The sequence below is a fragment of the Quercus lobata genome, chromosome 2 (assembly GCF_001633185.2).
Source record: "Quercus lobata isolate SW786 chromosome 2, ValleyOak3.0 Primary Assembly, whole genome shotgun sequence".
Lineage (NCBI taxonomy): Eukaryota > Viridiplantae > Streptophyta > Magnoliopsida > Fagales > Fagaceae > Quercus > Quercus lobata.
Genome location: NC_044905.1, coordinates 81,117,858 through 81,189,946, shown reverse-complemented (window position 1 = coordinate 81,189,946; position 72,089 = coordinate 81,117,858). Strand labels below are relative to the sequence as shown.

Sequence of the window (72,089 nt, the reverse complement as noted above, 5' to 3'; positions counted from 1 at the left end):
TATGGATCGATACACTCGAGCATGGTGATCAATATTTCTAAAAAAATTGAAGGTAGTATTTTATATAAAGATTGTATGTAACATCACTCACACATGGGTGAATTTCACACTTTTTTTTTTTTGATGAACAATTTCATGCTTATAAGATTCACTCTCATGTGAGAGAGAAATATTGCAGGAAACATGTAGCATGTTTGTTGTGAAAGGCCGCTCCATGGAGCGGGGCAAGAGATTATTAATTGCTTTATGTTTAGAGATAGGTCCCTATTAATTTATATAGAGTGGGTACGAAAAATTAATGTTGTGTGATAGAGATAGGTAAAGCACATACCATATCTAGGTTTCTACGCCTTCAATTTTTTTTATAATGTTGCTCTTTTGGCAAGGTTCTTAGTACCTACATGGCTAAATGGCTAACATACCTTTCGAAAAAAATTATTTTTCTAATTGGCCGTTGCTATAATCACAAGTTGTTTGTAATCATTATTATGATTTAGTAATGAAGATGATTGAATTAATCATTTATTATTGACACTATTGCTTAATTGGTAGAAATTCATTTGAATCATTGTAAAGACAATTTTCACTTAACGTATACTTTAAATGATTGCTCATTATTATTAGATCAAAATACTAATTAGTTAATTAGAAATAAGTGATTTCAACTTTGAAGATTTTCATTAAAAATACAAAAAAAATACCAATTAATTAAACTGCAAAGCTCTTAACACAAAACTTTAAAAACATTAAACATAAAAAAGTTGTTTGAAAATAATGGTTAGGTGAAAAGATCCAAAAGGAAAGATGTAATATGACATAAAAAAAAAAAAAAGGGGACTTTTTTTCAACAACAATAACTTTTAGATAATTTTAACAAAATGTCAATATTGTACTCGTCACTTAAGAAAAAAGGTTTTTGTTGGCAGTGACCAAAAGACACAAATTAAAAGTGCATTTAATATTTTATTAAATAATTTTTATACATTTTTTTTTTCTAAAAATAAGCTTTTTAAAATAATAATAATAGTAGTAGTAGTAGTTAGGTAATTCCGACCATACTTTTTTCTAAGAAGGAGATTGAATTATGCGATTGAACTACAAGTTTCTTCACTACATCCTACCCTTAAGTATGCATCAATTTTGAACTTTCCCTTTTATTAAGGTCTATGTGGAATTTAAGCTCCTTGTATGAAGCTTGGATATACAGGACGGTCACCTAAATACAACTTGTATAACACATTACAAAGAATATTACCATTTGGTCAGCATTGGATCAGCTTTATCTTATCTACAAGAATAGTACATACAAACGACAAAAACACTACAGCTAATATGGCCATCACATAAGTCTGAACTTTGATTGGGATTTGTGAGAGAGATTAAGCAAAAAGGCAAAATTCTGTTTTGTATAGTGTATTTTTATGACTTGAAAACATGTTCATATGAGATTTTGGTACCACAAATGTAAGCTAGAAAGAAAAAATATAAAACATCTGCAGGATATGAAGCAAAAACTCTACCTGGTACTCCTTAGTTGAATCAAACCCAAGAACAATATCAGTCAGCTTTCCTGAAAAGACACACAAATACTATACAAATTAGAAATGGAGAATAATATGTAGCATGAGAAACAAAATTTTGAGAAAGAAGAAGCAAAAGTAAAAAGCTACTCAGAAAAACCAACATTATAACTTAGAGGAAAAACATACCATGTTTGTCAGGAAGAATAAGGGAGACAATAGCTGCACCCCAGTTGGTGAATTTCATAGAGATATCACCCTTCTTCAGTTCATAGAACCCAACTTCTTGCTTTTTTGAAGAGCCATTGACAGACCCAAATGCTGCAAGGATGATTAAGCAGCATAGCACAATGATCTTGGCCATGTTTTCAGACAGTGGTCTCTTCTTTTTACTCTGAATGAATAGCTTAACGGTTGATAGGTTTATAGATGCACAAATTAAGATAGGATATAGTTTGTGCTAGAAAGAGATGAAAGGTATGAATTTGATTGTTTAAGCTGTTAAGGATTGAAACAATAATTTAAAGACTAATGTTAGTCAGAGAAAGGCAACAGTTTGCTCATCTTGGAATTGCTAGACCCAATAATTTGACTTGGTAAAGGCATAATGTGAGAAGATGCTTGAAAGTCATGTGCTGTTAGTTTAGCCTGTTGTGGGCCACTAGATCCATTTTTTTTCCTCGAAGGGTCCCGTGAAAATCAAGTTTCTAGATTTTGGTCAAGATGCCAATTAAAAGAGAACTCAAAGAGGATTACTTCATTGATCTTAGCCTTGTGGTCCGGGCCTTTGTTTCACATGCAGTCACTGCCACTAGACAGCCCAAGTGAGGATTAAGTAACATCATCTAAAATTCTTAAAATAACTCTACTTGCATGTGTAAAACAATTTTAAAATATTTAATGGAGTAAATTGGATTTTTCTGTGTTTTAATTATTTAAATATATATGGACTGGTAAAATTTTAGTATTCATTAAATAATTGACAGAAATGTAGGACTGCTCTAAAAATTCTAGAGTTTCCTAATCCCATAAAACTGGTTGCCAACCTATTTGTGAGGTAGACTAAAATTAATTTTATAAAATTTTAAATTAATTAAAAACTACACCATTGCATGATTTGCTATTGTATAACTCCAATTTGTGTTACAATTTGATGAAGAAACCATTACTTGAACGTGCAATGGCTTACAAAAAATTTGTAAGCCATTACCTTTGATTAGCAATGTTTAATATAATCAAAATGCCTTTTATTTATCAAACATTTTTTTTTTAATGCAAGATAAAATTTCTACTATAGCCTAATCTAAGTGTATATGTGTGTGAAGCTCTCTCCTGGAGACTTGAACCCCGGCCCTTGCCTTCCACACCCCACAAGCATTTATACTTGTGGAGTGACCACTGTACAAAGGGTGTGCGGTGGAATGAAGACAATGGAATGAAACTTTGATCAAACTTTGATAGTATTGACTAATGGAATGAAGACAAAAATTCACCCAATTGATGAATTTCAAAGCTATCTGGGCGATACTATCCACCATGACCTCTTCCAAAGATTTTTTTTTTCTTTGGCTTATTCATACTCAAACTGTGAATAGATGCTAAATTCAATATAATTTTTCCTAATTGGATGTCGGATTTATCAATTTTGTGCATTAAAGTTTAAAATAACTAAAATACTTTTTATTTATCAAAATTTATCATGTTGAGTCGTTGACTAATGGCATGAAGACAAAAATTCACCCAATTGATGAATTTCAAATCTATCTAAGCGATACTATCCATCATGACCTCTTCCAATGGATTTTTTTTCTTTGGCTTATTAATGTTTACTCGGATGTTGATTGGTCTAATGCTCATCAACATTTGAGTTTGAGTTTAATATGAACTTGTTAGAGATAGAATTTCACTCCTTGTTAAAAATAATGAGTTTGAGTTTAAGTCAGACTTATAGAGAGATAAAGTTTCACTCCTTACTAAGTTTGAACTAAACAAAAATAATTTATTTAAATAAAATGATAATTTTATTTAAATATTGTATTGACGTGGAAAATTGTGAGAACTTCAAAAGTTTCGGTTTTATAGGGACGCAAGCCCAAATATATATTGGGTCTTGGGTCTTATCCGAAGGGGCACAATGGTCCGAAAATAGATCAATTGCAAGAGAGACGTAATACTTTGAACTTCATGAGCAAACTATGACGATAATGGCTGGGAGAGGTTGTCCGAGGAGGAATATCCCCTCGGCTAAATGCAACGAAGATCAAGATGTGCCTCCTGTCATCCAGGGCGACGTTCCAGGAGGTTCTATTGATAAAGACATGGACTACGAACGTACTGGAAGAATGGGTGCTAGGAAATATCTAAGGATAAGCTGCTGCCACCGCATTGAATGCTCTGCAGCTAATTTTCTGGTCACATTTATATGGAGAAGAGCCCTGAACAGTGCTGCCTTAGCTACCCCAACTCACAAAGGGTCAGAGGAGGTGTCCGATGGGACAAGCACTCAAGTAGTGGCCTGGATGATCAACAAATAAAGGGCCAAGATCATTAAAAGGGAGATATATAATATAAGAGACCCCTGAGGAATGGAGGATTGAAAAATCAAGAGAGAAACAGTGTAGCAATTAGGAACTAAATTTGTAATCGAACTTAGTAGGAATATATAAGAGCTGATCTCCTCGGACTGTGCCGAGGATGATTTTCTTTGGGTTAAATCAATCTATCTTTCTATTCTTATCATTTGAACCCACTTTATTTGTTGTCCAACTCATTATAGCCCAGTTTTCGGACTCACTCTCTACAAATTCATTGTTTTGGGCTTTTTGGGCCTAAGTCCATCCATCTTTTGGACTAGGGAGCCAAATCTGGTCCTTACAACTAGCATTATGCCCATGCGATGCACGACTTAATCAAAATTCATATGTAAATAATTTTTTTATTAATTTACTTAAAATAAATAATAAAAATAAATGAATTTTTTACTTTTAAGTACATAATGAATGCATGTTGTGTGAGACTAAGGTATCATAAAATGTATTTTTATATATATATATATATATATAATTGAATGGAAGATGGTAGAGATACCTAAATATATATATATATAAATATATATATATATATATATATATATTTATATATATATAAAATGATTTTCAATAACACATTGAACTTTAAGGCTCAATTGATGACATATATTTAAATGGAAAACCCTTGAATTTAATAGTTAAAAACTATCCAAAACAATGATTGAAATCATGTTTAAGTAAAAATCTCAATTCAAAAATTAAAAACAATCTAATTTACTAAATATTTAAAAAATTGAAGTAGAGAGAGACTCACATGAGAATTCAATTTTTGTCTTTGAAAGCATGGATGAAGACACTGAAACTTGAGTGAGTTTTACCCTACCAAGTTTAAGTTTAAACTTAAAGTTTAAGTCTTGAACGTTGCATGCTACATGTGTGTCTATGTGCATGAAAAATGATTTGAATTTAACATTTATTGCCGAAAAGAGGTGGTGTAGTCTTAGGTGGTATAGTCTTACCCTTGTCTAGCTAATTCTTATTATAATCCCTTTGTTTTGCGGGGAGAGGGAGAAACGCTTCTTTTGAAGAAAAAAAAAAATCAACGTATAATATGTAATAGCTAAGATATTAATCTTTGGAAGTGGTATCTCATACGGGTTAGTATTTCAATTGTGGGTTTTGGTAGTTAGAAGTTAGCGCAAAGTAGTTAATAATTAGAAAATTACTTTGAAATTTTTTTAAACCAATCCCTTAAAAAGTTTTAGTAGATTTTAAATTACATTAATAAATTAACTCTCTATTCAAAATTTTTTTTATCATGTTAATAAAAAGTTACTAATAAAACTATTATTAGTAAACGTTTATTAGGCTTATCTATTTAGCTTTGTTGCCAAATTTATATAACCTCTTTTATTTTTATTTTTTCCTTTTTTTTTTCGAAGCATATAACAGAGGATTAATTCATTGATCTTAGCCTTATGGTCCGTGTCTTTGTTTCACATGCAGTCACTGCCACTAGACAGCCAAAGTGAGGATTAAGTAACATCATCTAAAATTCTTAAAATAACTCTATTTGCATGTGTAAAACAATTTTAAAAAATTGAATGGAGTAAATTGGATTTTTCTGTGTTTTAATTATTTAAATATATATGGACTGGTAAAATTTTAGTATTCATTAAATAATTGATAGAAATGTAGGACTGCTCTAAAAATTCGAGAGTTTCCTAATCCCATAAAACTAGTTGCTAACCCGTGCTATGCATGGAAACTTACCTATTTGTGAGGTAGATTAAAATTAATTTTATAAAATTTTAAATTAATTAAAAAACTACACCATTGCATGATTTGCTATTGTATAACTCCAATTTGTGTTACAATTTGATGAAGAAGCCATTACTTGAACGTGCAATGACTTACAAAAAATTTGTAAGCCATTACCTTTGATTAGCAATGTTTAATATAATCAAAATGCCTTTTATTTATCAAACATTTTTTTTTTAATACAAGATAGAATTTCTACTCTAACCTAATCTAAGTGTATATGTATGTGAAGCTCTCTCCTGGAGACTTGAACCCCGGCCCTTGCCTCCCACACCCCACAAGCATTTATACTTGTGGAGTAACCACTGCACCAAGGGTGTGCGGTGGAATGAAGACAATGGAATGAAACTTTGATCAAACTTTGATAGTATTGACTAATGGAATGAAGACAAAAATTCACCCAATTGATGAATTTCAAAGCTATTTGGGCGATACTATCCACCATGACCTCATCCAAAGATTTTTTTTTCTTTGGCTTATTCATACTCAAACTGTGAATAAATGCTAAATTCAATATAATTTTTCCTAATTGGATGTCGGATTTATCAATTTTGTGCATCAAAGTTTAAAATAACTAAAATACTTTTTATTTATCAAAATTTATCATGTTGAGTCGTTGACTAATGGCATGAAGACAAAAATTCACCCAATTGATGAATTTCAAATCTAACTAAGCGATACTATCCATCATGACCTCTTCCAATGGATTTTTTTTTCTTTGGCTTATTAATGTTTACTCGGATGTTGATTGGTCTAATGCTCATCAACATTTGAGTTTGAGTTTAATATGAACTTGTTAGAGATAGAATTTCACTCCTTGTTAAAAATAATGAGTTTGAGTTTAAGTTAGACTTATAGAGAGATAAAGTTTCACTCCTTGTTAAGTTTGAACTAAACAAAAATAATTTATTTAAATAAAATGATAATTTTATTTAAATATTGTGTTGACGTGGAAAATTGTGAGAACTTCAAAGATTTCGGTTTTATATATACTAGTGTGGGGACGCAAGCCCAAATATATATTGGGTCTTGGGTCTTATCCGAAGGGGCACAATGATCCAAAAATAGATCAATTGCAAGAGAGACGTAATACTTCGAACTTCATGAGCAAACTATGACCGTAATGGCTGGGAGAGGTTGTCCGAGGAGGAATATCCCCTCGGCTAAACGCAATGAAGATCAAGATGTGCCTCCTGTCATCCAGGGCGACGTTCCAGGACGTTCTATTGATAAAGACATGCACTACGAATGCACTGGAAGAATAGGTGCTAGGAAATATCTAAGGAGAAGCTGTTGCCACCGTATTGAATGCTCTGCAGCTAATTTTCTGGTCACATTTATATGGAGAAGAGCCCTGAACAGTGCTGCCTTAACTACCCCAACTCACAGAGGGTCAGAGAAGGTGTCCGATGGGACTAGCACTCAAGTAGTGGCTTGGATGATCAACAAATAAAGGGCCAAGATCATTAAAAGTGAGATATATAATATAAGAGACCCCTGAGGAATGGAGGATTGAAAAATCAAGAGAGAAACAGTGTAGCAATTAGGAACTAAATTTGTAATTGAACTTAGTAGGAATATATAAGAGCTGATCTCCTCGGACTGTGCCGAGGATGATTTTCTTTGGGTTAAATCAATCTATCTTTCTATTCTTATCATTTGAACCCACTTTATTTGTTGTCCAACTCATTATAGCCCAGTTTTCGGACTCACTCTCTACAAATTCATTGTTTTGGGCTTTTTGGGCCTAAGTCCATCCATCTTTTGGACTAGGGAGCCAAATCTGGTCCTTACAACTAGCATTATGCCCATGCGATGCACGACTTAATCAAAATTCATATGTAAATAATTTTTTTTTTTAATTTACTTAAAATAAATAATAAAAATAAATGAATTTTTTACTTTTAAGTACATAATGAATGCATGTTGTGTGAGACTAAGGTATCATAAAATGTGTATATATATATATATATAATTGAATGGAAGATTGTAGAGATACCTAAATATATATATATATATATATATATATAAAATGATTTTCAATAACACATTGAACTTTAAGGCTCAATTAATCACATATATTTAAATGGAAAACCCTTGAATTTAATAGTTAAAAACTATCCAAAACAATGATTGAAATCATGTTTAAGTAAACATCTCAATTCAATAATTAAGAACAATCTAATTTACTAAATATTTAAAAATTTGAAGTAGAGAGAGACTCACATGAGAATTCAATTTTTGTCTTTGAAAGCATGGATGAAGACACTAAAACTTGAGTGAGTTTTACCCTACCAAGTTTAAGTTTAAACTTAAAGTTTAAGTCTTGTGCGTTGCATGCTACATGTGTGTCTATGTGCATGAAAAATGATTTGAATTTAACATTTATTGCAGAAAAGAGGTGGTGTAGTCTTAGGTGGTGTAGTCTTACCATTGTCTAGCTAATTCTTATTATAATCCCTTTGTTTTGCGGGGAGAGGGAGAAACGCTTCTTTTGAAGAAAAAAAAAATCAACGTATAATATGTAATAGCTAAGATATTAATCTTTGGAAGTGGTATCTCATACGGATTAGTATTTTAATTGTGGGTTTTGGTAGTTAGAAGTTAGCGCATAGTAGTTAATAATTAGAAAATTACATTGAAATTTTTTTAAACCAATCCCTTAAAAAGTTTTAGTAGATTTTAAATTACATTAATAAATTAACTCTCTATTCAAATTTTTTTTTATCATGTTAATAAAAAGTTACTAATAAAACTATTATTAGTAAACGTTTATTAGGCTTATCTATTTAGCTTTGTTGCCAAATTTATATAACCTCTTTTATTTTTATTTTTTCCTCTTTTTTTTCGAAGCATATAACACAACCAAAAACCTATAAACAACAATTTAAATCCAAAATAAAGAATATAATCAAACTTATTCATAATTTAAAATTAAAAAAATTAACACAAATTATAAATTAAGATATAAATGTAGAAAAAGAACAAAGAATAAACCTGTTTGTTTTTTTTATCACTTTGAGAAATGAAAGTGTGAGTATGTAACTAAAACCAGAACCAATTATTGTAGAGGAGAATGAATGAGTACAAAATTTTAATATTATGAATTGGGTTAAAACGTATGTGAGACGTTTTTATTAATTTTTTTGAAGTTAAAGAAAATAGCTTAAATAGAATGAAAAAATAATAATGAAGAAAGAATGCATACCTGTCATGGGATTTATGCGTTTACATATTGGAATAAACTTCACTTCAAAAAGGATATATATTTATATATATATATATATATATATATATATTTATATATATATATAGGTTGAGTTTCCTTTGATATAGAATTTAAATCCTATTGGAATTAAGATTTCTAATCAATTTGTTTGTTGCTATCTCATAAATCCCATAAAAAGTGGAATAAAAAAAATGTGATATGAGTAGAAAGAAAAAAGAAAACCTTTTTTTTTTTTTTGAAAAAAGGAAACTTTTTATTTTTATTTTTATAACCAAAAAAGAAAACAACAAACTTTTTTTTTTTTTAGAAGAACAAACGTTTGTTATATATAGATACTTTATTTTTAGAAGAAAGAGAAGGTGTTTACTTTAAACTCAAATCCTTATTACCTTATGTACAATTTTTTTTTTTTTAAACTTTATCCAAAAACATTTTTGGTAAATCAGTATGAACAAAAACTTCTATCTTTTGTTTTTCCAATAACGTTGCTGTTTTTTTTTTTTTTTCTTTCTTTCTTTCTTTCTTATGAATGTAATATAATTTATTTAATAAAAAAAATTAGATGAAGAATTTGGATTGTAATAAAATTGAGACTTATAACTTAGAAATTATAAGAGAAAAAGATAAGAAATATATATATATATATATATATCTTTTTTAAAAAAAAAAAAAAAATCTAAGTCCTTTGTGTTGCATGGTTTTAGGTATAAACTCATAAAAAATATAATTTTATTTAAAAAAAAATCTATATGAATTATTATTATTATTATTATTGAAAGCAAAAATCATGCTACAAGTATGTATATATTATATTTTTCAGTCAAAATGCCCCAATAAGATTAAGGACATAAGTTGGTGTAACATTAACTCAATGAACTTATATTAGTTTAAACATATAACTAATGTTGTTGAATGACTAAAGAACGATTAAATAATTATAATCTTATATAAATATAATCATTCCAAAAACATTGTTTATTTTATGGACTTACTTTCAAATTAGAACCATGTAGATTTGTCTTTCTAATTCTACCTACACCATGAAATTGTTTGTAACTCTAAGCAATGTCACTCCTAATAGAGAAATCATTGTTCATTCATAATCGATCTTCTTTTTAATCTTGCAAGTCTTGTTATTTTAACATTGTTCAACTATTTAACCCAAACAATATATGCCGCAAACAACTAACAATAAATATTATTTAAAGACGAATTAAGTGCATATAGACTATAAAAATAAATAAATAAATAAAAACTTACTTGTAGGTCGGTGGTGGCAAAATCACTAAACAACAACCTATGATTTAGGAGAGAGCTCAAATGAGTAGGAAAAAAAAAAGTGTTTGTGTGTACTGTGTATGATCTAAAACACTTAGACAATTCTCCCAGTAGTTTTGAGGTTTGATTTTTTTTTTTTTTTTTTTTAGCCTCTCAAGTTTTGGTATAAGATGGATTGGATTTAGCTCTACACGTAAGCTTTTGCTTGAGCTTGACCTGTAATGCCATAACATTGCAATTACTCACATCACCTCTACACGTAAGCTTTTGCTTGAGCTTGACCTGTAATGCCATAACATTGCAATTACTCACATCACATGAATGTCAATTACCACATGCTCTCTCTTTCTCTCTCTCTCTCTCTCTCTCTCTCTCTCTCTCTCTCTCTCTCTCTCTGTTTTTATTATTTTAAATAAAAAGATTTGACGAAGAATTTGGATTATAATCAAATAAAATTTTTTATCTATTTAGAAATTATAGAAGAAGAAGATAAGGACAAAAAATATATATTTATTTTTTACTCAATACAATATCTATCTTCTATCTCAAAAAAAGTAGTACGTATGGCAAATTGATAAGTACCCAAATTTTTTTTTTTTATCAATTAAGATTTTTTATCAACTTCTAAATTATAACAATTTGGATTATAATCAAATTAAGATTTTTATTAAATTAGAAATTATAGGAGAAGAAGATAAGAAAAAAAAATTATATCTATTTTTTTTAAAAGTCTAAAAAAATTTATGCAATATAGTGAAGCCACTTGGCGCAATCACGGCTTTTAAGCCCCACTTTTATTATATAGTATATGATATATATATATATAAATCCTTGGTTTAGAAACAAATAAAGTAATGAATCTTTTTATAACTATATTAAACTATAGGCGAGTTTGGTTAAATGTTTTGGGAGATTAACAAAGTTTTTTTAAAACCCAAAATTTTATTTTACGACCACAACTCTTAATAGCTTTTTTATTTTTTATTTTTACAAATACTCATTTTAAACTCAAAACACAATATTCTAACAGTTTATACAAACGCACCCTAGATGTTCTAGAGTTTTCTAATCCCACAAATGAAAATGCTTGGCTTAGAAACAATAATAATAATAATAATAATAATAATAATAATAATAATAATAATAATAATAATAATTAATGAACCTTACAGTAACTATAAGAGATCCATTATTTCCATATCTATTCATCCTTTGTATAAATCACCTATCCCTCATATTAGATCAATCCCTTCATACGAAACAACTCTGTTGGGGAGATAAGCACATTGGGAAGTTTCCTTGAACAATTAATATAATATATAGAAACACACTTTAATTTAAAATGTCTAAGCCCTATGGGTATGTGCTCTATTTTGTTATATTAGCTACTCATTCTTCTCATCATTATTCAATGTGGAACTTCACTTACACATATATACCTAACAATCTCCCTCTCACGTGTGAGTCTTTGCCTCTCTATAGGCTTTAAGATCTCTCTGTGGGCCATGAACAAGTCCTACTCGCTCCCTCTTGCCTAATAGATCTTTCCCTTCACTAGTATATCATCCATGGGCTTCCATGTGTCAGCCCTACACGTCTTTTATTCTCCATGGGAACCTCTCACCTCATCGTTTGTCTAACACCATTGACAATAATACTCCTTTGTTGGGCCTTTTTTAAGATTGTTTGTGTGGGTTTTATAGCTTTCTTGGTACAATATATCGTCCTCGTTCTAACTACGAAAGGGATCCACCCTGCTCCATTTGCATAAGGGTTTCAAGTACACACACCCCATTTCCGCTCCAATTGCGAAATGAATCTCGATAACCTTGTTACCTTATTGTTAGATATACATGTGTGAGTAAAGTTCTACATTGAATAATTATGAGAAGAATAAGTAGTTAATATAACATAATTGAGCACATACCCATAGAGCCTAGGCCTTTTGGGTTAAAGTGTTTCTATATGTTATATTAATTATTTAAGGAAACTTCCTAATTTGTTTATCTCTTCAACAAGTGGTATCAAAGCCCACGATGGTGTAGGGCAAAGATGGCAAGGTTATCGAGAAATTATTTTATTCTCTCATGTTACAACTCAAGACTGCGCATGCCACGCTCATCAACATATTTAATGACTTCTGCACCATTTCGGGACAAATATGCAGTAAAGAAAAACCTAAAATCTTCTTCTCTAGAAATGCACCAGCTCATACTCAACATACTATTGCTGACCAAGTCCAGATGCCAATAGTAACTGACTTAGGAAAATACTTGGGCATGCCCTTACTCACCAATAGTTTATTATCAGATGCAAACTACCCTTTTACCAAGAGGTATATCTGATCAAATAGATAGGGCTCTTCGCAACATTTTGTGGGGCGACACAGCCTCACAAAATCATATACACCTTATTTTGGGTCCAATTAGATATCTTATTCAAGGTACCCTCATTTTCTCCAAAAAAAAAAATTCAAGGTCCCCTCAAGCAACATGAAATTGACCTCACAGTAGCAGCTGTTATCACTGAAAACAATCACTGGGATCTCTGCTATATTAGTATGCAATTGCCTATGGAAATTACCACTTTTATTCAAGCCATTCCCTTATCTTATACAAAATCAAATTCAGTCCAGGATCAACAAATTAATATGGAGGCCCCATTCAGGAATCTGTTCAGTAAAATCAGCTTACCTTTTATCACAAAGATTGAGCACTAATGATGTTTTAGGACAATCTGAATCTTGGACATGGATTTGGAAACTCAATTTTCCTCCCAAAATCATACTCTTTATCTGGAAATGTGCTCCTAATAAAATTCCTACACGATCCATCATATTCGCCTTTTCTACCCTCACTCAACAATCATGTCCGCGCTGCAACGATTTGGAAAGTCCAATCCATATCTTGTGGGATTGCTTTTTTGCTACACAGATTTGGCTTACGTTTCCTCACATTGCTCTTAAAAACAATTTTTTTGATACTCCAATACATACCTAGTGTAAAATGAATTGTACTGCTACTGCTATTACCACTACTAATTATCTTCCTTGGAATACTGTGTTTGCTATTACTCTATGGTCCATTTGATTAGGTCAAAATTCTCTTAATTTTAATAATCAAAACATACCCTTACAAATGATACGACAAAAAGACATTGACCGTGCCACGGAATTCTTCTTCTTAAGTTTTATACCTTTACGTCCTCGTCAGCATCCCATTAACATTCATATATCATGGACACCTACCATACACTCTTTTGTTACTATCTATGAAGCACGGGTGCATTTCGGGACTCGGGTGCGGGTGCAGGTGGGGTGCGGGACTCGGCAATTTTTGAAAAAGTAGGATGCGGGTGCGGCGGGACTCGGCGATTAAAAAATTATTAAAAATATTTTTATTTATATTTTCTATATATTTTTACTATTAAAATATTCTTAAAAAACACATTAATATACTTGATTTACAAAACAAAGAAAGAATAAGGCAAGAAACGCATCTGAGGTCAGAATTTCGGCCTCTCTGGCGATTTTCACGGCCGATTTTGGCCTGTTTTGGCCGATTCCGGCCAGAATTTCGGCCTCTCCGGCGATTTTCACGGCTGATTTCAGCCGTATCGGCCGTATCGGTCGCCGGCCGATATTGATCGATATGGCCGATACGGCCGATACGGACCGAGTCGGCCTGATTTGGGTCGCGTCGGCCTGATTTGGGCCGCGTCGGCGCCCATTTCGGCCGCGTCGGCACCGATTTTGGCCGCGTCGGCCCGAGTCGGGATCCGCCACGTGGCGCGACGCGGCAAGACGCGGGACGGACGCGCGGTCTGCGGCGTCCCTCCCGTGTCGCCGCGTCGGACGCGGGTGCGCCGGCCTGGGAGCCGCGTCCGTGCATCCTTGGTTACTATCAACATAAATGATCACTCTTTCGTAATCACAGAGAATTGTATTACACATTGATCAATACAAATTCACGGTTGTAAAACTATTTTACTCATTTGATTTTATTTCAAAATCAAAATTTAGTCGTTTACAAACCTTATTACATTGGACTAATCAGATGGAGGTTTAATTGGTTGAAAACTTGAAGAGCATGTTATGCTCATAAGGCTTTCCAGGGCTCACAATAGTGGAAGGGAAATTGGGTTGGTTGACTGAATTAGGGAATGCTTGTGTCTCCAAACATAGTCCTGCGTGTGGTTTGTACCCAAATCCTCCTTTTCCCGTCATATTTAGAGAGTTCGCTGTAAAAAACTGCACACCAGGAGCACTTGCTGACAGCTCCAACACCCTTCCTGACTTTGGATCATGAACCACTGCTACCCTCTTCAACTTGTTGCCAACACCACCATCAAGCACATAGTTGATATCATAACCTTTAGCTAGCCCATTGATCTTGCTTTTAATCGGGCGTGGTTCAAGGAAATCATAAGGTGTTCCTTTCACTGGTTCAAATTTTCCGGTGGGAATAAATTCGCTATCAAGAGCTGTGATCTGGGATCCGAATATCTGGATCACATTAGACAGAATATCTCCACTGTCGTGGCCACCTAGGTTCCAGTATACATGTTGTGCCAGATTCACTGGAGTAGGCTTGTTTAGAGCTACGGCTTTCATTGTGATACTAAATAGGTTGTGTCGAATGAGTGCATATCTGACAGTGACAAGGAGATCACCAGGAAATCCTGCAGAACATTCAAGTCAAGTGCGGTTCTTAAAATTTCAACCAAAGAATTGCTCACCAGCTTATCATTTGAGATTGTCTATGCAACAAAGAAGTTCATCACTTTGTACATTCTTATTTACACAGAAGTGTCAAAGTCATATAAAACCAATAAAAAAAGTTTAAAAAAAAAAAATCATGTCAATTAAAGAAGTAACATAGTATATGATTTCGGATAAAATAGGATGACGAAAAAGAATACATTTAAACGACTACTCTAATGAGTCTGTTGAGGATTTGTAGTCAATCATATCAAAATAATTGATATAAGAATCTAGAGTTTAGTGCAAATAATTAATGATTGAACATACCTTGATCACCATCAATGCTGTGATAGGTGAAAACAATGTAAGGAGTATGACCTACATTACTATGCGCTGTCACGTTCCAAACAACATGAGCAAATCCTTGAGGACCACCTATGATCAAAAAAGTATTTTATTATGGGAATTGGAAAAAAAAATAAATTTATTTTCCAGGAAAAAATGCTACTAAAATAAGAATAATGTACCATGAATTGTGTTATTTGTTCCATCATTAACAATTAGTTTATAAACCGTTCCATTCAGAGTAAACTGAGCGCCTTTAATTCTGTTAGCAACTCGTCCAACAACAGCGCCAAAGTTTCGTTTATTCGTCTACAGATTAAAATTTGCACCAAGATATCAGTTTTGTGTGAGAGTTAAAAATACAAAAAAGAACAAATTAGCAAAAATAAGAACAATATATAGTGGCATGCGATAGAGTTAAGCATAAGACCCCTGCACTGTCAATTACTATTGAAAGAACAACAGGATGCTCTAATTGCAAGAGGAAGAGGCATTCATAAGTAATGCATATATCATTTATTAAGACTTTGCTAGCATGCTTCTTCTTTGTCCCAATAAATTATTTAAGAAAAATTTATACAAGCAAAACCTAATTTCATTTTTTTTTATTATAAATAAATAAAATTTAATTTCATGACTACTTTGGTTAGCGAATCAGTGAAGTGCATCAGATCTATCATAGAAAAGTTTAAGACCTAGCAAATATACGTGACCAAGGAAAGCTCTCACAATTAAAATAGTGAGCTCACATGAGAACCATGAATAGTTTGTAAAAATGTTGTAAAATAGTTTGTAATTATAATATTACTCTTAACATAACTAAAAATTTTCTGTGACCTTGTGTTAGAAATAAAAATATGTTGCTCTTGTGTTAGGATGAATTTATTTTTTGTTAATTTAATACAATCTTTTCTTTTCTTTTCTACACCTTCAACTTGTTTTATAACATTCTCAAAAAAACAAAAACAAAAAACAAAAACAAACTTGTTTTATACGTATCTCAAAAAAATAAAAAAAATAAAACTTGTTTTATAATGTTGTCCTTTTGGCAAGGTTCCCACATTCCTAATTGGCTGACACAGATATTGGAAAAAAAAAATTAATTTTCTAATTGGCCATTGTAAACCTGCCTGCCAAATCATAATCAATATCATTATGGGTTCTGTTAACAGGTGTCCTTAAGATAATTATTAAAAATCTAGTTTAAGAAAATTTTGATAATATTTTTATGAAAAATAAAAAAAAAACTATTAAAACATTAATTACTTTTTTTTTTTTCCAATAAAAATTTTCCTAAAACGGTTCATTAACAAATTCCCTTAAAACATTTATTAACATTTCCCTGTTATCGTATATTAATGAACAAGATTAAACTATTCATTTATTATGGACTTTATTGCTTTGTAGCAATTGATTTGAATCATTTTTCTTTTTCTCTTTCTTTAAATTTAATAGTTTGGATTTGGGACAGGAGTTTTAAGTCATAAATGCCTCCATTGAAAATACTAAAAATTACCAACTGCAACTAGTTTAATTACAAAATTTTTGACCCAAAAACTTATATATATATATATATATAATAAAATAACAAAGAAAAAGGAAAAAGGAAAAAGGAAAAAGAAGAAAGAGAAAAAGTTGTTCAAAGGCAAGAGTTATTTGAAAATATCCCGGAAGGTAAGGCGTAATTACAAATGACATAAAGACGAAAGGGACTTTTTTCAACACCAAAAAAAAAAAAAAGAAAAAAAAACCAAAATGTCAATACTGTCCTCTCATAATAAGAAAAGAGTTTTTGTTATAGAATGACCCAATGACAGAAGTTAAAAAAGTGGATTTAAAATTTTATGAAATATATTTTTCTAAAAATAACGTCAAATTGTGCATAAATATTAAAAAGACACACAAAACCATAATGAGCTTTTTTTTTTCTTTTTTTTTTTTTTTAAGGGAGTTAATGATATTGAGAATGAGCTTTTTAAAAAATAATAATAATTTTAAAATTTTGGTCATTTTAAAGATTTTTGGGCTATTTTAGTCTTTTAGAGGTTTTTGGTGTATTTTTGGCATATTTTAAAGTTTTGCAGATATTTTGGTCATTATTTTATTGTAATGTAATCATACGATCTAAGATTACATGATTTGAGATAACATTATATATTGATGTAACATTAAGCAAAACCTCTTAGAATACACAATTTTAAACTTTTCCTTTTATTAAGGTCTCTGGAATTTAAGCTCCTTGTTTGGAGCTTGGAATATACAGGACGGTCAAATTCCATGGGGTCAAATTGGATCAGCTTATCTACGAGAAAAGTACTTACAATTACAAACAACAAAATCTAGAGCTAATGTGGCAATCACATTTCTGTCTGAACTTTGATTGGGATTTGTTAGAGAGATTAGGCAAAAACTTGTTTTGCAGTGTATTTTTATAACTTGAAAACGTGTTCATGTGAGATTTTGGTACTGGAAAAGTAAGCTAGGAAGACAAAATATATAAAACATTGCAGGATATATATGAACCAAAATCTCTTACCTCGTATTCCTGAATTGAATCAAACCCAAGAGCAACATCAGCCAGCTTTCCTGAAAAGAAACACAAATACTATAATAAATTAGAGATGGAGAATAAAAATGTATAGCATGAGAAACAAAATTTTGAGGAAGAAGAACCAAAAGGAAAAGAGTAAAGCTAAACAGAAAAACCAGAATAATATAATATACATACCATTTCTGTCAGGAAGAATGACGGAGACAATAGCTGCACCCCAGTTGGTGAATTTCAAAGTGATATTACCCTTTCGCAGCTCATAGAACCCAATTTTTTGCGCATTGACAGATCCAAATGCAGCAAGAATGATTAAACAGCATAGCACAATGATCTTGGCCATGTTTTCAGACAGTGGTCTTTTCTTTTTTTTCTCTTTTTTTTTTTTAGGAGAAAATCTTTTAGTTTTTCTCCTAATGAATAGCTGAATGGTTTTTGTTTTTTTTGTTTTTGTTTTTAGGATCAAATAGCTGAAGGCTTGATAGGAATATATACATGTACAAAGTTAGGATAATGTTTGTGCTAGAAAGAGATGAAAGGTACGAACAGGATTGATTTCAGCTGTCAACGACTGAAATAATAATAATTCAAAGACTGGTTTAGTTTGACTCGGTAAAGGCATGATGTGTAATGAAGATACTTTATAGTCAAGCGTTGTTACTTTAGCCTTGTTGTGCTCCACAAGATCCATTAATTTCCTCAAGGGGTCCCAAAAAAGTCAAATTTCTAGATTTTCTTTTGGTCAAGAGGCCCAAATAATTATGCGCAAATTTCGTATATTTTTCGGAATTGCAAAATTTAAAAAAAAAAAATCAAATATAGATAATCATGTCATCAATCAAATATTTGAAATTCAAACTTTTATAATTTACCACTGTATATCCTTAACGTGATGGTTACTTCACAAATATAAGTGTTTGTGGGGTATGAGAGTAAAGACTGAGATTCAAGTTTATAGAGAGAAGTTTCACACACATATATACTTAGATTATACTAAAGTAGAATTTCTATCTTGTATAAAAAAATTAAAAAATAAAAACTTTTATAGTTTAAAATTAGGACAAAATTTAGCAACAAAATTGGTTGTAGGCTAAGGTTACAACATTATTCAATATCTTTTTATTGGAGGTGAATTTTGAGAATTCTAGCATTGAATTATATCTTCTTTTTATATTCTCCATACTTGCAAAATTTCTAAAAAATTAAAGATTAATAGTTATGCTATCAATAAATTGTTTAAATTGCTAGTTTTTGTAGTTTAAAATTATATATAAGATATAAGTTTATGGATTATATAGTATATAATATTTAAGTGACATAAAATTTAACATGTGTATTAAGAGTGTAAAGAATATATAATTCAACAGTTAGATTTTCAAAATAAGATTAATGTTTATTTTATTGAGTAAGGTTGTAGCCTTAGACGACAATCAATTTTGTAACTAAATTTTGTCCTTAAAATTATGCATCAAAGATGGGTTAATGGATTAAATAATAAATAAAATTTAATTGACACAAAATTTGACATTTATCTTAAGAACATATAAAATATGTAATTAAATAGTGAAATTTTCAAATTACTAATCCAATTAAAAACCACTTAATTTTTTTTATTAAATGTGGATTTTGACAAATTCATTGTTGGATTACATTATCTTCGTATATTCTCTATACTTGCAAAATTTTAAAACAATTAAAAATCAATAATTATGTGATCAATTTAAAGTTTAAATTTCAAATTGTTATTATTTAAAACTCTGCATCAAAGATGGAATTAAAGATTAAATAGTAAATAAAGTTCAAATAACACGAAATTTGGCATACACATTAAAAATATAAAGAATACATAATCAAAATTTCAAATTATTAATTCAATAAAAAGTTATTCAATAACGTGACATTTCTTAAAATTACACCATAAATTAACTTAGAACAACTCTAGCATCCTTTCATTTATAGCAACAATCTTTAAAAGCTAAGTACTTAAACCCAGGCAACCTGACAATAGTCAAGTCACAACCGAAAGAGCCGCTAATGGTTCACTCCATCTAGGAGTTTTTATTGGGCTAGGTCTTTGAACAAACATTCACAATGTGACCTTTGTCATTACAATGCGTCAAAATTGTCCTTTATCCACCCAAATTGAAAGACTGCCATGAATCATATTCAATATTATAATCCTTTCACGCCTGTTAAAGAACATAGGAAGCTCAAGATACTTGGATTTTAGTACTTATATTAATCTTCCCTCAAATTTTTTCTAAAATAAATAGATGATTTGGAGAAGTTGAATGTTTGACCTGACCAATTCTGGAAGGTGTGAAGAACTTTTTGATTGTATGTGGTTAGGACATTAATTGATGTTTTTTTTTGAGAAATTTAATTGATGTTAATTATTATGAAATTATATTTGTATGAAATTTAAATGTTATAATGATTATAGTGTATGTGCTTTTTAAATATGAAAAAAAAATGTTAATCTTATCAATTTTTTGGTCATTTTTATTAAACAAAATGAAATGGGCTGGGACTATGCCAACTCAATATAACATATTTATTAAAGAATCTGATGGGTCATGAAACGGCCTGACCAATTCTATTATGAATGTGTTAGTATTAACCTAACAAAGAACTATTTAAAGAGTGTGTTACATGGATCATTTCGAATCAACCCACTTAATAAACTAATTCTGATATGATTAAAGTGTTTTAATACAATTATTAAATTTGTCATGCTTGTATATATGTACCCATATAATGGAATACTCCCTATCTTAACAAGACATGAAGTCGGCAAAACCAAATCACAGTCTAACTTTCCAAAAACTCCCTCTTAATTTTACATTTTGTTTTATGGACATTGGCAAACCAAAGCACACAATCCAAAGGTCATAAATTACGTTACCTTATTAATTGGCTTAGATTGTGTGAATTTAAATTGATTAGTTTAGATTGTATGAATACGTATTTTGCATGTGTGATAGCCTATATTAAGTATTTGCTAGATGTGGATTCCAGTTAGCTCAACTGGTAAAGTCTCTGATGGTTGTATAAGAGATCTGAGATTCAATTTCCGCCTATATCAAAAACTGATTGATGTTTTGGTCTGATAATAAAGAGTTATCATTAGGAACGAACGTTATAGGTTGAAACTCTCTCTAAAAAAAAAAAAAAAGTATTTGCTAGATAAATTTGAGCTATCACTAACTGTGACATAACTATTCCTTTTTATGATATAATACATATCAGAAGTATGGCAAATGGTATCACTAGATACGTTTAATGAAGATAGAATATCACTAGATTGAATGTGTTTATTTTGGATGTTGTTAGAAAAAATAAACAAACAAACAAACATTGAACAGAAACAATGTTGCCCTGCTAAAATTTAAAAATAAATAAATAAATATATAAAATGTTGCCCAAAGGAATTGTCCTGCTAGATTACATCATCTCCAAAGAAGAGGCCCATTATGAAGATCAACTTACCAAGTTGGTAGTGGTACTTTTTCTTTTCTTTCTGATTGATTTTAGTCAGACATTTCTTCTCTCTTGATCAGAAAATTGGTTCATCACCGATTTTAATGGTCCAATGGCGCCTTCTTGTGTCTCTCAAAGGATACATCTAGAGTTCAATAAACACACACATAAAAATTGGAGGACAGGATCAAGAATAGTATGAAATAATAAAACAATAGCTTGACCAATTTGGGCCATGTACCAACCATTGAAGACATGGGAACATTCCACCTTCCATGGTTTATACGTTGTGAATCTCTTAGCCCAATAAAAAGTTCGCCATTAGATATGCCCATAAGTTTGGATAAGACCCCTACAGGCTACAGCCCAGGGACAGCGAGATGAGTTGAGTGAATTTAGTGATGTATTAGGAATTTTTAGTAAGGTTCCGGACACAAGTTTAGAATAGTTATTGGCAAACCCAATAAATTTACTTAATTAATAAAATATTTTTAATACTAATAAAAATGTTAAATTTTCACTCCTTCAATCAAATTTTGTTTGAATTGAATAATTACTATAGTTCAATCATGATTGAATGTAGAGGTCTAGCAACTCTTAATTAATATTTAATTGTGGTTAAATAGTACTTTTGAACTTAACATTAAACTAAGTAAATTTTTTTTTTTGAGTAGACAATAGACTTGACTAAAGTATAATAATAAATATAAAATAAACGGGTGGATAGACTTTTTTCATCCTATATATATATATATATATATATATATATATACACACACACTTTAAGTTTGAAATTTGATACTAGAGAAAACAAAGAAAATGTTTCTAATATTTAAAACGGATTTAACCATCTATGTCCCAAGTGTACATTGTTTTCAAAGATTTCTACAAAAGAATGTATGATCTTGAGACTTTTTCCAAGTCTAATTTTCTTTAGATACAGCTTGGTGCTTGGTCACCCTCTATGTCATGTAAGTCAAAGCATGGGACGCACCGTACATATTTTGAGAATAAAATCGTGTGTCACATATATAAGATAAAATCCTCAAATGGCTATCTAGTTATAGACTTATAGCTAGCTGTTTAATCGTCATACACTATATTGAACAATAAAAATATAAATGGAATTTTTTTTTTTTAAACTAATGCCTCTTGTTCAAATGGAATATTCTCTAGAGACATTATTAGTTGGAAGTGTAAAGATATTAGAATAATTTTAATATATAGCTTTATTTGACAACAACTTCACCAATAATTGATTTCTCAAAAAAAAAAAAAAAAAAAAAAAAAAAGCTAGGGAGTGAGAACACTGAACAGATACGTACGCTTCACACGTAGTCAAAGTTAAAATAGCTTAAAATTGCCCATTATAAATATGGAATCCCCGAGTCCATACACCAAGAACAAATTAGGCTCACTTAAATATGGCAACTCATAGATTCAATGGCATTCTCTTTCTCCTCTCTGTGTCCTTTGTCTCCTAACCTTCACATCTTCTGCAGATTCCAATGTAATATACATCTGTCTCCATCACATGTACAAACACACGCACACATGCATCAATGGATAGAATTTTTCTTTTTGGCAATGCATGCATCCATAAAAAACTATCACTAGTTTTGATGTCAAAATAATTAACCCCAAGTTTCAATTTTGGTTGGTTTTAGTGGCATGGGAAGAGACCAAAGGGAATACAAAATTGGTTGAATCATGGTGGAGATTTGCGCAATAGAAGATATGCAAACAAGGAGACCAAAATATATTAGCCCCACAACTGTTTCCAAACTAATGGCCTGTTTGGAAATTTAGAGAGGGAGGATAGCAGAGGGGAATGGTTCCCGTCCACCTTGTTTGGATGTTTTTAAAATTAGTAAGAGAGAATGGAATAATTAGCACTTCCCCTTATTTGGATGTTTTAAAAATTAGGATAGAGAGGAGAAGAAATGATTAAAATAGACAAATTTACTCCTATTTGAAAATGGACTTGTAAAATTGGTCTATTATTAATTTAGAAATGGTAAATTGAGAAATTTATCTAGTCAATATTTTATCTACTCTATTCTCCCTTCAAATCTCTCCAATTTGGGGGAATTAAAAATGAGGGGTTAGAGGTGCATGGTTGAAACCCCTCCAAACCCCTCCAAATTCCTCCTCCTCCTTTCTTAAAAAACTTCCAAACAAAGTAATTGAATTACTCTCCCTCCCTCTACTCTACTTTTCCTCATTTTTTAAACTTCCTAACAGGCCATAAGTCTAAAGTGGAAATTCAATGCAGGCAAAGATATATCTGCAACACAAGCAATTTTCAATGGTACCCTTTATTTTCCAAGCTGGAATGGCTATATCTATGCAATCAAAGAGTCTGATGGGTCTCTTGTTTGGGAGAAGAACTTGCAAGAGTTAACTGGCCTTAATGCAACTGGGTTTGTACCTAAGGTCAATTGGACAGTATCAAGATCAACACCAACTATAGCTGATGACCTCCTGATCATTGGAATCTATGGACCAGCTGTGGTTATTGCTGTTGAAAGATCAACTGGGAAGCTTGTTTAGTCAACCCAGCTTGACAGCCATGCCGCTGGACTTATCACCATGTCAGGAACTTATTACAAAGGGTTAGTAAATCATTTATAAAGCATATATATTACTAGAAATTAAATACTAAAATTACTATTGATTTTATTCCAACATGCCTATAAACTCAAGTAGAAATTAAAGAACATAGTTTCATTTCAATCACATAATAAATAAATACTTGAATTATCCTTTTGTATTATTGATATGACATATTTGTTTATATAATTTAGGTAATAAAATTTTGTATTTTTCCGTAATTGAATTAATATTATTTTACTAATTGTTCATGTTAAGAACCCACATCATATATCATCTCATCACTATATATTAAAATGATTTAGAAAGTTAGTTATTGCCTTTTTTACTTCCAAAAATGCCCATAATTTAATTAACTTATCATTATTCCTAAAATATCAAGAAGTGAGGTTAAAATTGTAAATCAACAAAAAATTAAAAATATTCCTATAAAAAAAAAAATACCCCACTTCCCTTGCTCCTATAGAATAAAAAAAATTCCTATTAAAAGGGGGTAATTCTAGCGTACCCCCTTTTTTTTGGGGTGTACGGTACCCACTAGTAGGCAACCTGCTATACCAGGTTACTAAAACATCACATTTGATGATTCCATCATCACATTGTGTAGTACTAATATCACATATAACTGTATTTTTGTCACATTCGGTAGTTCCCTTGTTTTTTCTCACATTTGATGATACCATCCTCACATTGTGCAGTACCAACATCACATGTGATTTTACTTTTGTCACATTCGGTGGTTCCCTTATTTTTTTCTCACATTTGATGGTACTATCCTCACATTGCGTAGTACCAACATCACATGTGATTGTACTTTTGTCACATTCAGTGGTTCATTTATATTTTCTCACATTTGATGGTACCATCCACACATTGTGTAGTACCAACATCACATGTGACTGTATTTTTGTCACATTTGGTGGTTTCCTTTTTTTTTTTTTCTCACATTTGATGGTACCATTCTCACATTGCGCTGTACTAACATCACATGTGACTGTATTTTTGTCACATTCGGTGGTTCTTTTATTTTTTCTCACATTTGATAGTACAATCCTCACATTGTGCAGTACCAACATCACATGTGACTGTATTTTTGTCACATTTAGTGGTTCCTTTATGTTTTTCTCACATTTGATGGTACTATCCTCACATTACGCAATACCAACATCATATGTGACTATACTTTAGTCACATTCGATGGTTCCCTTATTTTTTTTTCCACATTTTATGGTACCATCCTCACATTACGTAGTACGAAGATCATATGTGACTGTAATTACTTAAATAACTCTTTGAAGCATATCTATCTCTACACTTTCATGGGTGCTCACAACTTAATTATATTAGCTGATGCTACTGGAGAACGCTTTCTGTGCTTCAGTAACATCTTTTTAGTACCCCCAGATGGACCCAACAAGATGATATCTGGAATGCTATTACTCATTTTATAACTTCGATCGTCCTGGTTAATGTAGGTAGGAATATCATCTGGAGCCAATACAATTGCAGCACTCAGACTCGCTAATATTCCAGAGAACAAGGGCAAACTTATTGTGGTAATAAGAGAAACATATATTCTAATTCCATTTGGTTTGTATCATGTTATGATTAATACCCTTAAACTATTTTCATCAGAGCCAATTGATTTTGCATAAGATAGCTTCAGGATATGCAAACAAATTATAAAGATCAACTTTATTTGTCTATTATCTTATTCTTCTTTAATTCACAAGATTTATACATGAAATGTGATTAAGGTTATATTCTGAAAAAATAATTCTGTTTCCAAAATTCATTTCTCTACACATCACCAGTTTTGGTTGTGAAAAAGCTTCTAATTCAATCAACACAAGCAAATGGTGTTCTTTATTATTAGCATCTCTAGTGTTTATGTTCTTATGTAACCAATTTGATTCAAGTATTAATGCCCATAAATGGCTGTTGATTGTTTGAATTTCAAACTATTCATCCAAGTTTTGGGGAGCGATACTTGTCATTTGTCCTGTTTCAAGAGCTGAGGAAAGAAGCTGAAAACATGCAACCAGTTTCAGTTGACTAAAGCTTTTGATTGGCTTGCTCAACAAAAAACGAAAGCTCTCTTGTGGAACTACAATATTACATATATGCAGCAATGTATTTTCTTTTTAATGTTTGGTAGTGGGCTAGAACTTTGTTTTGTTGTAGCATAATAAACAACTGAGGTTGATATCAGATACTATGTACTAAAACTTAGGGTCTTACATGTGTACTTGAGTCATGTGGTTCAATATAAGTGTTGCATGTAACAATTTACAGCTATTGGCAATTATGAGATTGTTTTTTACCTCTCTAGAGTGGAGCTTGATAATAACGGTTGTATTTTTTATTATTATTATTTTTTTTTTTGTTCCAACTTTGGCATGTAACAATTTACAGCTAGAATACAAACACAAACAAAGATTGTTCATGAAAAGAGCTTCCTGGACACAAACATAAGTCCAGACTTCATTATGATTAGTACATAAGAACCTTTAGACAACAGTAGCTTTCACATGGAGAAGCTTCATTGTTTCTTTAGGACATATCTCTTGCATATAATATTCAAGCTTTACAACTGAGGCTTTATATATATGCTTATATTGCAGTATAAATATTAAGTATAATAATTCCTCTAGTGTTATATACAAAATAGATTAAATTTAATAATGTGATTACATTCGCTTAATAATGTGATTATACAAAACATGTGAACAAAACATGTAATTCCTCTAGTGTTGAAATATTATATTTACATGTGAACAAAACATGCTAGTTGCCTAGGCTTTACATTTGTAGCATTCTTCAGCCATAGAGATATTTTTTCCTGCCTAGCTCTGACATTGACAACTGCTCCACAAATTTCATCTCCATGATCAAATTGTTATCCAACCATAGCTAGCAACTAATTCCAGCACATTCAGAAAATTAGATACCACATAAAAATGTTGATTAGGAATCTAAATCACTAGCGTGGTCTGAAACATACTGTATATAGCCAATAGGTAATAGATTTCCCACCAAGATCCAAACACTAATCTGCAGAAAATACAACCAAATCACTTACACTTATTACTCAAGACACAATCTTTAATAAAATATACCTGAAGATGAAGTGCAACTCCAGCACTTATTATTCAATACACAATCTTCAATATAATATATATTTTGCTTCTAAGCCAAAAGAAATTGCCAAAATAGTTAAGAGTACTTGCTTTACCACATTAAAACTAAAAACTATAATTTATCACATTGTACTCAATATTCTACAAGGAAGACACATATTTGCTAGTCTGGTAAAAAGGCCACAAACCTTCTCAAGTACCTCTAAAAAACACTAAAATAGCCAAAACTCAAGATGGGTCTAAAAAGAAACTCAAAAACATCAATTACTATGATATGACCTTTACACAAACCAAAAATCTGTTCAATGCTTCAGATGAAGAGAGTGGGGAGATGTCAGAAACTCTTTAAACCAAGCAGCTGAAATCAAAACTGTTTGTGCACACAACACAAACGTATGTGCAAAAAATAAAAATTCAGCCTCAAATTCATTAGAAAAATAAAAAAATAATTTACTAAATTGTTGTATGAAAGATAAAAATTCAATCTCCCATTCATTAAAAAAAAATCAATTCACTAAATCACTAACTCATAAATAGTATCCTATTCATTCTTTTATACTAATCTTTGAGTGACCGTTATACTAATCTTTGAGTGACCGAAAATATTCCTGTAGTGGAATGTTTCTAGCAATTTCAATAATTCTCGAACGTTGATCATTATTCTTTGAAAGCACTAGACTTGCTGCCAACTTGTACCGTAAACGTTTCGACCAGCTCTCCTACAAATAATTAGACATGTAATTAAGTAGTTTAAACAAATTATGTGAAAATTTGTATTTAATTCAAATAAATTTTTTTACCAAAAGGGGTAAATGCCTGCTGGAAGTATTTGTAAACATGTGTTTTATAACATACATCCCGCAATCATACCTGAAAAATGAAAACTGTTAAAATTCTGCAATTTGAAAAATGCATAGAATAGTTATCCATATGTACTAGTACAATTTGGTACCTACCCATTATTTTATTGAGGATTCGAGACGGGTGATTTCAATTTAAATGTGGTAATACTATCAATATACTTGTCTTTCTCCAAAAAACTCAACAACTTATCAAGGCCTGTAACCTATTGCAAAGTTGGATTTTAACATCAGTTATTTTTAGTACAATACCTAACAAAATTACATTAAAAACAATCATTATTGAGTAGAAAGAGTAAGAAACAATACCACAGTTTTAACATTTTTTGTTCGAATGACTTCACTAGTTTTGCTTTGCAAAGAGTCCAGTATATATATAAATCTTTTTTCAAAATCAATGACACATAAGTACCAATGACTATTATTGTCATTCACAGGGATAAAAATCTACAGGTACAAATGAACAATGTATTGGCATGTGTCAATGTAGTATACATGTGTGTGTGTGCGCGCGCTAAGTGAAATTACCCGTTCACACTTCACCAAATTTGACATATACTTGTCATCGTCCCTATATGTCTTTTTAAACCATTCTAGTGTGGGATTGCCATCTTCTTCAAGCATTTTTTGCTACAAAAATATATAAAAATTTCAAAAAAGTAAGGTATTAATTAAACACTACAAGCACAATCCAAAACATATATTCAAGATAAATAACTTGTGTATTAATTAAACACTATAAGCACACAAACCAAAATATTATGAAAACTTACAGCAAAATGCGTTGGCAAATACCACATAAACATGTCTCTATATTTGTTCTCTTCCATCCTCATCTTGCAAACGAACAAATTAATAATCTAAAATACAACATACTTGTTATAATTATTGTATAAATAAACAGCACAAATATTTATTAGTGTATTTAAATTTCATACACTAACCTGACTGCTTATCCATTGCTTAGGGAGCAAGGTATTGAAAGCTGCACGATCACCATACTCATATTTCATGGAAACAAGAACTTCACTAAACATTATTCATTGACAAATTCTTATGTTAGAGCTTATTCAATAAATTCATTATTTTTAATACCAACTTCAGAAAGGACAAACCTCTCTTCAAATTTTTTATTAAAAATGTAGTTACATATGATCTTCTCCATTTCAGTAAATGGTTCGAACTCATTCATATCCTCGTCATCACCCAGTCTAGATTCCTAAAAGAATATAGTATAATCAAATTAGCATATAACAATATGTTGTATTCGCACCCTTATATATCAATGTACACATTCATGAACTCACCTGCAATGAATCTTTGATTTCTTTCCTCTTTTTGACTTTTGGAACTTCAACTTGTGATGTGACAATTGGGCTACGTTTTTGTGATCTGGTGACTTTAGGCTTGCTAGAAGGTGTAACACGTGATGCTTTAAGTTGAACATTATGAGGGAAAGTTAATTGCAGCATATCCACATCCTGTGCAATAAAAAAAACAAAAAAAAACTCATGTTGCTACTAAACATCCTAAACACATTTAAAATAAATAAATAACAAATACTAATTCACTTACCACATTATGAGATAAGGGTGTTTTACTGCCAGGTTTTTGATTAGATTGAGTTAGCCCAGCAATGTGAACATTGCAGTCTTCCTCCATTGACACCATCTTAGATACTTTTTTAATGTGCCCTGTATCATCTTGATCCATTTTGTCTTGAACTGGAGATGTAGACTCTATCTTAGATTCATTTTTAGCACATACTATATCATCTTGATCCATTGTGTCTTGGATTATATATGGAGATGCAGACTTCATTTCTTTTTTAACATCTACAATATCATTTAAGTTGAGGTCATTGGAATGTCCACTATGTTCCCTTGCTGTTTTCTTTAACTCTAAAAGAATGTCATTCTTAAATGTGTCCAGATTGTTTGCAATGTTTGTCACGGTTTTCTGCATAACTAGCATTTCATCTCTAAGACTTGTTATTGATTGCTCAATTCTACAAATTGCTTCAACAGAATCCTGTGGATTAATTTATAGGTACAATCATCAACAAATGTCTAGCACCAAATTATCATCAAATTCATAAGATTTATTGGTCGAAAAAAGATACCATATTTTGCTTGTCTTCATGTTGAGATGGCATAGCATGAGATTCATTAATATCTTGTTTCTCTAGTGGAATAATTTCTGTCGCGTGTCCACCATCCATTTGTGTTACAACCAACTATGATATATATATATATATATAAAAAAAAAAAAAAAAAAAAAAAAAAAAAAAAAAACAAAATTGTCAACGACATGGGGATAATAATTCATATATAAAACATATTTAACTTATTTATAAAAAGTCAAACACTAAAAAAAGTCAATTATTACCTTAGGACTGTCAAAACTTCCAATTGACTGTAATTGAAGCATCCTTTGGTTAACTTCTTTTTTCCCCCAATAACAAACACGTGGTTGAAGTCGTTTGGACACATGTTCAAGATTCGTTTCAACATTGACATGTTCAAAATAAAACAACTGCAATATGTATAAAAGGGTCATAGAAATTTAGTCAAAAGAGTCATAGAAATTTGATAAACAAAATCATATTCTTGAAAGTAACTATTTTCTACAACTTACCATTAAAAATAGCAAGCAACCATTAACGCCAACACGATTCTTTTCTTTATATTTGCGCACACCTCGAATAAGAAAATCCAACACCAACTTCGCCCAATTCAAGTTTTTGAACTCATCAATATTAAGGAGAATTGAGATAAAGGACCGTTTGATATAAGGTTTTGGAGTGGGACATAATAAAGTACCCAATAGAAACAGCAAAAAACAACCAACAAATTCTTTTCCTGATGTTTTCATCTCCTTCAGCTTACCCTCTAAGAGGTTAATTGGTATATCCCCTACCACATTTAATCCATGTTGTTGGCATATATGATTTATCTCTTCAACGCTTGCAACAATAGACACATCTACCCCACTTGATTTTATTCCTAGAATAAATTCTACATCTTCAGTGGATATTGGTAACCTCCTTCCACAAATATCCAAAGCACAAGAATTGTGGTCAAAATGATCAACTAACCATTTGCAAAAATCTCTATCCAACTGTATAGACCTTAAATCCAACATACTACCAAATCCCATTTCTCGAATAATAATCTTTGTTTTTCATTTAAATTTAAGGCCATCAAATGAACACGATTAGGGGCACATTGAGTATATAATGAAACCTGCATTATATAATGAATAAAAAGGGTTTCATTATGAAATTTAATACATAGTCCTGAATGCTAAAAGTTTCATAGGTAAATACTTACTTTATGTGATTTGCGAGGAATATTATGTGACAAATTAGCATATTTTTCAGAATTCTCACGTGCTTCCTTCTTGTACTCTAATTTAGAATCTTCATCAAGATTCATCCACTTTTCTCTAATCTTCGTCTTAACCTGTAATAGATATTCATACTCAATTAAGATCTCCATGAATATGTCATGTCAACTAAACAATAACAATAACCTAAAAACTATAAGTATTATTCAACTTACAGCTGTGCTTATCTTAGCGACAATGCCCTTAGCTTTCATCAATTCTATTTGCTTTTTACTGAAAATCCAAATTTAAATTATTTTAAATATAAAAATAGGAAATATACTATAAATGGATATATAATGAAAATGAATCTTACTAATAAATTAAAAATGGTCCAACTGGTCTTTTCGGGGGGGGGGGGGAGGGGGGAAACTTGGACAGCACCCTGCTCTTCAATCTTTTCCACTATCCCCATTCTCCTATCTCAATATAACATGAAATAAAAACAAGGTAAGCAATAACATACATTTAAAAAAAAAAAAAATCACAATTGAAAGCTATGGGAATTGCAAACTTTGTCCTGGACAACATAGATGATCAATGTTTTTAATTTTTTTATACAATATAAAAATTCTATTATAGCCTAATCTAAGTGCATATGTGTGTGAAGTTCCCTCTTGGAAACTTAAACCCTATCCCTTATCCCCCACACCCCACAAATACTTATACTTGTAGAGTGACTACCGCACAACTTAACATAAAACTTATATCATAAAAAATTAGAAGGTATATACAAATGTTATAATGGATAATAGAATTAATTTTAAAACTAAGATAAATATACCACACTAAGGCTATCTTCATCTTGTGATAATGACAAAAACACATCAGCTATTGATTTGGGTAAACACATGTTCACCTTGTGATTATGATGAAGATGCAACAACCTATTATGATATACCACCCTAAATCTCTTTCACACCATGCTGCCAGAATTGCAATGACATTCACCACCCCCAACTCTATCATCATAGCCAAAAAATAAAGTCTAAGAACTCATTAATCAAAAAAACATTTAGTGAGCAAAGCCTTACTCTAGCTTGATGCACTGTAAGTGCCAACTCTGTTTCACTTGGATGAACTGAGCCATGACATTAGGCATCATTTTAAGAGATAAATAAATAATTACATACACTAAGGCAATCTGCTAAGAAAGATTCAATAACTATGACAGAAGTATAAAATTTCCTATTGCAGAAAATGAAGTCTAAGAACTCATTAACCAAAAAAACATTTAGTGAGCTAAGCCATATTCTAGCCTTATGCACTGTAAGTGCTAGCACTGTTTCACTTGGATGAACTGAGCCATGACATTAAGCATCAATTTATAAGATAAATAAATAATTACATACACTAGGGAAATTTGTTGAGAAATTAAGATAAACTTCAACTAAACATTTTTAACGTGATTATCTTAAGAGATTTTTTGAAAATATTTTGAGTGAAGAAAACATTAAGGCAAATTGTGTAATTGACTTCTAAAAATAAACTCTTCATCACCAAATCTACAAAGCATACATGACACTTTTACCAACCACCAAGGTGTAAATAGTCTAATTAATGGAAAATTCATTGGTTGAACAAAACAAAATGAATCTTTTTTTTTTCATGCACTTGTTAATCAGTTGAGACTGAGTACAATTCTTAAAAGGGAAAAATCATAGTACATCAACATCTATTTGATCTCGGAAGTGTAATTTTCCTTGGGTTCTAAAAAAACTGCTTCCATAGAATAAAGTCGTGAGAAAGCTTTTGAATTCATTTGTGCAGCAAATTTATTTTGCAAACAATGACCATTCCAAAATTTATACGAAGAAAAAATATGAAATGGGAGTTCAGGTAGAAAAATGTAGATTCATTTAGAAGAATTAAGGCGGGGCCTTACCTTCACCTTCAATGCCAATTTTTTTCCAGAACAGTGTCTACAAATATAACTGCATCGTACAATGGAACTTCTGGACCCGTGTACTAAATTCCAAGACTCACTGATATAAGGACCAGTACCAAGAAAGTGAGCATAACAGGGAAATTAATATGGGGAACATGAAGAGAAAAGATCTAATTAATAGCAATACTGTATTTGAAATTTTACTTGGGGACCTAAACAGTTGAAAGAAAACAGCAATCATGGTATTGAAATTTTGTTTCTCAAATAGGAGGAAATTCCAAATCAACTTTTAACAAACAAGACCCAAATCTCCTATCAAAATAATAAAAATAAAAACCCAAATCAATTAATAGCATTAGGGATTACTTACAATGAATAAAACTAAAGACAAATCATGCGTTGATAGTCAAAGAAACTTTAATAATCTGTATATTAGTAGTAAAATCAACTTCGTCTGAGAGAAATAGAAAGAGAAAGACAAACCTATTTCAAATATCGTCGTCGGCCGATACTGTTTCTTCTTTGGGTTTTGTTTAGTTGCCCTGAGTTCTTGTGGTTGATTAGTAAGAGAAGAAGAAGCCGAATTATGGGTTCTTTAGATAAACCGAATCGGAAGCGTGACAGAGAGATATTTGTTTCTGAGAAGGGGAAGCACAGAGAAAAATTTGTTTCTGAGAAGGAGAAGCGCACAGTGAATACTGTGTTGTTTTAGATTTTTTACTTATATATATAACTTGTTTGACCGGTAGCCAGTATTTACTCCAAATTAAATGAATGGTCCGGATCAAATTTTTATTCTTTTAACGGTTTAGATCTAGGTGGGTACCATACCCCCCCAAAAAAAGAGGGGGTATGGTGGAGTGACCCTTAAAAGGGTTACTTATTCCTTCCCACACTTCCCACCACCCCAAGTCCTTATAAATTAAAAAAAACAAAACAAAATAAAAACTACCCACAGTTCCTATCAGAAACAAAAACTACCCATTCCCACGTCATATAAAAAAACACAAAAAAAAAAAAAAAAAAAAAAAAGAAGAAGAAGCAAATCCACACAAAAACCAATTACAACTTCCTGTAAAAAAAAACTTCTCCTTTCATTTATTTCTCTCTTCCCCTTTTTAACTTTTTGGAATCCACACAAACCCACAATATTCCTTCAATTTCTTCTTCATTCTTTTATCCTATTTTCAACTAATACTATCTTCTTCTACACTCACTGTTTTATATACCAAATTCTTTTCAATAGTAAGGCATTTTCCTATCAAAATTGGTAAGCTTTTGAAATGAAATTTTATATACTTTCTCAATTGAATTATATTATGTATTGTACTTTATTAACTATATATACTATGAATTGCTAACTCTGTGACATTCTGTGATGCACTATATGAAAGGTATTATAGAAAGTTTGGTTATGAATGAAAAATAATAAAACTAAACCTAAAAAAAATAAAAAATAAATAAATAAAATAAAAAATAAAAACACAAAAACCACATTGCATGCGCTTCGTATATGATGAGGCTAGTACATATTAATGTGGTGAGTTATCCACACACACCTATATATATGTTTTGAAATGAAAGGAATAAGTTATGACTACTAAGTTTCAAAATAAGTTATTTCAATTACATGTCTAAGGCTCCTAGCTCACCTGCATTTTAATCATTCACAAATATAAGTGTTTGTGGGGTACTGGAAGTAGGGGTTAGGGTTCAAGTCTTCAGGAGAAAACTTCACACTTATATACACTTATATTAGGCTAGATTAGAATTTCTATCTTGCATAAAAAAAAAAAAAAATTGTAAATTGTAAATTACACTCCTAAAATTTGGGGTGTTTGGATTTTTTATCTTAATGTCTCAAAATTTGAATTTTACCCCCTGAAGTTTGGAGGTGTTTGAATTTTACATCCTGACGTTTTAGAATTTGAATTTTACTTCATAAATTTTAGAGGTGTTTGGATTTTACACCTTAAAGTTTGGAGTATTTGAATTTTATATACCATAAAGTTTCAGAATTTATGGTATAAAATCCAAACACTCCCAAACTTTAGAAAGTAAAATTTAAATTTTGAAATTTCAAGGTATAAAATCCAAACATTGGCTTCAAAAGGGTAAAATTCAAATTCTAAAACTTCAGAGTGTAAAATCCAAACACCCTCAAATTAGTTTGGGGTGTAGTTTGCAACTTAGCCAAAAAAAAAAAAAAAAAAATACAAAAAAAATACAATCAATGTAAAATACATACCTTGCTTGATTTGCCGCTCATTCTCTTAAGTCTAGTCTGAAAATATTGAACATCGATTGGTGTATTTGCGTGGTTGAGTTGGCATTACCGCATTAAGCTCTCCTTGCTAAAATTTCGTTATTCATTCCCCATGAAAACTCGAGCCAGGCTGAATTTTTGAGCAAGGATAAGATAGCAAAAGAATAATAATAATAATAATAATAATAATAAAGAAGCTGAAATAATTAGAAATATTGGGTGTGGACCAAAGGATTCGATTGATTTGGTCTGTAGTAGAGTTTTACAGAAAGTCAACTTGAAAGCAGACTTATCAAAATATCAATCACACACAGCATGCTCTTAAATATTTTATACGTATACTCAACGTGCAAGTTATTTCCATTTGCAAACAAGAAGATGGCCCCGAGGGACCCGGGAGTTAGTGCGTTTTAGGGTAGAATTTGAGTACACTTTTACTTCTTTCTTCTCATTTTTATATAATGTTAGAAATACTAAATGAATATATTGTATTTTTCAAGTAATAGGCCGGTCTCCTTCAAACTCAAGATGGGTGTGAGACCAACTTGAGGTTGTCAACCAAAGCACGAAGGCGGACCATTAGGATGTGATTTGGTGAAGATATTTGCAAGTTGATCTTTAGAGGAGGGACCGAGAACAGCTTGAGAGCACCATGACCAAGATGATAACGGATAAAATGACAATTGATCTCGATGTATTTAATTAGTCCGTTCATAAAAGATATCATTGTGAGCAATATGAATGATACTCTGATTTTCACAATAAAGAAGAGTAGCAGAGGATGTGGACTCACCTAAGTCCTTAAGAAGCCATCATAACCAAAGGAATTCAGATATGGTATTAGCAAGAGCACAATATTCTGTTTCAGTAGATATTTTATTTTAGTTAATAGAAGATAAATAAAGCTGGTATGATATATATATATATATATATATATATTTTTTTTGAGAAAGAAGTTGGTATGATAATTAATATGTAATAACTGATAAGTATCTTATAGTTGGATAAAACATCTATATTCAAATTCAAGATGTTATATGTTTAATTCAAATTCAATTATTATAAAGTAGAAAAGTAGATGTTATATGTTTGAGAAGTGTTTTTGAATCCATAATTTATTTAAATTATCTTTTTGTCCACCCTTAATAACAACTAGCCATTTAAAATTTATTGTGAAAGTGTTATGAAAATATTGTTGACATAACATTTTTTTATATGTTTAATTCCTATCGTATCTATAAATAAAAATTCAAGATGGTAACACATAGGAGTTACAAAATTAAGGATAATGTATATTAAACCAAAGGTTATTTTTGTCTATCATTTATGTCAAAATTTTATAAATTGTTCCAACACGTTTTGAAGTTTTAAATTAAACATTATATTTAAAAAAAAAAAAAAAAACAATTCAATTCAAATCATAAATCTATTAAACGTGAAATTGTAAATGAAAAAAAGTTAAAATAACAAAATAACCGTAACTTAATTGGAATGAAATACTGTTTATATATATATTATTATTTTTTATTAGGCATAGGTGTTAATATAGTCACACGACATTCTTTTTTTCTAAGTATTTATTCGTCAATGACATCATCCTAAATTATTATATGAGAGATGCTACATTTATAATATTTTTACAATAAATTACAGGTGGTTAGTTGTTATTGGTTCAAATTTGAAACTAACACTAAGATTACTTTTTTATTCCAATAATAACAATCAGTAACAACCTGTCACTTAACTTACCACTTAGGATTTGTTATGAAAATGTTGTAAAAATGTTGTGAATATATCATTTCTCTTATTATAAATAGGGAGTTGAATTGAACTATTATCAGTGTTGTTGATACCGTACTGTACCGGCCGGTACGGCCGGAATATACCGTACCGGCCGGTGATCCGGTACGGTTAACCCCTACGTTTCGTACCGGTAAAAATACCGGCCGTACCGGCCAATACCGGGCAATACCGGCCGGTACCGGGCGTACCAGCTGGTACAGAATTTTTTTTTTTTTTTTTTTTTTTTTAAGTTTTGTAATTTTTGAATTTTTGTTAGGAAAGAATGGTAACTTATTTGCATTAACTTATTAGTATTATTTGTTTTTTTAGTATGCAATGGTAACTTTTAAGCTTTCTATTTTTATTTTTTTTCCCTTTTAATTGATACTAAAGTTTAAAACCATGAATAATTAGTTTTGAATTGAGGAATGTTTTATGGTAAACTTTTATATTTATTATAATATATATATATATATATATATATATATATACAAACACATACATACATACATATATATTTATAAATATAAAAAATAACGGTAAACCCGAAACGGTACACCGGTATTGACCGGTATCCGAAATATATCGTACCGGTAGCCAAACCGGTACGGCCTCCGGTACGGTATTGACATCCTTGACTATTATCGAAACGTATATGTTTTTCTTGTTTCTCAAAAATAAAAAAATGTTTTAATTAGAAACTCTTTTTTACATGATAAAAAATTTACTCTAACTTAATTTAAGTGTATATATTTATGAAATTTTCTCCTACAGACTTAAACTCCGTTATAGATGTACTTCATTTTAATTTTGCAAAAATATTCCAATAGGTTTACATTACTCCAAGGAGAATTTTGTTCCCATTCCCCCTTAGATGAAAAAAACACATGCTACCTTCACTACTTCACTATAATAGGAACAATCTGGGATATTGTCACCTTAATGCTTGAAGTTCTGTTTAAATATAATTATGATGAACTTTATTACAAATTTACAATACTTCATACGTAATTCACCCTGATGTATGTGACTTGATTTTTGTAGGGGTTTCTATGCTGGTACATCTTCACTAGAAGAATCTCTCAGCTTTGAACAATGTTGCACCTTTCGTGGCAGCTTTTCCAAATTAGATGTTCGTTATGGCACCATCTTCACAACAAAAAACATGACTTGTTTCAACCCACTTTTTCTAAGGGTTCACTGAAAATGGTCGAAACAAACACTAACAAACTAGTGCTAATTAAAATCTGACTAATCTAGTTATAATAGTCATTAAAACCCTTGAAATAAACTAAAAAACTAAAATCCGCGTAATTGCTGCCTCCAAATTTTTACATTTTTCAACGAAATTCTAACAGAACCCCTAATAAAAGATATCCAAATGTTTCAACCCTCGAAATAAAGTCTCTCTTTCTCCCTCAAACTTAGAATTTAGAAAACCCATTTTCATTTTGTTCAACCTTCCTCCAAACTAAATGAGAACTCCTAGAAAATTCTCTATCTCTCTCGAACTTTCAAAAACTTTCATGGAGTCCAACAACAACAAAAACACAGAGACCATCAAATTCCTCTGCAGTTATGGCGGGAAAATCCTCCCTCGCTACACTGACAGCACACTTCGTTACGCCAGAGGCTTGACACGTGTCCTCGCCATCGATCGCTCTATTTCTTTCACAAGTTTGTGTGCTCTTCCATTTTCAGATTCGATTTTTGTGAAGTCGTTTGGTTTTTTGTGAATAATTAATCAAAAATTTTTTTCTTCTTCTTGTTGTTACTGAGTTGATGGTGAAGCTCGGAGAGTTCTGTGGCTCATCGGTGAATCTTCGGTGTCAATTGCCGACCGACGACTTGGAAACCCTAATTTCGATCACGTCCGACGATAGGTTGAGGCGCGATGGTCGGCAATCCTATCTCCGACGACGACCTGCTGTTGATAGTCAGAACTTTCTCCTCCGCCCTTTTGTTCGATTACAGGTCTCTCTCTCTCTATTTTTTTCCTTAGAACTTTGCAAAGATTTTTTTGGTATTCTCTCTTGTTTTCTCTCTCTCATTCTCTCCATTGATATTTCTCTTCCTCGCCAATAATATAATCTGGGGCTAGGGTTTGGATACTTTGGAAATGGAATTACATACCAGTCCTTTGGAATCTGAAGTATGGTTTGAACATATTATATTGAAGAAATGCTTAAAAAGGAGTTGGTAAGTGATAATGGTGTAGTATTTCACTAATACCAATTTAAGTATGATTTGGATCTATGAGGTTTTTTTTGTGTTGCTGTGTCAATTTAATTTTAGGTTTCCTGTGGAAACGAGCATTGGTTTATCAATTGTATCAATTTAATTTTTACTTGGTTTGGGTCATTGCAATTCAATGCTCTATTTAGCTTCTTTACATTGCAGAGATTTTTTACACTCATTTTGTTTATAAAACTTACTAGAGCTTATGAAGTTTATAAATTCATTTTCAAGTTATGAAGCTTGGAATTGGCAATCTATTTTTCCCTTATATTTGTTATTGTTCTGTTCCAATGAATACAGAGCTTGCATTCTTTTTTCTTTTTGATAAGATGTTTATGTCTGGCTTGAAAGTATTAACTCAGTGTAGTTATGGCATGGTGTCAATGCATCATATTGATGCATTATAAACTTGTAAAACTTCCTGTAGTGCTAGAAAATTCACCATTTGAGTATGTGGGTAACAGGAATAAGACCTTCCATTTGAGTTAAAATTTTGATTGCAGATATGGGCAATTTGACATTTAAATGATGACTTCCAAGTTTTCATGAAGCATTCCTTTACCTTAACATTAAAATTAATTACTATGGATTAATGCCGTACAAAAATGTACTTAGATTCAAAAGGTGTCATCTGCAATAATTGCTTGTTAGGCTGCTGAATATATCCTTTTTCTACTGATAATATAGTCATTTGTAATTAATCAATTGAGGATCAATGGCTGGCGCAGTAGTTTTGCAACTAAGGCTTTGTTGTTATATTGGGAATTGCTTGTAGCAGTTTGGGCTTAGGTTTGCAGGTTATTTGATAGTTAGTTCGGTATGGATTGCATGGTTATAGCTTTCTTGCAATTTAGATTCACCTGGAATATTAAAATTTGGAAAATTACCACAAAGAGTACAACTTTGGCAAAAAAGCATACCTATGGTATTATTTTGTTTTACATTGGATATTGGAATGCCCATGATATGTAGATGGGAAAACATAGCCTTATCACAAAGCATTATATTAATCTAATAAGTCATCAAAATTGGTTGAAGGGTATGTGACTCTCTTTTGGGATGTGGAATTTTATCATTTTGCTACAACTACTTCTTAAGCTCCCCATTTTACGGGATCAAATCACATTGCAATTAGAAGTATGTGAAGAGCTTCCAAATTATCCTCATCTCCTCTTTCTAAGTTTGTGTTATCTCTCACATAATTTTAAATCATGTTAGGAAAAGAAGCTTGTTGCTGAGATAAAGAGAACGGCTAAAACTGGAAATGAGGTATGTTCTATTTCTTATGAGTCGACTAGATTCATGCCAGTCCTAAAATACTTGAGTTTGTGAAATCTAATTTATCTACAGTTCTTGTGTTATTTGAATCTTTCAGATTTATCATTTGCCTGTCCTATTTCTGTCTGTATGTTCTGCAGGGAGCAACCAAAATTCTAGCTCACCAGCTAATCAGGCTTAGGCAACAAATAGCAAACTTACAAGGTAGTCGAGCTTAAATGAGAGGAATAGCAACTCATACACAGGTGGACTGTCAAAGATCTATCTGTGTTTTTTGATTTTTTCTTTTTCTTTATCGGTTTTTTTAGTGCATCTGTACATGGTGCTTTAGCAACATTTTTCCTGTCTGCATGCAATGCATGCACATTCGTCAGTTGTTGTGGGCATGATAGGTGCCACCAAGGCAATGTCAGCCATGAATAAGGTTAGATGGTAATATTTACTAATATACATAGACAAGCGTGCACGCGTTTGTAACTTTTGGTTATTGTTACACCACACAAAATCTTTTTTTATTGGCAGTAATTTGTTAAAACCACTATTGGATTATATGTGTTTAACACACTGTCATGCTTGTCAAATATTAAGGTGATTGGATTTAAGAGTCATCTCATTTGTAAATTGTTCAAATTTCTAGTTTTTATTTTTTTATCATTTAAAATACACCAAATGCTGGAATTTATAGATTAAATAGTAAACAACATCCAATTGATGTGAAATTTGACATGCATGATAAGAATTGAGAGAACATGTGATTTAATGATGAGATTGACAAAACATTAATTTAATGTATAGTTTTTGACTTGTGTGACTTTAGCAAAAGTTACACATACGCAATAATCTGTTACAAGATTCAAGATTTGACTGCAATGACATGATTTGATCTCAAAGAGACTTCTTAATGATTCATAATGAGTTGGTCAAAAAATCCTTTCTTTCACTTGATGTTTGTTTGATTATGGAATCAATATGTATGTGTTGAATTGACTTTCAATTTTTTTTTTTTTTTTTTTTTTTTTTTTTTTTTTTTTTTTTTTTTTTTTTGTGTGGCAGATTTTTTCTGCTTCAAGGTTGGATATACCCAGTGCTTGGCAATTGCCGCAGATAATTTTTTCTTTTTTGGTTTTATATTGATGTGCTATAATTTGATTGCTTTGGAAACTAAATTTTTGTGTTTGCTTGGTGTGATTATTTGTGATATTAAAAATAAAAGAAGAAATAATAGATAGGTACCCACGTATTTTATGGACCTAAGTTCTTTCCAAGTGTACTTCTTAATTTTATTTTTTATTTTTTATGGATAAATGGATTTTTATGAAAGAAAGTAATTTTGTAAGACTTTGTTGATGAATGACGTTTCTTTAATCAGCATGTTTTATTTAGATATATTTAGATATATGAACTCTGTTGTGCTTTTTTTGTTCTTTTTAAAATTGTGGGTATCTTGAATTTGATATTGTGGAAAGGTGTGTAGATATATTTGCTTGGAAATTAACAAACTTTTGGTATCATTCTCTCTTTTTCAGAAACTTGAGGGCACCTATAATGGCTAAAATGTTCAATTGTACTAGTTGATAACTTCTTGCTTTGGAGATGATGATGAAAAATAAAATGTAATAAAACTTTTAACTCTTGGACAGATTTGGTCTTTGTACAAATTATGGATGTTGATATCTTTTTCTCTTAAACAGTAATTGATATATCAGCAGTTTATATGCGGTCCCTAATCTGTTAATTTGTAGATTTAAGTTTAGAGATCAAAGAAAGTGTAATTGTAGCAATATACCACTTTTGCTATACATTAATATCATAGCATATCATTTCAACAATTGTGAATTTTTGTGTGTAATTGTAGCAATATATATATATATATATATATATATATATATATATATATTTTTGTGCATGATTGTGGTTTTTTTTTTTTTAATAAAATAAAATCTTATTTTGAGGGTCAAGAGACCCCTTAAATAACCTTATTTATCAAGGGTTGTAAATATAAATCTTTTAAACCTTGGTAAAAGGTTATTTAAAGGTTTATTGACCCTCAAAATAAGATTAGAGCACTTGATTAATTTGAGGGCCACGAAGGTCATCAAAATTTCCTTTTCAACGGCATATGTTTCGAAAGTTATCAAGGGTCAATTGGACTCTTGAAATAATTTTTTTCAAGGTTTTTTAATACTTTTTTTAAGGGTTTTGACCCTTGAAAGAAGTCAGATTTGTTGTAGTGCTTGTGGCAAACCTTTATGTTGCCCGATAACTATGGCAAACTTGGAGGATATGCTGGAGCTGCTATTTGAGGAAATAGCCCTTTCATTGATATTCCAAGGAAACATGTTTGCATTGCCACTGGAAATCTATACTCAGTTCCTTTAAATGTAAGCCAATGTCAAGCAAAAGAGAATAATCAAACTGTAACAACTCACCCAGACCAATGTATCGAGCCAGATAACCATTTTGATTCAATTTTGGCTCTTGATCTAGACTCTGGAAAGATAAAATGTATCACCAACTAGGAGGCTATGATTTATGATTCTTGGCATGTAACAATCTTTCGACTCCTAATTGTCCTTCGAGTCCAAACCCAGATGCTGATTTTGGAGAGGCACCATTGATGGTTAGCATAAATAGTAATAATACCAAACTAGATATTGCTGTTGCTGTTCAAAAGAGTGGATTTGCATGGGCTTTGTACCGCAACAATGGCAGCCTCATATGGAGTATAGTAAGTTTACTTGATATCTAAACTCTAACAAACCCTCACCCACATTATATATATATATATAAAGAAGACGAAGAAAAACCCCATAGTTAACCTCTATCTCCATTCTTTTTCACACTCCCTATTCTCATCACGGTCAATAGACTGTCACATTTTTTTTTTTTTAATTTTATATATATATATATATATATATATATATATAGCATTAGATGACATTAATTTTAAAGAAAAAGTTACAATAAATTTTATATAAAAAAAATGGCAATATATATAATAATAATATGATTAGCATCATTTCAATAACATAATATATAAATAAATATATGAATTATTATTATTATTGATGGAATCTGAATTATTTTTTTAGTTGGTAACAATAATTTGTAAAACTTAAGTACTAAAATTGTAATATCCCTAATAAAACTCTAATCTTAAACCGTTGAACCTCTAGCTTATAGAATGCCTTTTTAACCAAAAAGGTTAAATAAAATGTCACTGGCAACATTTTTAAACGATACGAAGTATACAATCTTCCTTATCCAGTTTCTAACTATGATTTTGTTGCAGGAAGCTGGACCTGGTGGTCTTTATGGAGGGGGTAACTGGGGATCAGCCACTGACAACAAAAGGGTGTACACCAACATAATCAACTCTGATGGCAAGAACTTCACTCTCAAACCGTCTCAGGCAACCACAACCGCTGGTGGATGGATGGCAATGAATGCTCATAATGGTGAAATCCTGTGGTCCATGGCCAATCCAAGTAACGCTACTTCCTCCGGTCCTGTTACTGTAGCTAATCATGTGCCTTTTGTTGGATCCACAAATCCAAAAGGACCCATTTATGCATTGAATGCTAAAACTGGGGATATCTTGTGGTCTAATGAAATTGGTGCCACTATGTTCGGAGGCATGTCAGTGAGCGATGGATGTGTTTATGTTGGCAATGGATACAGTTTTGGGTTGGGTAGCTTTGGTCCATCTTACACTGCTGGAACATCACTCTATGCCTTTTGCCTCAACTGATTACTCATTGAGTAAATCTCTAAACATACGAATAAAACTTTTATGAGGCATGAAACTTGCTATTATCTTAGAGGGTCCCAAAACCCAGATAAGAAAGAAAATGTGGACTGTATATATGATTCGTGACCTGATGGATTTACAGAAACATATGGATTTGTTGGACATTTGATGCTACTTAATTTCTTTGTAATGGTGCTTTTAGGAAAATTATCAAACTAATAAAGAGTAATGTTACAACCACAAATTATTTTACAATATTTTTATAAAATGTTAATGTGGCTAATAATGCAAGAGATACAAACTATTTTACAATTTTTTTTTTTTTTTTACAAACTGCTGATGTGATAAGAAATTATTGGTAAATGAAAAAATGATATTAATGATGAGTTTAGATAAAAACCAAAAGAGGTTAACCACATCAACATTTTATAAAAATATTATAAAATAGTTTATGATTGTAATAGCATTAGTGCATTACTCAACTAATAAGCTTATACTTAAATTTGATTTGGCCTCTGTCTCAGTGAAAAGAATCAAAATCTTTGTTTTCACTCCAATTCTAAATATAGGCTTTTAATTCTACACCAAATTATAGCAACGTGCAGATGTCGTAGCCATTTTTCAGGGGAATGGGGGGAGGAATTATATTTTAAACTCTATAATTTAGGAATATAACAATTTGAACTTTTTATTTTTTTAAAAGTATCAAATTAAACTCTATTTTTTTTTATTAAAAAAAAGTTAACATATTAAACTTTAAATTTTCAAAATTAATAAATTCAAATCTAAGCCTCTAAGGATTCGAAAGGTTATGAACTAAAATCTTAATTCATATTAAACTCCAAACACAATTTACTTTTACTTAAGTAGGTGAGGGTTAACATATTTAAAGATCAATAGTTATGTCATCAATAAATTTTTTAAATTGCAAATTTTTATAGTTGAAAATTATGCATTATATATAAGTTTATAGATCATATAATAAATTATATTTGATTAATACAAAATTTGACATGTATATTAAGAGCGTAAAAAAAAATTCAATTTAATAGTTATATTTTTCAAAATAACAAAGTTTAACTACAAAATTGGTAATAACCTAAAACTATAATCTTACTTAATAAAATAAATATTATTACTTATTTTAAGAATTTAACCGTTGAATTTTATGCTAAAATAAATATTACTTAACAAAATTTCAACAGTTAAATTCTCAAAATAAGTAGTAATATTTATTTTATTAAGTAAAGTTATAGTCTTCAGCTACTATCAATTTTGTAATTAAATTTTGTCCCATTTTTTTTTTCTTCTTCTCAAATTTCAAGGTTTAATTTTTTATTTTTAAATTTTAATTTGTTACTTTTGAAACTATAGAGTTCAACATGGGTAAGTTTGAAGAAATGAAAACTTAAATTAAAGGGTCATGTAAATATAATTGATATGATGTGCATGATAAATAAGAGTTATGATTTCTCACAGTTCATGAAAAAAAAAATTGATGGAGCTTTAACTGAAAATTATTTCATCAAAATTATTGCTGACTGTATAAAATATGTTTAGCAAACTTTGAGGATTTATCCCGTCATTTTGAGGCGTCACGAAATTGACAAATTTAGAATTATGATCTATAATGCAAAACTCGAACAAGAAGGTTTCATTTGGAGTCTAAAGCAGGGAAAAAAAGAAAAAAAGAAAAAAAAAAAAGAATAGTGGAAATGTCATTCACTTAAGAAGATGGGGGAATCGCTCAAATGAAAGGGATGATCCCTATATCTGATGTATAGAATAATTACAACATTCATATATAAAATCCTTAAATATTTTATACGTATACTATACGCCCTAGGAGCTAGGGGTGTATTTGAGTAAACTTTTTCCCTCCTTTTCTTTTTATTGAATGGAGCGTAAATAACTCTGTATCATATGTTATAAGTATTTTATTGTCAATTAAGGAATTTTAAATTTTAAATTGAATTATATTTATTCAAAAAATCATTTGATGTATTGGTTTTATAATGAATAACAAGTATTATAGCTCTTCAAAAAAAAAAAAAAAAAGTATTATATAACAAACGTCGTATCATAGGTTCTAATCATTGTCAAGGTGATTCATTCTATGTGACTTGATGTCTGTAGGAGTTTCTATGTTGGTAAATCTTTCATTGGAAGGTGGTCTCAACATCAAACAATGTTGCACCATTCGTGGCAATGTTTCCAAATTAGATGCTCATTCTATAGTAGCATCTAGTCCATGACCAATCCAAGCAACACCACTACCTTGAGCCCCATTATTGTGGTTAATTTTAATTTATTGCTTTTATAAATTACAAAGTTTAATTTGTTAATTTTAAATCCATAAAATGCGGGTTAGTTTTAAGAAAAAAAATCGAAGTTAAATTAAAGTGTCATATATATTATAATTCTTGAAAATACATGATATATATATATAAAATGAAAATTTTTGCATACATAGGTAAGAGTTAAGAATTCTCATGGTTTATGAGAAAAAAAAGAGTATGACATTTCTTTATTTAACAAAATTACAATGTTTTAATGATTATAGTGCATGTGCTTATTAAATATAAAAGAAATGTAAATCATGCCAATCCTGCAAGAAGTATATGAGTTTGACAACAATGGCCTCCAAGTCCTATATGAATGTTTTCTAGTCATGTCTTGCTTGGGTTTCTCTCTTCTATACCAAACAAAAATAAATAAATAAAAAACAAAAAATCACAAAATAGTCAACCACACTAGTTAACCTAGTAAATAACATATAAATTTCTACTGATTTGAGTTATATATATATATATATATATATATATATATACACACTGCTTTCCTAGGCTTAACTGCATAGTCCCCTTCATACATGCGCAAACCTTTGTGTATTCTTGATTCGCAGCAGTTGAATGTCTATCGTAAATATCAAGAGCCTATGGTTATTAGACATGATAAAAAAGAACCTGTCAGTTAAGCCAAGGTGACTTGCGTGGGAACCAAAGAAGGATTCTAGACCATGTTAAACACTTGAAATCTCTCACAGGACATAGGCAAGTCATCCTTGGCTTCCAAACAAGACTCTTATCTTCATGTAAGATCTCCCTTCTCCTAAACAATCTCCATTTTATGTGGAAAAATAAGAGTGTCAAAAGCTTAATTGGGGAAGAAGAGAAAGTCTAGCATGAGAGAGAGGAGCCTGTCAGTTTAGCCAAGGTGACCTACGTGGGAACCAAACAAGGTTTGTAGGCAATGCCAAACAATTGAACCTCTTGAAAGTGGCAGGTAAGTCATCCTTGGCTATCAAACAAGACTCTTATCTTCATGTTAGACCTCACTTCCTCTCAAATGTTCTTGCTCTAATGGGAAGTCCTAGAGTTTCAATTTGTAGGCAATGAAAGAAGAGAAGATTAGATTCGGATTGGCTGCCTAACGGAATATATTCCCTTTAGTTGAGGGGACCCAAATTATAGTATTATTTTCTAGTAGCTCAATCGTGAAGAAAGAATTTTCACTGTAAGAAAACTCATGCATCTTGGTACTAGTCACATGGCTTCTTGATCATACCACTTGTTGTGAATATGTACCTGACTAAGCTGACTTTTAAGTTCCTTCAAAGGATGTGCATCGCAAAAAGAATCAAGATCCTCAAAGAGATTCTAAAAAACCCTACTACATAGAGTTCCTTTAATCCTATCATTTCTTTTAAAATAAACATTCTATATTATTTATTGTTGATATTCTATTAACAAAATCTCTTAAAATAACAGTTTTTAAAACTACTCTAAATATGTAATGTTAACGTGAAGTAGACGGCATATCCAGAGTTAAGGAAAGATAATAAATAAAAAGGAGATTGAGATAGAAATATGGATAAAAGAAGAAAGAAAACACATCAACCAACTAGCATTTAAAGCTTTTGTTTAAAATTCTTTACCTGAAGCGCCATAGCTTAATTTTCTTGTGGCTGATCAAAGAAGATGTTTAGATCAAGATCCTCTAACAATTCTTATGGACAATTTGAAGAGATTGACTTGTGGAAGATGAAGAAGAAGCAGTGTAACAAGTTAAAAAGAAAAAGATAACTATGTTGTTAAAGATGAAATATGTGTAGAAAAAAAAAATTAATTTCTAATACTCGTACTATTCTCTGCACTTATCTGTTACCTCACATGCTTCTTTTATTATTATTTTTAGCCTAATAAGCTATTTTATTTTATTTTCTAGCTAGTAACTAGATCACCAAAAAATAAATAAAAAGATGACTGACCTTCTAGATACCATAAATTCAAATGGTTTTGCCCTCACAAAAACAGCATAAAATCTTAAGAAAGAAAGAACAATTTTGAAGTTTGACTAAATTTGGAGATAAGGCTTTGCTGATAGAAAGCTTGCAACTTTACAAGATCAAAAGTAATACCCCTTTAGAATCTTTTGGGAACATGATTCTAATGGCAACACATCTACCCAATTGGACAAGTCCACCTGGAAGATAAATGTCAATGCGTTGGCCACTAAACTTAAGGTTTTTGTTCTGATTGACTTTGTGCTTTACTTTTAGTTTTAGGCTCTCACATCATGCATTCAAGGATGTTTTTCTTTTTACCATAAGTAAATTCTTGTACTAGTATTTTCCCTAGGACTTTTGAAAGTGATTTTCATTTAACTATATAATTATATTGACTAATGCAACATAAAAATGTGCTATTTTTCTAAAAAGATAATTGAGTTCAATTATGTGACACATTGGTCCATGTAGTCACATGAAATGTACCTACTTAAGTTTTTTCTATCATGCAAATCCTTTGTAACTGTAATGCATATGGTAATTGGAAAAAAATGTTAAAATTTTTAAAATTTTCCGTAAATTCATTGTGAAGGCTAGGTTCTATTAAGTAAGTTGTCTAATCAATGTCTCACGCAATGTGGATATACGCAATTAGTTCACTTTGAAATTTTTAATAAAAATTATTTTTATAGTTCGTATATAATACCTATTATGTGTTATAATATTTGAAAAATAAATTTCAATTATAATTACACGTTATTGACTATATTTTGAAAGTTAATTTTGATATATTATGTGTCATTAAAATGAGTTAAAATTTATAATTTCAATTAGTTCTACCCTAACATACTCTTTTTATGATTATTATTTTTTTACAATAAAGATTATGGGGATTACGCTCCTAGAGGTTTAAACCTGTACACTCCCTACTTGAAAGAGAAAGGCGTATCATTCAAATTACAACATTCAATGATCCCCCTAAGTAAATTCTAGGTGGCATGGATTTCTTGTAAAGATGTGGCTCACTTGTATTAATTGCTTAGAAATGGTGTTTTTTGTTTTTTTGTTTTTTTATTATTATTTTTATATATACATATTGGTAAGGAAAGTTCCATTCAAACTAAGACCATTTTAGTTTGAAGCAATGTGGTTCACTCATCCTAATTTCTCCAAAAGTACATTTTTCACCTCCCCTATGGTGCAATACGGTTACACCATTTTGCAAGCAATTTTGATCAATATAGATGCAGTCGTGTCCAAGCGCTTTCATGAACTCCCCTAATTATAAGTCCATAAGAACTAAAATCAAAAAATACTTTGTGCATATAACTAGCACTTTTATAAAATTTGAGAGAAATGATTACCAAGCAACAACCTTTCTCCTAACTTACTATAAGTAATAAAAAAAATTAAACAGATATCAGGTTGTTCTCATGTCATAATTCTATGTTTCACTCTTATATCATAAGAATGCGAAATGACAAGTTCAAAATTAATTAGTGTCAAGTCAATTAGTAAAGTTATTGTCGAATAAAACAATAATAATTCCCAAAACTCTTCTTTTATCTTTTACCTTTTTAAGGAACCTTCTTTCAACTTTTCAAATTAAAGTCTCTGTATAACAGACATCACTCATTCAGAAGTAGATTGTTTTTTTCTTTTTCCTTTTGGAAATTCAAATATGAATTGTTGATCTTTGTATGTAAGTTTTTATGTACATCTTTGTTTGTTCATTTTAGACCCCTTAAACTAGATTGTTTAACCTAAATAATTAACCAGTTGATTATTAGGTTTATTATTCAGATCTAGGTTAAACAAGCATATATCATATCATGCATAGCAGTAGAAAAATAAATAATCACCACGATATGATAACCCAAGAAAACCAAAGAAACGAACCGTTTCAAGGTAAAAACCTGTGAAGGACTTGACCTAACTATTCTCAAGGTAAATCCAATCCACTATAAGAGAATTGAAGTTTCTACAATCAGATTTAAACCTAAATCTATTGCTACCTACGGACTCCTTCTCTTCTTGGATTTACAGCAACAAAGCACCCACGCTTGAGACTTTGAGATCTCACTCAAAGGTTTCAGATCACTTTCAGTTGTTGATCTTTGTAGCAGCAATTAGTTTCTACCAATGCTTGATTGTAGATCTTGCTTCGGTAGATGCTTGTGTAGTTAAAAGGTACATCACCTCTTAGATCTCATAAGGAGTGACACACAAGTCTTCCAAAAGTCTCCAAAACGTAGTTAGGATTTCTTTTATATGTGGACAAGTTAGAATGAAACCCTAAACATTTTCATGGGCTTGGGCCTGATTTAAAATTCTGCAGAATTTCTTTTTCTACGATTCTCGATCAGTCGAGTCTAATTCTCGATCGATCAAACTTGGCAGATTGTGACTTCCCTTTTCTATAGTCAGCACGAACTTGAAACTTGAAACCTACACCTTTGAGCATTGCCTAACACATAGACTGGATATGTTTTGTTCTCGGTTTGCCAACACATACAGAATATGATTCTAAACATTTAATCCTTAAATCTTCAGAATCTAAAAATCTCTCTACTTGGCAATCCGTGACAAAACACACATACAGAATGAAATGCTCCATACAAATACCAGCCCAAATACAAAGTATTGCCCTAATACAATTCTAACACAACTACTAACTATTAGTTGCTAGTATAGATAGTAGCTGTTAAAAGAATTAACTTGTAAATTTTTGGAACACTGAAAACAAACCATAAACACATGTGTGGAACATATAGTAGAATTCTAATAAAAGAACTAAACTTGAAATCACAAGATATCAAATGAATAAACATCAAATATACTATCATAGTCAATGAACCATCAAAGTTTGTGAAACAAGAACAATAACACTAAACAAAAATTAAGAAAATACACATAAAACTAAAAGAAAATACATCAAACTCCCCCTAAGTACAAACACTCTCTACTCCCCCTAAATACAAGGACTCTCAAAGTCCTAAAACCTACTCCCCCTTTTTGTTACATATTGCCAAAGGCAACCATCAATCAATAGAGGGTGGAGGAGGTGGAAAAACACTCCTATACTTAGCAAAGTCAACTCTCAAGGCAACCACTTCAGTCAATAACTAATCTAGAAGCTGTCCATGAGTTGCCTAAGTAGTCATAAAGGACTCCCTCATGGCACAGAGTGAGAAAGGAGGGTTAACCATAGGGTCAACATGATCATCATCACCAGAAGGATCCATAACAGCAGTCACTACAACAAAATGTAACTACAGTGACAAATTTTAGTGAGGAAAATTTTTTTGTCACAAAAAAATACCATATAGTGACGAAATTTATATTTCGTCACTAAATATTAAAAAAAAATAGTAACCTTTAGTGACGAAATTTAGATTTCATCACTATAGGGTATGCTAAATCAGGGCGCCAAACAAAAAGGGTAGGTGGGAAACAAATGGATCTACAGTGATGAATTTTTTCATCACTAAAAGTTCTATTTTTTTGTGACGAAACAGTTTTGTCACTAAAGGTGCTGCTAGTCATGCCTTTAGTGACGAATTTGCATTTCGTCACTAAAGGCATGACTAGCAGCACCTTTAGTGACGGAAGTGTTTCGTCACAAAAAAAAATAGAACGTTTAGCGACAAATCAATAGCGACGAAACTTAAGTTGTCACTATACGAAACCCACACTTGAAGAATTATGCTCTCTACCTCACACCAATACCCACAGTCCAAGTCACCGGTGACGCTTCGCCTTCCTTAGCACCGGAGACACTTCGGCTTTCTAGAGACGTTTCGTCTTCCGTCGCCGCCATAGCCTCAGCTTGCCATCACCGATTCATCCTTCACGACAATTCAGACGCAATCGCAATGCTTCAGCTTGCCGGTGACGCTTCAGTTCCCAATCGCAGCGGTGACGCCTAATCGCGATGATTCAAATGCCAGTGATGCCCAGATTGCAACTATTCAGACGCCGGTGACACCTAGATTGCGATGCTTCAGATGCCGGTGACGCCCAGATCACGACGCTTCAGCTCCCAATTGCCGGCGACGCTTCATCCTTCGTGACGCTTCCGGCGATGTTTCATCCTTTGGCGATGCTTCCGAGTATTTTTTTTTTTTTTTTTTTTTTCCTTTTGAGTTAATTTTTTTTGTTAATTTTTGTTTCTAAATGCTTGATGTTAATTTTTTTTTTCCTTTTTGTTTTTTGTTTTTTTCTTGTTTGAGATTTGAATGATTTTCATTGTGTGAAAAAACCCATTAAGAGGTTTATGATTGTTGGTGAAAATCATGGTTGAAAGCTTGTGATGTTATGACATGTAGTCTATGTATTTGTGCTAAGTCCTTATAGAAGAACATTAGTTTGATTATTTGAAAGTTACCCATTTCAAGACTTCTATTTGGTGGCTTTTGTGAGGTTCTACAGAGTAAACAAAACTATAATGGCTGATTAAGTTGCTGAGGAGGTCTTCAAATAGATATATGTCTTGGAGTAATCGGGTTTTTGACTGGCTGTCACTACAGCTCTCTAGTTTTGGTTTGTTGGCATTATAGACTATAAGTAGACTCTTAAGTGTAGAGTTTTGTTTTGCTTTTTAAATAAGTACCAATAGTTAAGATATGTCTTTAGAAGCTAATATGCCATTTAATTTTGATTTCTTAAGAATTTAGGAACTCAATGCCCCACTAGTTAAGATCGGACTTTACGTCATTGTCATCAACAACCCGTTAATGCCCCACTAGTTAAGCTAATATGCCATTTATGTATTTACGTCATTAATACATAAATGTCTTTGAAGATTTAGGAAGATTCATTTTCAAAGTAGCAAATAGTACCAATCCACACTTGCAAATGTATGGCTGATGTGCTTTGAATATAAATACTGCAATTTACTGATTTAGGGTAACTCCCACATATTTCTAATATGGGTCAAATGTCATTGAAAAAAAAAATTGATGTATGGTTATGAGGTTTACGCTCTTTAATGTTAACTAAACAAGTTCAGTTAATAAGTTTGTAGGTCTTAATAGGCATTTTTGTTGTGCGATTTCAATGCGTATGGAACTATAAATGAGCAAGGTCAATAAGCACAATAATTAATCAAAATTCAATGCAATTAATAAGTTTCTACTAAAAGTTATCTTTCTTTTATCTCCAGCTCTCTTTCTCTTTGGTGGTTGAAGAAATTGTGAGGAGCAAGGTGAAGAACACAAGTTAAATTTGGATTATTTTTGAAAGTTGTAAACTTAGTTTGAGCAAAGTAAGTATATTCTAGTTAAAAACTTATAAAACTCCATATATACTTGTGATGTTGGAAATTTGTTTTTTGGTGGGTTGCTGTGTTGGAGCAAGTGGGTGGCTTGCATGGTGTTATAAGGTGATTTAAATTCATATTGGGAGTGTTTTTAATTTCTTGCAAATGTGAATGAAACTTGTTGATTAGTAGTAATTATGTTCCTTTATTCAATTTCAATGCTTGTAAGAATTATAGTTGTGATGTTGGAAATTTGTTTTGTGGTGGATTGTTATGTTGGAGCAAGCGGGTGGCTTGCATGGTGTTATAAGGTGGTTTAAATTCATATTGGGAGTGTTTTTAATTTTTTGCAAATGTGAATGAAACTTGTTGATTAGTAGCAATTGTGTTCCTTTATTCAATTTTAATACTTGTAAGCATTATAGTTGTCATGTTTGTGATTAGTTTTGTGGTGGGTTGTTGTGTTGGAGCAAGCGGATGGCTTGCGTGGTGTTATAAGGTCGTTTAAATTCATATTGGGAGTGCCTTTAATTTCTTGCAAATGTGAATAAAACTTGTTAATTAGTAGCAATTGTGTTCCTTTATTCAATTTCAATACTTGTAAACATTATAGTTGTGATGTTTATGATTGGTTTTGTGGTGGGTTGTTGTGTTGGAGCAAGCGGGTGGCTTGCGTGGTGTTAGGTCGTTTAAATTCATATTGGGAGTGTATATTTGTGTGTGCAATATATATTTATTTAAGTATTAATATAGAATTGTGAATTCATGAATAGGATAGAACTTTATCTAGGTAGTTTATAGACTTAGATGCACGAATTAAGCAAGATGAGGTCCAAAAGAATATTCTTAACTTTTTAAGGAGCAAGGGTTATGATGATGCTCTTACTTATGGGGGTGGTTCAACTTGAAGTTAAAACACTTTTTGGTTAGTACTTTATTTGCTTTCTACAACTTATACATTAGGAGTTGTGATTTTAATTTATTGGTGTGGTTACTCTTAATGCATTGTTAGAAATATTTCTTATAATATAGTTAATGTTTTTACTTTACGATTTTGGTATTGTTTTTATATTTGTGCAGATTTCTTATTAGTGGCTTTTAGGGGATTTACTTTTGGTATTACTTGAAGACATATGAGGACATATTCCGTTAGTTCTAAAATAGGGTTTAGGTAGAGTTATTGTATGTATTGCAAACAATTATTGTATGGAAGGAGTTTGAATTGGATATTTGTTTTACTTTTTACTTATGGAATGTATGGATCTTTTTATATAAATGTGTTGAAATAAAGGTGTTATTCAAATGTGAGGTTTTAATAATGTAATGACAAGTTACAGGTTAATATCAAAGCCATGAAAAAAATAAAAACAGAAAATAAGTTTTAGTGACAAATTTTTTCGTCACAAATATAGCAACAAAAAATTGTTTTAGTGACGATTTCGTCACTAAATATAGCAAAATTTTGGAAGAAATGGTTTTAGTGACGAAAATTTTTGTCACTATATATGCCTAGATTTTCTTAAAAATAGTTTTAGTGACGAATTTTTTCGTCACTATATGTACCCAAACATAGTTTTAGTGATGAAATTATTCGTCATTAAATATGATTTAGTAAACTAAAGTATTTTTAGTGACGAAATATTTTCGTCACTGAATAGTGTTTTTAGTGAGGAAAACATTTAGTGACGAAACGTTTTCGTCACTAAAAGGTTTATATATAAATATATATATATATATATATATATCAAATCAGACTTTTAGTGACGAAATTTTTCGTCACCAGGACTTTTAGTGACGGGGCTACAGTGACGAAATGAGTTTCGTCACTAAAAGTCCAATTTCGTCACTAAGGACTGGACTTTTAGTGACGAATTTTTTTGTCACTAAAAATACATTTTGTTGTAGTGAGTGGGATCCACATGAACCTCCTCAGTAGCAAGCATAGCACCAGAGGAAGAAGTTGTAGTAGAAGCTTCCCCTCTTGATCTCTTTGAAGTCCCAGTGCTTAGTTCAGCGCCCTTCATCTGAGCTTGTAGCTGTTTATGAAAAGTGGCTCCTATAGGGGCAGTGATATGAACTAACTCTAAAGGAGGAAAATTTGATAACCCTAAGAACCTCAAGATCCTATATATGTACATAGGGAAGAACAACTTTTGACGTTTACTCTTACTCCTATAAATATCTTCAATAGTTTGAATGAAAAGAGAAGGAAAACACATAGAACCATCAGTAATAAGAGCATAAAGAAATGCACACCTATCTATAGGAACAATATGAACATGAGAGATAGGATAAATGTTATGGTAGGAAATTTGTAAATACAAAGAGTTAAGCTCAATAAACTCACAAAAGTTTATTCTTGGTTCAGATCCCCAAGAAACAGACTTGCCACAAAGCAAAGACATGATGTCATCAACATGAGGAAAATCAATGTATGAGGAAAATTAGTGTATGGATATGTGGATTTACAAACTACAAGAACTCCTAGAGCTTCGAAAACTGTTTGTTTACAAATCCTAAAATCTTTACCTCTAATCGAGGAAGTCAAAGAATGATCACCTATAACCTTAGAAATGACAGAGAGATTTGAATAAAACTCCCTAATCAAGGCAACAACAGGAGGATTAGACACTTCACACAAGGAAACCCAATTCCTAGACATAAAGTTCCTACATATAGAGGGATCTAACTCATCTAAGACAATCTCTCTCTCTCCCCAAATAGACCTATATTTGGTTAAGGTCTCATAGGTATCTTCACACTTAGCAGAAAGAAACCTAACTCTATCAACCAAGGGAGAGACAGAAGAAGATGAAGCAGTGTTCCTATTAGCTTTTGTCTTAAACTTCCTACCAACCTTAGGAGCCATGACTAAAGGAAAAACAAAAGACAAACAAAAACCAACGGCAGACTACTTCAGATTGAGTTAGAGATAGGATAACATGAAATTTTTGAAAAACTGTATGATGCATGACAATAGTACACAGATGATGCATGATCTAATGCTTTAAATCAGTTCAATTTCATCCTAATTTTGAAAATTTACCAAGAAAATTAGAAATTTATCAAAAACCCCAATTTTCAAAAATCTAATTTTCAAAAATTCTTATATTGAGTAATTGAACAACACAAGTATAAAACATGTTAAAATCACTCAATTAAATAATATCAAGAGTCAATTTTAATCAATTTAGCCAAATTGAACAAAATTCCCAAATCTCTCAAGAACACAAAAACCCTAATTTCAAGATTTTTGAGGAAAGCATAAATTTTTTGAAATTAAACAATGAGAAACATGTTTATGTGATGCATGAACAAAAATCCATTAAACAAATTTGATCAAAAAACATAAAAGCATCAAAAACCCCAAATTTTCTTTGATGCGAAAATTTTGAAAAATTTCATGAAAAATGCATGAATGCATGTAATTTAAACAAAAAGAAGGGGTAAAAGGGTCTTACCCTATGTTGAGGAAGAAAACCTTTGAATGTTTGACTTAGAAAAAGACCCAAAAAAAAAAAAGAGTGAAAAGGGATCAAGAGAGGAATCGAAGAGAAAGACAAAAACATCTAATCTGATTCCTATTTGTTTAAAAAAAAAACGAGTTTCGATCAGTTGGGAGGAATCAAGACAGGAATCAAAAATCATTTAAAAACAAATCCAATTAATCGAGAGGAATTGAGCAAACCCGAGATTTTTAGCCTAAAAACTGAAATTTTCTTTTTCTTTTTGATCGGTCCAAAATCAAGCTCGATTGATCAAATCCTGAAGAAACAGAAATTTTTTGAAAAATTTGGAAAATTTTTTGTAGAAACATTTGGAAACCAGTTTTTTATGATATGAGATGCATGTTCATGATTTCAAAAGTTTTACAAATACAATCTTTCCAAAGAAAATTTTAATCCCAAGCAAATTTCATCAAACTTTTCTTTCCTCACACCCCCAAAATGCATTAAACACATCAATAAGTTAAATCTTGGATGGCCATAAAAACTTAACACACAATTGCTTGTACAGAGTTTAACAAAGACTTACTTGTGGTGTGTGCAACTAGTCAGTGTATGAGATACTCACAAGGTGATATGTAGAGGGAAACTAAGCACAATATCTACATTATCAATCACATAAATTTGAAAGTAACTATCACATAAGGAGTTATATCATATAACTCTTACATCTCCTAGAAAACACGCTTGCAACCATGCAATTTTTTTTTTTTTTTTGCTTTTCTTTTTCTTTTGAAGCATATTTTTCTTCATTTTTCTTTTGACTTTTTGCTTCTTTTATTTATTTTGATAGCAACAACTTAAAAATCTTGTTGTGCAAGTGCTACAACTTACCGAGCACGACTTTATGATTTGCATATAGGTATTCATGATTGGCGAGTAATAGTAGTGAGATGGTTATTTATGTCTTTCTCCTAGAATTTTTTAGTTCCTTACAATCAAAAGAATGAGACTTCAAAATCAAGAGCATGTGTTTAAAGACCTAAAACAACTCACATTATAAGCACTACATAGCACAAACTAGCAAAGTGCATAAAATAAAGCTCATCAAAGCTAAACAAGGTACACAATCATGAAATGCAGATTTCATAGGCTAACCTAAATTACACATCTTGAAGATGTATAACAGAAAAACCTTCCTTTTTTTTATTTTATTTTTAAAAAAAAAATTGAAAAACATCAAAAATGAACCTAGTATGAAATGCATGAATGTAATGCAAATGCAAACCTTAATGAAAAACGGTTTTGGTCATATGAGAAAGAAATAATTAACACAAGGACCATGAAACTCATAGCTGACTAGGGACATGTGATCACATCAATCACTTGACAAAGAGACTCAAACTTGCTTCTATCAAGTGGTTTGGTAAAGATGTCAACATTTTGACACTCAATAGGAATGTACTCAAGAACAACAACTTTCCTATCAACAAGATCCCTAATGAAGTTATATCTAATCTCTATATGTTTGGTCTTAGAATGTTGTACTAGATTCTTAGAGATATCAATAGCACTAAAATTATCACAGTAGACAACCATAATTTCCTGTGATAGAACATAATCACCTAAAAACTTCTTCATCCAAAGAAGTTGTGAACAATAACTTCCAGCTACTATATATTCTACTTCTGCAGTTGACAAAGAGATAGAATTTTACTTTTTGCTCATCCAAGCAACTAAATTGGTTCCCACATAAAAACACCCACTAGCGGTGATTTTTCTATCATCAGCATTACTAGAGAGTTCCCCATCAAAAGGGTTCTAAGAGATAGAATTTTGTTTTTTGCTCATCCAAGCAACTAAATTGGTTCCCACATAAAAACACCCACCAGTGGTGTTTTTCCTATCATCAACATTACTAGAGAGTTCTCCCTTAAAAGGTTCTCATCAGCAATCTCAATTTCACTTACTACAACAGTAGCTATGAAAGCCATGAAGTTTCCTTCTTGATCACTTTCTAACCCATGATCAGAAACTTCATCATCACTTAAAGTAATAGCCATAACTTTTCCTTTGGATCTCAAAAATGTTGGACATTAAGATTTTAGATGACCATAACCCTAACAACCATAACAATGTTTTCCTAAAGAACTATTAGAAGATTAACCAACTTTATTTTTTGATTTTTCAGAATTGTTATTTTTGGTTGTGTCATTCTTCTTCACATTCTTAGGGTTAACATTGTTTTTATTTCTTGCCCTTCTATTATTATTTCTCAAAAAATTTCTAAAGTTATTGGCAAGATAAGCAATCTCAATAGATGAAAGTTCATCATCAAATCCACATTCATCAACATCATCAATAGATTTCAAGGCCATAGATTTGAATTTGTTAGTTTTTAGTAAGTCAGATTCATAGGACTGAAGAGATCCTACAAGTTCATCTATAGGAATTGAATCAACATCTTTACTTTCAGTTATGGCAATCACTTTTGGTCTAAAGTCCTTAGTTAATGATCTAAGAATTTTCCTAACAATTTTAGGTTGATCATAAACTTCATCCAAATTAAAAGCAAAATTGACAATATCATTCAACTTAGCATAGAATTCATCAAAAGATTCATCAACAGACATTCTAATACTTTCAAATCTAGAGGACAACTACTGCAATTTATTAATTTTTACTGCCTTAGTGCTTTCATGCATTGTTTGCAAGATGTTCCAAGCAATGTGACCAATCTCCACATTTGAGATCCTCTTGAATTCTTCTATGGAAATAGAATTGAATATCGCATTCATAGCCTTACTGGTAAAGCTTACTATTTGGGCAATTGTCCATTCACCAATAGTAGTGGTTGGTCTTTCCCAACCGTTTTCAATAGATAACCATACTCTCTCATCAATAGATTTCAAAAAGGCTTTCATCACAACCTTCCAATAAGCATATTTATTTCCATCAAAGTGTGAAGGAATCACAAGAGAGTGACCGTATTCCATGATAGTAGGGGTCAAGGATCAACTCTAGGTCAAGAAATCTATAAACAAGAGCTAACCTGCTCTGATACTACTTGTTTGTTCTGTTTAGACCTCTTAAACCAAATTGTTTAACCTAAATAATTAACCAAGTTAATTATTAGGTTTATTATTTATATCTAAGTTAAACAAGCATATATCATATCATGCATAGTAGCGGAAAAATAAATAATCACTACGATATGATGATCTAGAAAAATCAATGAAACGAACAGTTTTAAGGTAAAAACCTGGAGAAAATTTGACCTAGTTATCTTCAAGATAAAGCAAATCCACTATAAGAGAATTGAAGTTTTTACAATCAGATTTAACTCTAAATCTATGGTTACCTCTAGTAGTAACTTACTAACACGACCATGTGCAAGTTCCGAATTCACGGACTCCTTCTCTCCTTGGATTTACTGCAACACAAGCACCCACACTTGTGACTTTAAGATCCCACTCAAAGGTTTCAGATCACCTTCAATTGTTAATCTTTGTAGCAATAACTAGGTTTTACTAATGCTTGATTGTAGATCTTGCTTCGGTAGATGCTTGTGTAATTAGAAGGTACAACACCTTTCAGATCTCACAAGGAGTAACACACAAGTTTTCTAAAAGTCTCTAAAACGTAGCTAGGGTTTCCCTTTTATATATGGACAAGTTAGAATGAAACCCTAAACTTTTTCACGGGCTTTGGCCTAATTTAAAATTCTGCAGAATTTCTTTTTTTTTTGCGATTCTCAATCGGTCGAGTCTAATTCTCGATCAATCAAGCTTGGTAACTTGTGACTTCCCTTTTCTGCAGTTAGCTTGAACTTGAAACTTGAAACCTATGCCTTTGAGCATTGTCTAACACATAGACTAGACATGTTTCGTTCTTGGTTTGCCAACACATACAAAATATGATTCTAAACATTTAATCCTTAAATTTTCAGAACCTAACAAACTTGTGTGTAAATTTTTTAAGTTTTTAATTTTTTTTTAAATTAAAATTTTAATTCTATCAATCTTTTTTTTATGCCAAATAAGTCAATAAACTTAAATTTTTTCAAACAAACATTTAAAAGTAATGCGGGAAATATTATAAATTTTAGTACATAAGTCTTATGTATATTTAGATTATTTAGTTTGTTTGCTATAGCATCAATCAAATTAATTATTATGTCTACTTGAAAATATTGTTTTAGTAAAAAACCAATAGTAATAAAATTGCTAACTAAAAGTTCACTTGGTGTGAAAAACACTAGTAAATGTTTAGACCCCAATTTCAAAATTACCAACACAAACTTATACTCAAACAATATATGTGCGAAATGATAAGTACAAGCTATACTCAAACAACCAAACTACTCCAAGCCATAATGTAATCACAACATAATAGTAATTAAAAGCAAAGAGTAAGGGTTAGAGAGATGCAAATACAAGATAAACACCAGCACATGTTATTAAAGAGAAAACCGAAGAACTCGGCAAAAAACCTTTCCAACACCCTCCAAGCGGTAAAATGATCCACTAGAAAATCAGTTAGGATATATGAATAGCAATAGACCCTCCAAGCCTAATCTACCCAATGCATCTAAGCCCTTCAAGCTTCTTGCTCCAACGGGGTTAAGCCTAATCTTGTCTTCTCTAACTTACCGGATCTCACAACAAGCTCATTGCATCAACCAAATGAATTGGTCCTCTCTGAACTTCTTCCCAAGAACCTAATAACCTTCTCATTGATATGAATATGGTGAGGTGAGGATTTGGCTAAAGCTACTCTGAAGGGTATGTCAATGGAAAGGGTGTGAATAGAGGAATTTGAAGAGTCAAATGTATAAGATTGTGGAGGAATTAATCTTGTTGTTCTTTGGGGTTTCTCTCTCAAAATTCTCTCTGAAAGCTCTCTACATTTCGTGAGTATAATGGTATTTATAGTAGGGTATAAGAAGGAATGTGAAAAGTCATTTTTCTGCAAAACAAGGGGCTTTAGATGAGTAGCGAGTTCCAGTCACGAACTAACAGAAAGGCCAAACTATACTTTTTGTCTTGTAGTAATCCAGCTGTCATGACCCTTCAACTCCTTGCATGCTCCACACATGTGACACCTCTGGCGAATCACCACTAGTGAGTCAGTTGCGAGTTCTAATCATAAGATGCTCTTTGATTGCGCACACTTGATCAAATCTTCACACAACTCTTATATAATTCTCACCTAAATACAGGGTTTCTAATTGCTGAATTACAAGCAAATTTGGCATAGAATAAAGCCAACACATGGTTGAATAAATTCAACCTTACACTAACAATTATATTTTTACAAAAAAAATAAAAATAAAAATACAGATTGACATGATATATAATAAATGTGGTTGGTGTCATGTCAATAACTTACAAATGATCTTTTTAAATATTTATTATTTTATGTTTAAGAATTCACATATTTATATTTAACATTTTCAAATCATTTAAACAACTATGAAAACAGTGAGGAGTTTTATAATAAGTATAACTAAAGATGTTGTGCTTAAGTTTTGTCAAAAAAATAAATAAATAAAAGAGAACGAGAAAGGAGGAGGAAACCTATATGGTTAATTAATGATATATGAAGGAAAATTGATTTTCCTGTTGGTATGTGTTAAATATTAGCATTGATACACCATGTTGAATATGCTAGTATAGATGCAGAAGCGAAAGCATAAAATATAAAACACAATAACACACAAGAGTTATGTGGTTCAGCCTAACGGCTTACATCCACGGAGGAAACCCTAAAGGGTTATATCAATAATATATTAGACTGTAGTACAAATCATGTGTTACAATGAATCATAACATGTGTATATATAGCAGAATAAACCCTAGACTAATAGACTAATAGACTTCTAGTACAAGTAGGAGACTTGGCTTGCACACAAAGTAGAATTAGGCTTGGACCTATGCTAATGGGCTAATACATCTCTAACACCCCGTCTCAAACTCAAGATGGAAACTTGATGAAATCTTGAGATTTGATAAGGTTGAGAAGATCCCTTGAATGAAGTTTGGCTCTGTGACAGTAGTTTGAGGAAGGCAATGGTCTTGCAGTGTTGATGCGACTTCTAACAGTGGCTTGACTATACCGGAGAGTTTTGACGGCAGTAGTAGGAAACCAAAGAAGATGAACACAGCGAAAAAAAAAAAAACACCGAGGAAGACAAAGATTACTCTTAAGTATACTGTAAGGACAGAAAACCATGGCCACAAGAACCTGGCTCTGATACCATGTTAAATATTAGCATTGATACACCATGTTGAATATGCTAGTATAGATACGGAAGCGAAAATATAAAGTATAAAACACAATAACACACGAGGGTTATGTGGTTCAGCCTAACGGCTTACATCCACGGAGGAAACCCTAAAAGGTTATATCAATAATATATTAGACTGTAGTACAAATCCTGTGTTACAATGAATCATAACATGTGTATATATAGCAGAATAAACCCTAGACTAATAGACTTCTAATACAAGTAGGACACTTGGCTTGTACACAAAGTAGAATTAGACTTGGGCCTATGCTAATGGACTAATATATCTCTAACAGTATGGAATCAATTTTTAGAATGGGTTTAGAGAAAGTAAAAAAAAAAAAAAAAAAAAAAAAATCTTAGAATTCATCATTTAATAAGCTACTTAATGAATTATGGATGCAAAACCCATAACCTCTTTAAAATTTAATAGAACATTGTCTTTTTGTTTTTTCTTTTTTGGTACAAGATAGAATTCTACTCTAACCTAATCTAAGTGTATATATGCGTGTGAAGCTTCCTCCTAAAAACTTGAATCCCAGCCCTTACACCCCACACCCCACAAGTACTTATATTTATGGAGTGATCATCACACCAAGGCTGTGCGGTGGTGAACATTGTCAATCTTGAGCTTTTTGAACCCTGAAGCATCACAGAACCAACTTTATCCTAGCAAGATTTATACTTGTAAAGGATCGAATGTTTGAGAGAGAATATTAAAACAGCCCATGGTAAATATTTGTCAACAGAACCATCTTTTGAAGACTGATTGACATTAATAATGTAAACAGTATTTTTTTTTTCCCAACAATTCAGCTTTGTAGATAAGTCTAGTCATGACATGGCTAACGGACTTATTAGCTGATTGAGTACTCCGACAAATCCGAATTTTTAAAAGCATAGATTAGATTGCTTAGCTAAATAAAAAATTAATCAGCCAAATTTACTAAAAAAAGATCAGATTGCTTAGCTAAATACTCAATCTGAATTCCAAACATAAAACAAATTTTAAGTGGGTTGACAAAATTATGATTTGTAGCAATATATATATATATATATATATATATATAAATATTTTTATACAAGATAGAATTCTACTCTAACATAATTTAAGTGTATAAGTGTATAAAGCTCCTTTCTGGAGACTTGAACCCCGGCCCTTGCCCCCCATACTCTACAAATACTTATACTTGTGGAGTGATCATCACACCAAGGGTGTGCAGTGATAATAGATATATATTAAAGATAAGCTGTGGTGCGTGAGGTAGTATTAAAAGTTGTTTTAGATTTTCAATTCTGTTCTGACTTTCTTTATTTCCTGGAATAGATTAGACTAGCTGACTTCTCTAGGAATTTTACTTTTTGTCAAAGCTATTAGTAGGATGTAGATCGATTCCTAATTCTGCTTGTGAGAAATTCTATATTCTCTTTTCTATATGGGTTGACCACTTGACATTTTTTTTTTTTTTTTTTTTTTTTTGAGAATACTATGTACTGGTCTCATACACAAAATGCTTGAGAGTCTAAAAGGAAAAGGAGTTCACTAAATGTTTTATATGACTATAATTACATGCAGATGGATTTTTTAACCGTTACATAATCGATTGTATAGAAATTCCTGTAATTTAGGTTGCATAAAAACTTTGCTCTATCATTTTAGTGTCACAGATCTCTTAGATTACAATTCATTACATTTCCATTAATAGTTGTTAATATGCATTGTCCTCGATTTTCATTACTACAAGGAATGGTTATACTCCTTCGTTTTGTGTTTATTACTACAAGAAAGCATACTAAATATTTATTTGACCACATCAAGAAACCGATAGAGAAGGAAGGAAACCCAAAAGGGAAGGAATATAATTAAGTAGGTGTTTTTTTCAAAGGTCTAAGCAACTACCACACACACACATATAGAGTAGAATTTCAACATATAATGTTTGCGCCATAATAATTCTTCTTTATCACCAAATCAAGACACTAATTGGTTTTTTGTGTAAACGAGGTTTGAATCTCAAATTTCTTATTCAACAATAGGAGACTTCTTCTCACAAAAATGAAAAATAAATAAAACAAGAGACTTTTTTTTTTCTTTTTTCGAGAATCAAAAAAGGGGACTTGCGTGTGGCAGTCATTGTCCCACGCCCAATGATACATTTGGGTAAGCCCATGGGTACCATTAGCCCAAACCGGAACTCACACACACCCTAAGCTCTATTGATTTCTGGGACTTCCAAAAATTGTAATTACAGTCCTTGTGAAAACTCAAACCTGGGATGTGGTAAAGCTTCAGCAGTCACTTACCAATTATACCACACCTACTGGTGACATAAAACAAGAGACTTTAACAATTGAAATAACTGAAATCCATAATCACTGTCATTTATAAGTAATGAAATCTAAACATAACTTCTCTCATATATGACCTTACAAGATCTATATAACCCTTGGCAAGGAAACATAGTTTTAAGTAAAACCAAGCCGCACGACTTTTTATATTGACTTATTAGTTTAAGCTAATAAATATAATGGAAAACCAAAATAGTATTTTATTCTCATTTTAATAAATAAATAAATAAAGCAAGTTATTAATCTTGTTTCATTGCCAAAGAAAAACATTAAATAAAAATTCCTTATATCCTCTCAAGACACTAAACCTGGTCTGTCCTCTAAAACACAATTGGAAAAATATATTTTATAATTTATATCAATAATCAACTAGTAGATGTAGGTTGTATAATGTTCTTAAATGAAATGCTTGTATTACACTAAGACTACTACCAAAGTATCCAACCATTAGAGTCATACATGACGCCCTCAAGGACTAAACAATTTGTTACCATTGTTTAAACAATAATTTTCAGTGTTTAAACAATATTACTCATATTTTCACACATTTTTTTACTCATACGTATTTTCAAAATATACAAACAACGTTACTAGAATAATATTACCAAACGACCCCAAAATGTTGCTAACTCTCTCAAGTCCCAAGTAAAATCAATCTATTTATTTTTATAAGCACATGGCATTGAGGATTTTTCTTTCCTTCGGTCAAAATGCCACAAGGATAATCTGTCACATATACTTCATTCAAAAAAAAAAAAAAAAACCAATTAAGCAAAAGTGACCATTTGGCATTGGATTATAAGCTTTTTTTTTTTTTTTTTTTTTTTTTTTGCTTTTAGTTTTTATATACAACTTTTTAAAACCTCAATTTTACTTACTTTTTCTTTCTTTTCAAAGTACAATTATACTTTAGCATCCTTTTAGCAACGAGTTTTAAGCAAAAAGCTAAATTACCTATTTCCAAAAAGTAAAATACACCATATAAAGTGTGAGTAGCACAAAGTATCCAACCGAGTCAATAATTCGATATATATCTTCACCTCATTAAAAGAACAAAATAAGAACATATATTAGAAAATTAAAGAAAAACGTTAATAAAGAACAAAATAAGAACATATATTAGAAAATTAAAGAAAAAGGTTAATAAAAAATTAAGTACATCCATTAGATCCTAATTCACATTTTACATATACTAGTCACAAACCCATGAGATGCATGAAAAAATGTAATATAATTATTTTATAAAAATATAATGTAAAATTTGTAGGTTGAATAGTACATGTGTTATTAAAAAGTATTTTCTATTTTTAGAAGTTTTATGTAATAAAGCATATAATGTATTTAATTTGTACTTAACAACAATAAATAGTAATTGTTCGAGCATCATGTCGGGGCCCGGTCGTTTAGCCTCCGTAAGGTTACATGACCTAACCCATCAGCCTTCATAAGGTTACAAGGTCGGGGGCCAATACTAGGTTACCAAGTCACCTGCTAAGCACCATTTGGTGACAGTTGCAAGTTTCAAGAGAGTTGCATCAGTCACTAAAAATGGGTCCCATCTGGTCAAGAATATATCCCAAAGGGACTCACCAATATGGAAAATCACTCTATCATCAAGACAACCCCACTAAGAGAAGTCTATAAATAAAGACTGATAGTAAAAGGTTTAGAGGTTGGCAATTTGAGAGGGACACATAAGAGAAAGCGAGGAACAACGAAAGAGAGAGGAAAGGTTTCAGTTCAATAGAGCTTGGCCTTCTCGAGAAACATACACACTATTGAAAAGAGCAGAGGATGGGCTATAAGCACCTTCCCCTGGGCTGTTGGATTGGTTCAAGAAGGTCTTTTTCATTGTAGGAAACTCCATACCCATTAACAACTGGTAAATTGGGAGTTTGACCCAAAACTTCTTTGTCATCCTAGGCTCAGGCACCACAGTAATATATATTGTAATTTAATAAAAAAAATAAATTACATAATTATTATATTTTTTTACATAAATGGAGAAATTTTATTAAAATAACCTTTTTTTTAAACATACCACAATCGGTTAACTAATTTGGACATATCCAAGAATATTAAAAAAAAAAATGTACACTCTTATTCCATGGAACACATGTAACATCTTACATTAAGTTTTAATTATTATATAAGTATATAATTTTAGCATTTTTTTTTCTTTCCAAATATAAGTACAATACCTAAATTATTGAAACTTGAAATTTAAGGTAATTTTGTGAATATTTATTATTTTTATTGCTTTTTTAGAGTTCATATCTCTAATTTCTAGTGTTTATTTTGTTTGTATTTGTTTACCCAAAACTAAAGAGTTTGGCCATAGAATGAAATTTCATACTTTTTAACTCAAAAATTAAAAAATTAAAAATAAAAGAAAAAGAAAAAAGAACTTAGCCAAAAAACTTAAAAGACAACCAACATAAAGAATGAATTTAAGGCCTAAAATGGACCAAATTAGACTAAAGTTTACTGAATTTGACCAAAATGGAACATAGTGGACCAATTAGACTAAAATCGACCGAAGTGAACTGAATGGACCGATTGGACGAAAGTGAACTGAAACCATCTAAAATGGACCGAATAAGTCCGAATGGACTGAAGTGGACCAAATTGGACCGAAATACTATACTATAACAAAATAATTTTTAAAATGTGAATAGTGCCGTGGAACTCAAAAATGCATTAATATGCACGTTTTTGTGTATTTGGCTGGATCATGAACAATGCCGTGAGATCCTACCAAAAATGCAAACGTTAGAAATGCACATTGGCCATCCAAACTCACGCTATTACAGTATACTGAATGATTTCAGAGTTCTAAGATGTACCAATGTTTATTTTATCTAAGATCAAGCCAACTTACTATAACCCATATGAGGCTTCCATTATTGCGATCCAAAGCCCAAGAAAATCCACTTTTCTGAACTACAGCAACAATATCTAGTTTCAGGGGCGTGCAGAAAACCCGCCGACCCATCAAATTCGACCAAACCCGACCCACCGGGTTGGGTCGGTTTTTAAGGCTTAGTGGGTTGGGTTGCATTATAAAAAAAATTTTATAGCAAGTCGGGTTGGGTTTGGGTCATAAAATTACAAACCCGCCAAACCCGACCCGACCCACCATATTTAATATATGTTTAAAATATATTTTAGATTTAATAAATCAAAAAAAAAAATCAATTGTAGGGCACTTATATATATATATATATATATATAAACATATATTATATATTTAATAATTTTAAAAAAAAAAACCAGCTATAGAGCAACATTTCCTCAGTTCCTCCTACTAATACTAATTTAACAAATATAAAAAATATATTATATAATTAATAAAATTTTTTAAATAACCAATTCTTCTTATCCTATATAAAACCCAATTAATTCACACAAATCCTAATAAATTACTATTGTTGTTTAGTCATTAGTGTTGAGCTTTTAAGGAGTTACTTTGATACTAATCTTCAAGTTTTTTTAATATATTAATATTAATATTTTTTTTACTCAATTTAGTAATAATAAAAAAAAAAATTTGTCAAACCCATGGATTCAACCCGACCCAACCCGATCCATGTGGGTTGGGTTGGACTTATATGATGGGTTGGGTTGGGTTGAATTTTCTTTTACCTATCATGGTGGGTTGGGTCAAAAAATCCCCTCAACCCGACTCAACTCGACCTATGCACACCCTATCTAGTTTGGTCTTATTCCTCCTTACACTAAGCATTAAAGGTGCCTCACCGAAATCAGCATCTGGGTCTGGACCAGGTGGGCAATTGGCGGTTGAAAGATTGTTACATGCAACGAAAAACACATCATAGCCTCCTAGTTGGTGAAACCATTTCATCTTGCCAGAACCTAGATCAAGTTCTAGGATTGATTCTGAGTGGTTATCAGGCTCAACACATTCATCTGGATGAGTTGGCACCGTTTGATTATTCTTCTTGTGTTGACATTGGGAGTCCATTTGGATACAGTTTATTTTGCTGAAAATTAAAAACACTGTAGTAAAATAATTTTTAAATATGTGAATAGTACCGTGAGATTAATTTTTAATATATTTTTTTTTAATAAAGTGGTTGTGGGTCCCTTGAACAATGCTCAACAATGTGTGAATAGTGCATTTCGTCCCCTATGCTGAAATGCGTGCAAGAAAAAAAACAAAAACAAAAAACGCAAAACGTCATTTCATCCGGATCCAAACATTTATTGTGTTACATTTAAGGGAGCTGAGTATAAGTTCCTGGTGGCAATGTAGACATGCTTCCTTGTAATATCAATGGACGGGCTACTTCCAAATATAGCAGATCCAGCATATCCTCCAATTTTGTTATGGCTATCAGGCAACATAAAATTTTGCCATAAAACAGTGCCAGAATGAACATCTAATTTGGATAAGCTACCACGAAAGGTACAGCATTGTCCGATGCCAAGGAGTTCTTCTAGTGAAAATGTACCAACATAGTAACCCCTAAAAAATCAAATACAGTAAATATCACATGAGGAGAGCTATATATGGTGGAAATGAATCACTTTTTCTTTTTTCTTTTTCTTTTTGCCTAAACTAATTCTAAATCTAGCATAAGTTCATCATGTTATCTCCCAATTACGTGTGTGCATTTTGATCTAGGGGAAGCAGGAACAAAATTTCCCCTAGAGCAATGCAATCTAAATTGAATTTCTTTACATAATTGAATGGACTACAATATGATGCATAATGCATTCAGTTCAAAATGAATGAAGAATTAAGAGTAAGTTTGGTAGACTGTAATAGACATTGTAATGTAATAGTTATTCCTATGGTTTAGCTATTCAGTATTTTAGTTATGTTTTTATTATGGGGAATAGTAATTCCTTATAAATAGCTATTTTTTAAAATGAGAAATAACTATTCATCTCTAAAAAGGATGTAATAGCTATTCCTTAGTAGGTGCATTAATTTTTACAATTAATATATTTCTAAATAAACAAACTTTCCATATGCACATAACAATGATGAAAATAAAAAATCATAAAAAATAATTAATCTCCCTTTCAAATTTCAAAAATATGAACTAGATGCAATGTGTGCTAAATTTTGGTGGGGGCAAGTGGGAGATGAACGGAAGATTCATTGGCTAAGATGGGAGAAGTTAACAAGATCAAAGAAGGATGGAGGAATGGGTTTTAGGGATTTAAGGGCATTTAATTTAGCTATGTTAGCTAAACAGGGGTGGAGGTTGCTGCATGATGAAAGTTCTTTAGTATATCAATGCCTTAAAGCTTGATATTTTCCTAGAACTCACTTATTAGATGCTAAGGAATCCCCAAATTGTTATTTTGTGTGGAGGAGTATTGTAGCTGCTTTGCCTGTTTTGAAGTTGGGGTGTTGTTGGAGAGTTGGGAATGGTCTTTCTATTCGGGTTTTAGGGGACAAATGGATACCGAATTATCCAACAAATGTGCCTTTGTTTCCACTTAGGGAGGAGGTCCGAGAGGTGGTTGTGGCTGAATTAATTGATCTAGAGTTGCATGCTTGGAAGTCTAAATTTATTTTGGACATGTTTGAGCAGGCGGATGCGGAAGCCATTTGTAGAATCCAACTAAGCCGACGAGATGTGGAAGATACTTTAATCTGGATGCACCATAAAAAGGGGTTGTTTATTGTCAAGTCCGCATATAAGGTGGCGAGGGAAGTTTTGCATGGTGGAAATTTAGCTGAAAGCTCAAGGGGTTGCGTAGGGAAAGAAGTGTGGGCTGCATTATGGAAACTTCGGATTCGAACAAGATTAAAGTGTTTGGGTGG

At 31.4% G+C, this 72,089-nt stretch overlaps 5 protein-coding genes and 1 long non-coding RNA gene across 12 annotated transcripts in view; 2 read left to right on the top strand and 4 right to left on the bottom strand.

Moving 5' to 3' along the window:
• Positions 1 to 2,185, bottom strand: part of LOC115976837 (aldose 1-epimerase-like) — a 4,782-nt gene extending 2,597 nt beyond the window's left edge. Inside the window, exons 1-2 of the mRNA XM_031098344.1 lie at positions 1,710 to 2,185; positions 1,521 to 1,570 (exon numbers count right to left, since the gene is read on the bottom strand). Coding sequence (XP_030954204.1) covers positions 1,521 to 1,570; positions 1,710 to 1,884 — 225 coding nt within the window. The 5' untranslated portion in view covers positions 1,885 to 2,185. The remainder of the gene's footprint in view (positions 1 to 1,520; positions 1,571 to 1,709) is intronic.
• A 12,146-nt stretch (positions 2,186 to 14,331) lies between these two features.
• LOC115976836 (aldose 1-epimerase-like) lies at positions 14,332 to 18,568 on the bottom strand. The gene is made up of 5 exons (XM_031098343.1): positions 18,152 to 18,568; positions 17,960 to 18,009; positions 15,606 to 15,732; positions 15,406 to 15,513; positions 14,332 to 15,056 (listed from the first exon to the last, which is right to left on the bottom strand). The coding sequence occupies exons 1-5, from the start codon at positions 18,312 to 18,314 to the stop codon at positions 14,440 to 14,442; spliced, it is 1,065 nt and encodes a 354-aa protein (XP_030954203.1). The 5' UTR covers positions 18,315 to 18,568; the 3' UTR covers positions 14,332 to 14,439.
• Positions 18,569 to 23,663: 5,095 nt separating this feature from the next.
• LOC115976835 lies at positions 23,664 to 36,533 on the top strand. The gene is made up of 2 exons (XR_004088403.1): positions 23,664 to 24,066; positions 36,106 to 36,533. It is a non-coding gene; the product is annotated as an uncharacterized LOC115976835 (long non-coding RNA).
• Positions 26,718 to 33,956, bottom strand: LOC115976833. Of its 7 annotated transcripts, XR_004088397.1 has the most exons (19): positions 33,823 to 33,956; positions 33,337 to 33,436; positions 31,768 to 31,870; positions 31,628 to 31,685; positions 31,397 to 31,528; positions 30,702 to 31,309; positions 30,453 to 30,599; positions 30,187 to 30,300; positions 29,640 to 30,095; positions 29,372 to 29,545; positions 29,180 to 29,283; positions 29,009 to 29,093; positions 28,838 to 28,924; positions 28,593 to 28,694; positions 28,374 to 28,511; positions 28,161 to 28,270; positions 28,005 to 28,074; positions 27,069 to 27,923; positions 26,718 to 26,984 (listed from the first exon to the last, which is right to left on the bottom strand). XR_004088397.1 is itself a non-coding variant. In XM_031098340.1 (16 exons), exons 6-16 carry the CDS (start codon positions 31,221 to 31,223, stop codon positions 26,978 to 26,980), a joined length of 1,848 nt encoding a protein of 615 aa, XP_030954200.1. In that variant the 5' UTR covers positions 31,224 to 31,309; positions 31,397 to 31,528; positions 31,628 to 31,685; positions 31,768 to 31,870; positions 33,337 to 33,436; positions 33,823 to 33,956; the 3' UTR covers positions 26,718 to 26,977. The 7 variants fall into 7 exon arrangements, 1 of the variants encoding a protein (XP_030954200.1); XR_004088398.1 differs by lacking the exon at positions 28,374 to 28,511; XR_004088401.1 differs by lacking the exon at positions 29,640 to 30,095.
• Positions 36,534 to 43,339: 6,806 nt separating the features above from the next.
• Positions 43,340 to 44,850, top strand: LOC115976834. Its single transcript, XM_031098341.1, has 2 exons — positions 43,340 to 43,631; positions 44,196 to 44,850. The coding sequence occupies exons 1-2, from the start codon at positions 43,521 to 43,523 to the stop codon at positions 44,652 to 44,654; spliced, it is 570 nt and encodes a 189-aa protein (XP_030954201.1). The 5' UTR covers positions 43,340 to 43,520; the 3' UTR covers positions 44,655 to 44,850.
• A 24,136-nt stretch (positions 44,851 to 68,986) lies between these two features.
• The window catches only part of LOC115972160 (polyvinylalcohol dehydrogenase-like), a 15,165-nt gene continuing 12,062 nt past the window's right edge, over positions 68,987 to 72,089 (bottom strand). The window contains exons 5-8 of the mRNA XM_031092342.1: positions 70,519 to 70,775; positions 69,983 to 70,264; positions 69,168 to 69,229; positions 68,987 to 69,040 (exon numbers count right to left, since the gene is read on the bottom strand). Of these exons, the coding sequence (XP_030948202.1) occupies positions 68,987 to 69,040; positions 69,168 to 69,229; positions 69,983 to 70,264; positions 70,519 to 70,775 (655 nt within the window). The remainder of the gene's footprint in view (positions 69,041 to 69,167; positions 69,230 to 69,982; positions 70,265 to 70,518; positions 70,776 to 72,089) is intronic.

Coding starts and splice junctions, on each gene's coding strand:
- LOC115976833 (XM_031098340.1), bottom strand. CDS start 31,223: ATGGGATTTGGTAGTATGTTGGATTTAAGGTCTATACAGTTGGATAGA. Junction 30,600..30,701: donor GTTGCTTGCTATTTTTAATG/GTAAGTTGTAGA, acceptor TACATATTGCAG/TTGTTTTATTTTGAACATGT. Junction 29,284..29,371: donor AAATCAAAGATTCATTGCAG/GTGAGTTCATGA, acceptor ATATTCTTTTAG/GAATCTAGACTGGGTGATGA.
- LOC115976834 (XM_031098341.1), top strand. CDS start 43,521: ATGGTTAGCATAAATAGTAATAATACCAAACTAGATATTGCTGTTGCT. Junction 43,632..44,195: donor GCAGCCTCATATGGAGTATA/GTAAGTTTACTT, acceptor ATTTTGTTGCAG/GAAGCTGGACCTGGTGGTCT.
- LOC115976836 (XM_031098343.1), bottom strand. CDS start 18,314: ATGGCCAAGATCATTGTGCTATGCTGTTTAATCATTCTTGCTGCATTT. Junction 18,010..18,151: donor CATTCTTCCTGACAGAAATG/GTATGTATATTA, acceptor GTTTCTTTTCAG/GAAAGCTGGCTGATGTTGCT. Junction 15,057..15,405: donor CAGCATTGATGGTGATCAAG/GTATGTTCAATC, acceptor AATGTTCTGCAG/GATTTCCTGGTGATCTCCTT.